General features: G+C 35.3%; 4 protein-coding genes across 7 annotated transcripts; 3 read left to right on the forward strand and 1 right to left on the reverse strand.

The window, feature by feature from the left end:
- The first annotated feature begins 14039 nt into the window (after positions 1-14039).
- On the forward strand, positions 14040-25762 carry LOC111911933 (uncharacterized). 3 transcript variants are annotated; one of them, XM_023907709.3, is made up of 27 exons: positions 14040-14219; positions 14293-14541; positions 14949-15008; positions 15102-15194; positions 15463-15691; positions 15839-15942; positions 16104-16166; positions 16425-16525; positions 17174-17268; positions 18194-18214; positions 18318-18413; positions 18510-18630; positions 19044-19184; positions 20656-20843; positions 20929-21200; positions 21308-21409; positions 21920-22096; positions 22182-22370; positions 22465-22706; positions 22803-22949; positions 23052-23274; positions 23440-23568; positions 23656-23796; positions 24601-24681; positions 24823-25017; positions 25249-25308; positions 25440-25762. In XM_023907709.3, the coding sequence occupies exons 1-27, from the start codon at positions 14214-14216 to the stop codon at positions 25512-25514; spliced, it is 3600 nt and encodes a 1199-aa protein (XP_023763477.1). In that variant the 5' UTR covers positions 14040-14213; the 3' UTR covers positions 25515-25762. The 3 variants fall into 3 exon arrangements, with proteins under 3 accessions (XP_023763477.1, XP_023763470.1, XP_023763484.1); XM_023907702.3 differs by having other exon boundaries at positions 14041-14219; positions 24595-24681; XM_023907716.3 differs by having other exon boundaries at positions 14043-14219; positions 20965-21200; positions 24595-24681.
- A 2571-nt stretch (positions 25763-28333) lies between these two features.
- On the reverse strand, positions 28334-32118 carry LOC111911920 (probable magnesium transporter NIPA6). Its single transcript, XM_023907683.3, has 9 exons — positions 31642-32118; positions 31348-31404; positions 31151-31241; positions 30902-31062; positions 30650-30777; positions 30218-30355; positions 29833-29925; positions 29598-29715; positions 28334-28879 (listed from the first exon to the last, which is right to left on the reverse strand). Exons 1-9 carry the CDS (start codon positions 31760-31762, stop codon positions 28746-28748), a joined length of 1041 nt encoding a protein of 346 aa, XP_023763451.1. The 5' UTR covers positions 31763-32118; the 3' UTR covers positions 28334-28745.
- Positions 32119-41725: 9607 nt separating this feature from the next.
- On the forward strand, positions 41726-48225 carry LOC111911911 (peroxisome biogenesis protein 1). Of its 2 annotated transcripts, XR_002857013.3 has the most exons (18): positions 41726-42034; positions 42514-42687; positions 43091-43190; positions 43343-43759; positions 43863-44600; positions 44829-44920; positions 45058-45131; positions 45220-45442; positions 45535-45628; positions 45720-45874; positions 45978-46208; positions 46320-46520; positions 46633-46758; positions 46843-46904; positions 47094-47211; positions 47468-47752; positions 47843-47931; positions 48036-48225. XR_002857013.3 is itself a non-coding variant. In XM_023907667.3 (17 exons), exons 1-17 carry the CDS (start codon positions 41828-41830, stop codon positions 47879-47881), a joined length of 3336 nt encoding a protein of 1111 aa, XP_023763435.1. In that variant the 5' UTR covers positions 41726-41827; the 3' UTR covers positions 47882-47942. The 2 variants fall into 2 exon arrangements, 1 of the variants encoding a protein (XP_023763435.1); XM_023907667.3 differs by lacking the exon at positions 48036-48225 and having other exon boundaries at positions 47843-47942.
- Positions 48226-50762: 2537 nt separating this feature from the next.
- LOC111911871 (uncharacterized) lies at positions 50763-58388 on the forward strand. Its single transcript, XM_052768492.1, has 19 exons — positions 50763-50925; positions 51082-51284; positions 51375-51417; positions 52145-52266; positions 52626-52733; positions 52922-53066; positions 53160-53251; positions 53361-53454; positions 53823-54307; positions 54392-54530; positions 54724-54832; positions 55002-55119; positions 55232-55399; positions 55732-56022; positions 56435-56878; positions 56979-57029; positions 57123-57199; positions 57891-57996; positions 58100-58388. The coding sequence occupies exons 2-19, from the start codon at positions 51105-51107 to the stop codon at positions 58196-58198; spliced, it is 2871 nt and encodes a 956-aa protein (XP_052624452.1). The 5' UTR covers positions 50763-50925; positions 51082-51104; the 3' UTR covers positions 58199-58388.
- The last annotated feature ends 13701 nt before the right edge of the window (positions 58389-72089 follow it).

Consider the following 72089-nt stretch of genomic DNA (forward strand, 5'->3'; position numbering starts at 1 on the left):
AATGAACTTGGGATTAACTATCCTAAGGGAAATAAAAAGAATGGATAGAACCATAGAATTTGATCACCGTTAGTCAACATGGTCAGAATTAATCTTGCTATTATCTCATGACCTTTTCATCCGATGAAAATGGAACCATAAACCACAGCTAGGACAACTCCTCTAGGTGAGTAAGGAGGGATGGTCAGTCGCGGCCCCAATGGAACATGCATACAATGACGAACATCTGTAGTAGGGAGAAATTAGTTGGATGGGCTTGTGTGGAGCTCTTCTTTAAGTGTACACTCTTATCACGAAAGTTGCGTAATCTCACGTCTGTCGGCCACTCTCAAATGTGATTGGGTTTCATCGCTCGAACACCATTGTAGGAATCAGTTCACTTAGTGTTGGCCTAAACCTCTCGTAGTATCCGACTCGACAGTCTCCCTAACATCACCAATTTGCGAAAAGTAACGACTCGATCTATATACAACAAAACATTCCTATCAAATAAATAAGTATCAAACGCCAGGTGACCAAAATGTAGGAAAATTTATTCAATAATTGAACCGGTCACCCATCCAAGATAATCGTGGCTTGGAATCTACTTGGGATTTTTTTTTTTGAAACATGCTACTTGGACATAATGCACTAATATATTGATTTTTTTTTTTTTTGCTTTTATCAAGAAAAATTTTTTACTCAAATTTTGGTTCCCAAAATTATGTACGTGAAACCGAGAGGGTAATAATATAATCCGAATGATCTAAGCGTGAAAATGATCATGTGTGGAGCATAGAGATGTAAGCTCCTTTTCAAACTTGTGATTTTTCCAATCATAATGAAAAGGAAAATGTCCAAATGTGGACTAAAAGACTCTCTAAAATCCTAAAAAGTCGTAAAAAATATGGCGATGCAAGGAGACCGGATATAGATTCTACTCAGGGACAAACATCAGTGCTTCATCCTAACGGTTCAAACATGATCAAGTGTGATCCTCTCAGTAGCATGGACCGCAGGGCTAAAAACATCCATTGCAATAGTATATCCTACAGTTGTTAGTATTACATGCATAATTCTTCATGAAACTACCTGACCATGATCACTTACCCCTTTAAGCTTCTAGTATCTGATCCCAAGTATGAAATCCCAAACCGTGGCTAATGGTCCCAGTTCGATGGGTGAGATTACAACAAGATTCTGGACCAATAATGATACAATAACCGTGAACCTATTCCATGACATCCAAGAGGGTGAGAGTAAAAAGACAACAAAAATGCATGAATGCTAATGCCTTATGCTAAAAGTTATGCAAAATTATAAAAGTAGAAAAGAAGAAAATAAAATCTTTTTGGAATTTTATAAAATAAAAAAATGAATGCTAATTAGCCTAAAACTAAAATGATATGCAACCTAACTAAAAATGCATGCAAAAAAATAAAAGGAAAGGAAATGCCCCACCCCAAGCTTAAGAACAAGCATTGTCCTCAATGCTTAAGGTAAGGGCAAAAATGACCTAAATTGAAGGATCGGGCGGCGGAAAGTGTCCATGGTGGTGGTTTCGTGAAATTCCGACTGGTAGAACTCCAAAAATCTTTTTTTTGGCGAGGTGGGTATTGGAAGGTTATGTTCTTGAGAGGAATGGAGTGGGAGGTCAAGATGGTTAACTGAATAAGAAGGGAAGCTGAACAATTTAATCTATGGGTCAACAATGGTCAATTTCGGTCAATGTTGGTCAAGAAAAGTCAAAAGGTCAACTCATTAAAACCTTTGGTCAACACCTGGTCAAATAATAGCCAAAAATAGCCCAAATTGCCCAGAACAGTGCGCGGGTCGCACAGGTCCCCACGCGAGTCGCGCAAACCATGCAGTTAAGTCTTGGGCCAATGTTGCATGCTTGAGTCTAGCCGCGCAGACCACCCGCGCAACCTCCTAATCCCGATCTTCATTTTTCTTCGTTTTTCACCCGTTCTTGCTTTGGAAGGCCCCAAACACCTAGAAACTCTTGTTTTCTTCAAAAACAACTATTTTGAATCCCAAAAACATCTTCAAAACTCATTTATTCAGATTAAAAACACGAAAACACAATGTTTTCCAAAAATACTATTCTTTAACGTCTTTGGCGAGACGCCTCCAAACTTCACTTTAACACATTGGGGCATCTAAATGGACGACATCTTGGATATTTGAATAAAAACCTTCATTGAACAAATTCAATCGATGTCCATTAACCTTGCAAATTTACCCCGTGTCTACATTTTTTAATTTCCACACGTCCATTGGGACTCTTTTCTTGTATTTGACTTTCTTTTTACGGGAGAACCATATTGGACTTAGAACTTTGATAATAGCAATCATCCAACCATATATATCTTATACTTGTTCATTATGATAAGTAATTCTTCCATATTTGACATGGTTTTTGAGTAGGTGATCGGTTAGGCGCCTTCTTTCTTGGGATACGTATCCTTTGAAGAGTCCGAAAAATTTATCGCTTCCAGCTCTTGTGGTTGGTCTACAGTTGGAGTTAGTTTCTCAATGGTAGTGGGTGGCTCAACCTCTCTTTCGTTAACCCTTATTACTTCCTTTACAGTTTGATTGGCAACATTCTCAATTTCTTCCTCCTTTTTAGCAGCCTATTCCACTCTTCCTTCTTCTTCCTCTTCTTCATATAACACTCTTGGGCCATCAAAAGTTTTCTCATCTTTCAAAGGAATGCAACATGCTCTATGCCATGGGCTCTCTTCAAATGGTAATTTGTGTTGAGCTTCCACTATACTCAATGATTTAGCAATTTGTGTTATTTGTTGCTCTAAGCTTTTGAGGTTAGCTTGGGTTGTTTCTTGGAAAATTTGGGTAGAAGTGGCAATACTTCACAATGTCCTCTAAAGACATGCTTGGCATTTCAGTTTGTTGAGGAGGTTAAGGATAAGGTTGTTGGAATTATGAAGTTGGTTGGTATTGGTTATTTCCCAAAGCTTAGTATGGGTTTTGGTATTGGTTATTTCCTCAAGTTTGGTTGTTGTCCCACCATTGATCATGTTGAGGTTGATCATAACTCCATTGGTTTGACCAGTAGTAGCTTCCCTTCTCTTGCACGTCTCCCCATTCTCCTTGTAAATATGGACACATGTCGGAATGATGTCCATTTTGGGCACAAAAATCGCAAAGAAGAGGTGTGGGCTGCACACTTTGGTCACTTTCAATCATCATAACTAACTGAGCTAGCTCAGAAAGTTGGTCTTCGGTGCAAGGAGTGTTCATTTCCGAACCATACTTTTTTTTTTTTTTAATTTCGGTATTTTAAATTAGTGTGCCTGCAGAATGAGATCTAGGCATAAATAAATAAACTAATTAAATCAAAACCAATCCCCGACAACGGCGCCAAAATTTGGTGGTTGTCGAGGCCAACAAAATTAATACCCTAAATATTACACACTAAGATAGTGTATAGTGGTAAAGGGATCGTATCCACAGAGATTGATCCAATTTTATAACTCAATGAAAAATCTCTTTGTAAAAATACTTATAAAATGACAATAAATTAAAAATGGGGGGTTTGGTCTTTTGAAATACTTGAAATAAACTAAGATTTAAATAGGCAATTTCAACAAAAATAAGAATTTGATGTAAAATCAATAAGAGAAGGATGGTTGACTTAAGGTTTCCTCACTTTGACTTTTGATGAACATATCATTAGAATACAATGGTGCAATACTTGTTTTAAATCCTAAATTTGGCTATAGTAGTCCAAGAAGCTTGAGATTACCTAGACTTTTCTTAGTTATTAAAATGGTTAGAGAAGTTCATAACAATTTCCTTAGTCATAGTCACAATCTCCATTAAGCATGTGATTAGTGAAAGTCAACTAGCATTAAAGACCAAAAAGTCACCAAATCCAAGAGGAGTCAAATGCTTTCACTACCATGGTGGAGAAAATGTTTTTATGATTGTGTGAAGCAAAAACAACACAAAAATCATTTGTTGCTTGCTAATTTGAGGATCATTTACTTAATCAAGAAATTAGCCAACTAATCACCACAAACACATTTAAACTCATAAATAAAAACATACAAGTGGTGATAAGATGTTAAAACACAAAACATTTTCATAAAGATTTAAGAACATGCTCATGGATTCTTCAACATTCAACAAAAGTTCAAAGGATTCAACAAAAGTCAACCAAGATTAGTTTAGCCAAACGTGGCTAAACTCAAAGAAACAAAGTTAGAGAAGATTGTACCAAACATTAAACAAGAATCAAGAGGTGAAAAGATGATGTTCTTGAGGTGTTCTTGGCCGTCAAAAATCTTCAAAACTCCAGAGAGAATGCTCAAAAGTCGAATGTCTAAGTGTAGAGAAAAGTAGCACACCAAACTTCCTCATATAGCTCAAAACAATAATTTTCGGAATTGCCCCTGCAGGGGGTTGCGCGACCCGCGTGTTGTTGCGCGGGCAGCCCGAGTGCTGAGTTGGGTTCTTGTGTAATTTGGGCTCTTTTGTGATTTGTGTGACATCCCCAATTTTCTCGGCCAGAAAAGACCGATTTTGTTTATGCTTTATAAAAATCAGAGTACCTCTTTTAATAAAAATGTTGTGGAATTTGTTCCCAGTAAAACATGATAAATACGTTATCAAAGCATTTCCGAAGAAAAGTATTTTTATTCATTTTAAAACATTTGGGATGTCATCGTCAATACAGAAACATAAGCATAAACATAACTTACATTCATTATCACTAGTGATTTACATCTCCTTAATCTCTCAGTGTAATGTGACATCATAACAACACCTGTGATATAAACAAACTGAGTGGGTCAGGTTGGGAAACCTGGTGAGTACATAGGGTTTTCAACCCACAATAATATAATTATTATTTTTAAACAATCAAACAATCAACCCAATTACCCATCCCCATTGTCTTCTTTACTCTTAATGATCTATCCTAAGAGTCATCTATCCTGCATTCGTTTATTCCGAAGTCCCTTGCTTCCAGGGTTATAGGACTGACACTAAATCCATAGCTGCCAATGCTAGTCCGTAAAACACTAATTCCATAGCTGCTATAGTTTATTCATCGGGTACTAAATCCATAACTACAAGTGTTTATATAATAGGTACTAAGTCCATAGCTACCAATTCCTAACAGGTACTAAGTCCATATCTACCAGTGTTTATCCAATAGGCACTAAGTCCATAGCTGCCGATGTTATTTATTAGGCACTAAGTCTATAGCTGACAATGTTTACTCACATCATCTTTTATCTCTCATCATTCATCTATCCATGTCATACCCAACATATTTGTATATATAAAATACGTATACAGTTTAAATCATTTAAAACATGTATAAAAACGTTCATCCAGCATAGACAACAAGTATTCAGATAATATACACACATAACACGTAGTTTATATAAAATACTTCATATCTATGTGTAAGATGAAAGTAACCATGCACTCACCTGAGAAGGTGGTGACTCGGTACTCGGACAACGCTTCGTTTACTTTGAAATAATTTCCTTCGACGAAACCTAGTATTATTACCATTAGATTTTAGTCTAATATTTACCGTGACTAATTATTAATCTTATTATTATTATTATATAAGCGTTTAAACAATACTTTCCAACCACTATGTACAGATAGGGTCAGACATAAAACACCGGAGGGCATGACCATTTTGACATATAGCACTTCTGAAATCCAACAACCCTATGCAGTCCTTTAAACCAGATTCCCCGTACCGCGAGTAGTTAAAAAGATATTATAATGACACTTATATAATAATAGCTCAAATATTTATTATAAGTTCATAATAACCATACTAATTTTAAATATAAGCTATATTAAAATAGGGTAAGCATAACTTACTTACAAGGGGGTTTTAACTAGAAGTCGGGCTCTGCAGGGGCAGAACTTTGTCGCTGAATCTTTCTAAGAAAGATTCGTGCAGTGCTTCGGCGCTCACCTTACTATACTAAAACTACAGAAAGAGAAGTCGAATCACGAGGGACCGAAATGCTCGGGGGATAAGGAGAGAAAGACTCTTGAATCAATAGAATGGTGCAAGAAATATGAGAGCCCAAGCCTCTTATTTATAGTAATTGAATTTTCAAAAACTACCCTCCATAATTACTTAATAACCTTATGGTTATATAAACAACTAAACACCCCTTTATAATACTATTTTAAATAGATTTAACGATATTTGCACTAAACTAATGTCGAAAGAACTCAACATATATATGATTTATACTTTATTTTAATACGTAAATATGTTATTATAATTTTTAACTCATTCATACGAACTCTGTTTTTGATGTTATTTATATTCACGCGTAGGTGGAGACGTACTCTACAACTTTCGTTTAGACTCCGTCGGCTAGTTTTGACTTTATTTTTAAAATTATTTTTAATAGGTCGGGACATGATTGGTCCGTTAAAATCTCATAACTTCTTCATCCTATGTCCATATTCGTCTGTCTTTTTATCGTTATGCTACTAATAACGAGATCTTTGATTCTCGTTTAGGTTATGTTGGCTAAAAACCGCTTGATCTAATACTCGAACTTTGGGCTGTACACTGCTAAGCCGAAACTTCGAAAAATCATAATTTCCTCATACGAAGTCAGATTTGAGCGTTCTTTTTATGGATGTTCTCAGGTTAATATATTCTACGACATTTATTTAGATTACTAAGGCTAAAAGTCATTTTATCATAAATTCACTATTTACGTCTTCCCGGTGTCGTGCCGGTTCCGTCGCGAAACTTCGACGGGTCATAACTTCTTCGTTATAACTCGGATTTTGGCGCTCTTTATATGTACGGAACCCTTGAGACATATCCTACAACTTGGTTAAGATTATTTATTCTAAATAATCTTTTGTCGAAAAGTCATTTTCGACCCCTATTATCTCTAAATTGACTAGGCCGGATCTACGGACGTTACAATTTGGGCCTCCAATGACTTAGCCCACTTACCCATAACAAATCCACTAAGCTTGTAACCCAATATTCTTCATGTTTTCTTCAATTTAAGCCCAAGATGACTTTTCCAAATCACCCATAGCTCGTAAAATCGTCCGGTTAATAATCTCCACACGCTCGAATATTCTTCCGGTTCTTGCAAATTCAAAATTCTTTTTTCTCCAAGCCTTCAAATAATCATCAAGCCCGCTCAATGCATCAACTTCATTATCACCAAGCCTATAATTCTCGACGTCCACCAATTTCCATCGCTTTCCATACGTCCCGAACATTCTCACTCCACTAATCTCCATGAAATCTGCAATAAAGTTCACGAAACTAGAAAGTACCCGAAATAGGTCATAAAATAACAAAAAAAAAAATATGCATGGAAATTATCTAAATTATGAATGAAATATGCTAAAATAAACTATAAAAAAAATAAACAAAATAAACTATCATAACCAAAGTTTGTTTTTCTTTTTCCTAATCGTAGTATTTATGATTTGTTTGTTTTTATAATCATCATTATTTTTTTAAAGTTTTTTTAAACCATTTTGTTATGGGCATTCTTCATTATGAAATCAATATGTTGATTAGTCAATTAGATTTTTTTTTTCATTTTTACTTTCCTAGTTTTGATTTGCCAATTAAATTTTCTAGATTTCTAGTTTCTTAGTTTTAATTTACATCAACTATTTGAGTGATTATTATTACTTTATTTTTAGAATTTATGCCTCTTAAATATCTATATTTTATTTTAATTTAGTTAATTAGATTTTGGATTTCTATTTTCATAGTTTTAATTTCATCAAATATTTGAGTGATTATTGTTATTAGATACTATTGATTATGAAGAGTTAGGTGCATAATTTTGCTTCCAAAAATTTTAGGAGTGTCTCGTGATTTATGTAGTTACGTGATATTTTATATTGTACTAGTGTTCTTTTGTTTTTATTCATGTTATAACAACTTTGGTAGAATTAATAAATTTTGGTTATAAGTAAAAAAATTATAGTTAGGGCCTTTTTACTTTTCACACAGAACCCCTAAAATCAACTATGACAGATACATTGTTTACAAAATACCTTTATTTCTTATACTAGTCGGCATAATTATATTTTGTAAACAAAGTGCACAAGTTTAATGGTATGTACAAAAAAACACAAATGATTAAATGTGTGTTCATAATAAAATTTATTAACTTTATAAGTCATTAACCTTTTTATATAAAACTAATGTCACCAAATTGTATCAAATTGTATTGACTCTTTTAATAATAATAATAATGAAAATTCGAATTTGTTATGTAACAAAATGACTCACTGCAGTCTAATTGTCTAAATACCACTAACAACAAAGTTTCATGGTTTCTATTTGTTATTTATTAGGGAGGACAGAGTCGTTTCTCTCCTCCCGCTGAACCAACTGTGGAGGGAGTCGAACCCGTCCAAACCGGATGCCTCCCAACCTGTCTTCCCTAAATTCTTGCTTTGGTTTCAACCTCCAGCGGGTTCCTCAAACTGCAACACCCCTCTCTTTCTCTCTTGCTCTCCTCCCGCTCCTCCCTCTACTCCTTGAACCCGTTACGACTCCGTCTTCCCTTACAAATCCAACAACCGACATTGATATGTTGGCAATCTTAAATTGTGTGATGATGCTATAGAACCATTAGATATTTAGATCCCAAATTTAGATTCATAACTTGCATCCACTATCAAAAACATGTTAATTATAAATATTTTAAAACAACACAAGATAAACAATAATCAATAGATGAGCATTTTTATTTACATCTTTATCTTTGTTGATCATAAATATATTTTATAGGTATTTAAATTAATCATGCTTAATTTATGTATTTTATTTTATTCATGTATAAAACAAGTTTATTTACATTTCAAAATTAATCACACAATATTATATATAATTTCATTCATTTATTTATACATCGGAAACAACTTCAAAAACAAACATATTCAAACACTGATAATTGAAATATATTACTAGACTAATAAATTCAATTAATAAAACATTGCATTAACAATATTTTAATTCTCTTCGTTCTCATGGTTGAAACGTTTCCGGTTAATATGTTGGACCAGATGTTTAACGAATGCAATGTCTACCTCAAAAAATGGATTATAAATTCCATCATTTATATTTTTAATGATGCTTTTGCTTTGACTATTTATAAAATAGACATCCTTAATAGATGGAAAAACACCCTTTTAAAAGGAGCTAGATGCTACAATTGTGGCAATCAAACTCATTTTGTAATAATGTCCTAAGCCATTAAGGAATTACAAAAATCAAAGAGAGTTTGTTTGAGGAGTTTGAGTGCAAGTGATGATGATTGAAAAACGAAGAAAGAAGAAATTTGTCTTGTGGCCTTGGATTTTCAATAGGTATGTTCTAACTATTCAAATGATGAATATTATAACAACAATGACTCATTATAGTATAACTTTGAGGGATTTAGGTAATCTTCATTAATAAGAACGGTTTTAAGAAAAGACGTTAGCTCTATGTAAGTGTATTTGTGTATAATAATAAAAAGTATAAGTGTTCATATAATAATTACAAGAAAAATCGTTTATAAACGCATTAGGTACATTAGACTACCACCTGAACAAGAACTAGCTTTAGCTTTAAATAGCAGAACCTCAACACAATCTTTGAATTAAATATATTAAATTAAAGAAAGAGTTTACGACTAAGATATATAATCAAGGGTGGATTTGGCGTTAATGATCCTAAAACCATGAGATTGTGGGTATCATAGACGTGTTTGTGGATTTAGGTTTAAAAGTGAAATTAAATGTCTCAAACGGATCCAGGATAAATAATGCACAAGGCATAACGAGGATTCCAATCCTCTTCTACACCTATAAAGAGTGTGATGATAGTCATGTAGATTTTGGAGAAAATACTAAACGTAATTTTAGTAGTTAGTAAAGGTAACATTTATTGTAATAACATTCATGGATGTTGTCATGTTGAGCATGTTGGTAATCTAGAGTTTACTTTGCCAAGTGTTAAGCCATGTTTATTTATTTATTTTTACTTTTGTTAAGTCTTGTATTTATAAAGCGGACCGACTTGCTAATGATATCCTAACTTATAAAGTGTTATTGATATAAATGTTGTTTCTTTTTGGACTGAATGCACTTAGTGAATCTGAATAATGATTATTTTAGCCTCCTGTTTAAAATAATAAATTATCATTTTTTTAATACTTGTTATAAATATAAATAAATTGATCATTTATTTAAGAATCATTATAAATTAGAGTGTATACCATCACATTAAATAACTTTTAAATTTTAAATAAATTAAAAATAACATGATACTTAACAAATACATTTTAATAAAAATAAATCTAAAAAGTCAATGTCTTTTTGCACCAGACACATCTAGTCAAGACAAAAATATAAAAAGGGGGATTTTGAATTAAACTAAAAAAAATGCAGTGATATTAAATTAAACAAAAATTAATATTAAAAACTATTTCAGTTCTGTGGCAGCTTTCCTAATCATGCAACTAACCCATATATGATTATTTGAGATGCGCTCTATCTAAGCTGGTACTGAGAAAAACTAACAAACTCTAGTATAATCTCTTTTACCTTATTTAGTTAACCAAACCAAACTCTTCAATTAACCCTAACTTTTTACTGTTTAATTAAACAAGCTCTTAATTAAATTAGAAAAATTGCATTAAGTTCTTTGTAAAATTCTCATAAGTACCCAATACTTCTCACATGCTTGGAAGTGTAAATATACGATTTTTACAATTTATACCAGAGTTAAATCCCAAAACGGAACCAATCTGATACTTGTTACTTTTTACCAGTTGACAAGAATAATCACGGATTCTATTAAATGGTTAACTAGAATGATAAAACCCTAGCTAGATGATCAGACTAACAAAAATTTAAAACCAAACATTCATTAAGTTCCAAACAGAAAAATCTAGATAGAAACACCAAAACGAAATCAGATTTGAAAGCTAATCACATGAAAAGTATTAGTATATGCAGAATTAAAAACTAAAGTTTAGCTAAACATGGCCAAAACAAAATCAAACTAGATAAAAGAAACATTTATTGATAAATTTAGAAAAACTAAATGTGTGAGATGATTCGCAGTCTTCAGATCTTCAAAAGACGCTGAAGGAATTAAAAAATCGCCTTTCAGAAGTGGTTTTCTTCGTCTGGAATCGTCAAACCCTTACAACTAATTACGAGGGTTGTATTTATACTCAAGTTGGAAGCTTCCGGAACAAGAAACGAATAACATGTGATCACATGTATTGAGGTTGCGATCGTAGGTTTTAAAATAAATACGTCATGAGCCTTTTTAATGAAGTAGGAAGCGATTTCAACACTTTTTTTTTGACAAAATTGCGATCACATATAGCAAAGTTGTGATCGCATGTTTTGAGTTTTTACTCGGATGAATTTTTGGCACTAAAAACCTCGAAGACAAGTTGCGACCAAACTTGCGATCGCATAAAGGCTCCATGCAATTGCATGGACAAGAGTTGCGATTGCATGTTTTGCCCAAGTCATCCAAAATTTCGTCTACTTTTTCAGATCATTTTGAATCGTGTCAATCGGAGTTATGGTTCATGAGATATTATCAAAATACTGATAGGGGATCAAAGCTGTCAGCAACATCCTTTAGCTTCAGATTGTAGATTCTATCTTCGTGTAATCAATTCAATCGAATGTTTATTGACCAAAATATCTTCCAAGCATTCCTCAACACCCTCCATAAGTTTCAAGCTCCATTTTAAGCTCCAAACGCGCATCCAACTGCCCCAAAAGTACTGCTCCATTCAAACTATCTGAAATTGACATAAAAACATGAGCAATACGAGAATTCTAACGAAATACATGACCTTAATATTATTTAAATAAATGACATTCAAATGTACAAAGTATGATGCTAAAAGATACCGAAAACTACCCTAAAAGATGAAAAAATGGCATCTAACAATGTTGCTTTTTGTTCTCTCTCTCTCTCTCTCTCTCTCTCTCTCTCTCTCTTTATTAAATGTATTATTTTAAGATTTTTTTTTATATTTGTTATCCTTTGTTTTGAAACAGAAAATCACGAACGTGACTTATAAAAATAGACTAATTTATGAGTAATAAAAAAAAATCTCTAATCATGAGCATGCCCTTTTTATTCAGAGGAAATCATGAGTAGTATGGAGGGTAATTTTGAAAAAACAAAAATAATATTACCACTAAATGTTAAGGATATTTATTTTCCAAGTTAATCCACCAAGATAATTTGTTAACATTAAGTAAAAAAGAAAGGGTTTTATATAGCCGAACTTATTAAGCTTTCTAAATATTAAGTTCATTAAGTCAAAAAGAAATGACCCTTAGTCAATTGTGTAGCAATGATATTAAGATGCTTATTTTTTAGAAAAGATATATTATAAAATCTATAAAACAATGAACACATTTTAACCGATTATATAAGAAACTTGTACATATGTATGACATGACACATACGACCGGTGGTAGATCCAGAAAGTTAACCGAGGTCCACTATATAGTTTCCGACCATTGGGAGCGATTTTTGGCCACTGTGAGCAGTTTTCGACTATTGGCAACAATTTCCAACCCTTAGGAACACCGAAGCAATCTTCAACCACCGTGACTACTTCATAGTGGCTATGTCGGTTGTGTCTCAAGCTGTTTTTCTTGGTGTAGTTGTGTAGGTTGGTAGCTAAAATATGTTAAAAATGGGTGATGGGGGAATCGTTTTTTCTTTTTGATGTATGAGAAAAAATTCGGTACATCAACAGAGAATTATTTAAGAGGAAGTTAATTTTTGCTTTTAATTTTTTTAAGAGGTGTCTCTTTTTTATTAAGTGGGGATCGAAGACTATAAAGTTATGAAAATTAACTTATTTTTGCGTATGTACTTTAGGTGGAGCCAACTCTAAGTGGTGTTATACACCCCACTACCCAAAGGATAGCTTCAATGCTATGGTTGTAAATGAATAGGAAACGAGGGTTGTTTATGTCATTCGTTTAAGTTTGTTGAACAATCAAACGAACACGAAATGATAAACGAACAAGTTTTTTGTTTATGTGTGCTCGTTTAATAAATTACATTGTTCGTGTTTGTTCGTTTATGTTCATGGACATACTAAACGAACATAAACAAACAGAGTTGGGGATAAATAAACATAATTGAACATAAACAAACATATAATATAGTAATGTAGTCAAACACAATTGAACATATATAAACATAAAGAAACTTAAAAGAACGAAAATAAACGAACGTTGACGAACATACAAGACCCTTTTTGTTCGTTCATTTAACTAAACAAACAAAAATTTATGTTCATGTCCGTTCATTTAGTAAATAAACAGACATAGACGAACTTTCTGCCGAACGATCATGAACAGTTCGTTGAACCGTCGGTTAGTTTATAGCCATATCCACCAAGTTTGAAATTTTTATATATTAAATGTTGATAGAACAATTTAATTCTCACAATGAATTGTATGATATATGCAAAGTGAGACTCTCATGGGTAGGCTTTATCTTTTCGTATATTTGTAAACAACATGTTACAACAAATTAAGACAGTGGTTATAACTACAATGAAGGTTCTAAAAAGCTCGTCATGGCTTCGCCATGGCACGCCATGACTCCAAGACTTGCATGTGCCGCCAAACTTTTCCAAAACGCCGTCTTGACCCATATATGTGTATAAAAATGAATAATAGTAGAAAATACATATAAAAATATGAATTATATACAAAATTGCCGCCTTAAGTCACGCCTTACAAACGACGTGACTCGCCAAGGCTCGGAAAAGCTTGAGGCTTGACATTGCTGCCAAGTCACGCCTTACGTTATTTAGAACCTTGACTACAATATATATACTAGTTAAGAAAATTAAAAACTGTTTGTAATAAAAATGTAATATATTTAGTGGTTGTTTTGAACAATATTAATTATATAGTTTAAAGTTACTGGGCTTCATATTTATGAAAGTTGGGTTTTGTTTGATGTTTCTTGGGCTCAAATTCATTCAGTATTTCAGTGCCGCTTGTCGTCAAACTGACTGTAAGATTTCATGACAGAGAAACGGAATCGGACTCAGGGAGGACTACTGAAACACCCAATTCAGACAGCAACAACGATCTGTTGCTTCCTTTTTCTCCAATTTTGCTAACTATCAATCGAATTAACCAAATTCTGCCTCTGTTCACAGTCCAATTCAATGGCGGTAAGAATTCCATTTCAGAATCATCTCATGGGCAAGGTTTTTCATTGTTTTTCACTAATTTTTGATGTAATAGGATTCTTCGGGAACCACGTTGATGGATCTCATCAGTTCCGACCCTACATCGGCACCACCACCGCCTTCCACGTCGGCGCAGGCTTCAACGGCGTCGCACCAGCGGTCTGCCAGCCCGTTTAGTAAACCTGTTACGGCGACGACAACTACTGACCGGAAGTCTAAGAGATCAACTTTGATGCAGATCCAGAGCGACGCGGTTTCTGCTGCCAGAGCCGCTGTTCGTATACCTCATAAGCACAAGAAAAAGGCAAGATTGTGTACACCATGTGAAATTTCCAATTTCAAAGCCGCTCATTTATGCAGATCAAATTATATAATTCAATGAAATGTGGAGTATGTTGTGTAATTTGTAGATATAATCCTTAACAAATAAGTAATTTTAGCTTATAACTTCGCCAATTAGGCAGAATTTAAAGTCAATTGAGCTGATTTCAGTTGGTCATTGTTCATCCTATATTAGAGTTTAATTAGGGAGACTCATAACTAGTGATGCAATTTTTTATGTTTCAAGCTAAGTGTGACCTTGATCATCTTCTATGTTCCCGAATTTAACTTTGATCTTGGATCTTGAGTGGTTCAAGATATAATTTACAGTCAGCATTTTGACAGACTTATTTCATACTGGCTGATTCCTTTTAATATTCTTTTGTATAGCCGGTTTCTTATGCACAACTTGCAAGGAGTATCCATGAGTTAGCGGCTTCATCCGACCAAGTATGAGTTCCATCACTAAACTTGATTAACGGTTGATATTATAACATTCTTCAGGTATCTGTAAATTATAGTTTTCATACTTCAATTTTGCAGAAAAAGTCCCAGAGACAGTTGGTGCATCATGTGTTCCCAAAACTTGCTGTGTACAATTCTGTTGATCCATCTCTTGCTCCTTCTCTTCTTATGGTACGAAGTTATTTTCAGATATTTCTCTCTTCTAAAACACATACATTTCAAAGATTGTTGATAAGTTACAAATTGCAAGACTGTTCATAACCTATAGATTGGTGCCACACTCCTTTTAAAATATAAAACCACTTAGCCAAAAACTCAAATATTATGAACATTTGTCATCATCTCTTGTTATAAGCCACCCCAAATCTGTAGTTAGAGCCTTACAGGTATTGAGTGGACATTTTCTTATTCTTGACTTCTTTTGTGCTCCATTTTGTAGCTTGGTCAGCAATGTGAGGATAGGACTATTCTACGATACGTCTATTATTACTTAGCAAGAATATTGCCAGATACTGGAGCACAAGGTTTAACTCCAGGTGGTGGGATTCCTACACCAAACTGGGATGCTTTAGCTGACATTGATGCTGTTGGTGGGGTCACTCGAGCAGATGTTGTACCTCGAGTACTAGATCGACTTTCTACAGAGGCTGTAAATCCTGATATTGAATGTAAGTGATTCCCTGGTTTAATTTGCAATATAGTTCTACACTTAGGTATATAGTTTTAATACTATACATCCATCTTTTGGTGTTCTTTTTTGTGGTTATGAGTTGTAAGTTTAGAAGTTAATCTACTGATGTTTTTGTTTTTTGAAGTTCATGCACGGAGGCTTCAAGCACTGAAGGCTCTTACATATGCTTCTACCACTCCTGAGATTTTGCCCAAATTGTACGAAATTGTATTCGGTATTCTTGATAAGGTTTGTTCGTGTAAAACTAATATAAGCTTTTATACACCATTCTTGATTATTTGTGTAAATGTATTGTGTTTCTCTTGTGTATGTCTTTTTTTTTTTTTTAATTGGGACTAGCAATTGACTGCAAACATGCTTTGTTGCTTTTTTTGTATGTTGTTGATCAGGTTGCTGATACACCTGATAAGCGTAAGAAAGGCATATTTGGGGCAAAAGGTGGTGATAAAGAGGTAATTGTGAATGATTGCCATTTTTACAGCTTCAGCATTTGATGACATAATGCCCATGTTTATTTCATTGAAACACAAGATGGCATTATCTGAATATTTATATGTATTCCAAACAGCATTGCTTTTTGCATTTAACAAACAAATAATCTTTATCAAGTAATGGGAATATGTGGTTTATGTAATAACATAATGTTTTACCCATTTGTATGTTTGATTTAATGTTTTTCTTATCCTTGTTAATATTAATGTGAATATCAGTCTGTAATTCGAAGTAATCTCCAATATGCTGCCATGAGTGCATTAAGAAGGCTTCCATTGGATCCAGGAAATCCAATATTTCTCCATCGTTCTGTGCAAGGGTCAGTTTGTTACTTTTCGTTCTATACCATTTGATTTTGCTGATAATTACTTGGCCTTTAACATTTATAATTATCTTCATTTTGGTGATTCTTATGCTTTATTAGGTTGATTCCATCAATAAAATATCTGCACTGTGAGAAATAGTTTTATGCATGCCTTTTTGTTTAAATGTTAAAATATGGCCAACACTTTATCCCTAACAAAATGAGCCACTACTGGTTTTGCTTGCTAAAGTGGCATATGAAGTTAACTCTTCACTGTTCAATTTTGTTAGGAGGAAACTATTCTTATTTACCATAATACCATTTCTTTACCTTTTCCTTTCTAGTTGGTTTTGTTTCCTTTTTCTGCAAGGAAAATGAATAGTTTTATGGGGATTGAACCCCATTTTTCAAAACTTGTAGTGCAAGGTGTAATTACATATGTGAATTCAGTTGACCAATAATGTGGTGATGCTGGAATATTTCCCAACAACTTCTCAACTGATTCTAGCAATATTAGCAGAACGACTCTAGTATCTTGATGAAATATACCACTTATGGTTTCCTCTTTGAGATTTGCTTATGTTCTACTTAAGCAGGTGTTGTATCTTTGTAGTAATGTTACTAAAAGAATACACTCTAAAATAAAATTCATACTGAATGCAGCGTGTCATTTGCTGATCCGGTGGCTGTTAGACATTCTTTGGAGATTATCTCTGAGCTAGCTACAAAAGATCCTTATGCTGTTGCAATGGCTTTAGGTATGTATCAGATGTCTAAAAATCATCAACTTTGATGATTTAAGTGTCTTTCTTTATCTTAGTTTGAAGCATTTAATTTTTGATTAAATAAAACAAAACTTGACATTATATTGAGAATCTTCATAATCATGCTTTTCCTGTACATGCTTTATGTTTAAATATGTGGCTGAAAAGCATTTTCAAGATATTATTTGCTTATATTCACATCATTATTATGTTGATGGTGTTTAATAACACGTATCTTTCTCGTGTTTGGAATTCTACTTGCTAAGTGGGTGTTTGTATTAACTTTTAAAAATGACTTTTACTTTTATCTTTTATAAAAAGTCAAAAAGATGTTTGTTTAAGGGAAAAGGACTTTTGGAAATGACTTTTCCAATAGAGTAAATTGAGCCTTTTTGAAAAGTCACGATTATGTGACTTTTCCCAACTTTTCAACAATGAAAATATTAAATTACCAATATACCCCCATCTATCCTAATCAATTCTTCATTCACATCATATGATTCCCTATTCTCTTCTAAAAATTAACCCAAACACTTTAACTTTTGACTTTTTCTCTTCAAAAGCTAATCCAAACACATTTTAAAAAACAACTTTTATAAAAAGTCCTTTTACAAAAAGTCCTTTTTACAAAAAGGACTTTTACCCCACAAAAGCTAAGCCAAACACCCTCTAAGTTAAATTTTATTTCCACGAAAAGTATGTAGTAAGGGTAACCAGACATTAAAGAAGTGTCTAGAAGTTATAATAATGATTGTTTTTGAGTCTTATTGATTGATGTAGATGCTACCAAATATGTTCAATGTTGCAAGTTAAACAATTGAGATGCTACCTAATCGAATTCTATCATCTTAAATAGAATAATATATGATGCAACTTTTTCCATGAGTTTCTAATCTTTATTTTTTTTTTCTTATCGCAGGGAAGCTTGCCCAGCCTGGTGGTAAGTTGGGAATTTTGCTCTTCTGTCATTTTGAATAAATATCTAATCCAGGTCATCCTGTTAGTTATCACCACTTAAAGTTTTTATATGTTGTATGAATCAGGAGCTCTACAGGATGTTTTGCATCTACATGATGTGCTTGCTAGAGTTGCTCTGGCAAGATTGTGCCATGCAATATCTAGAGCCAAGTCATTAGATGGTACTAAGACTTTAATACTATTACCTGATATTCTCAACTTCTTTTCTTGCCTTTGAAAACTAACAATTACCAATATCCAAATTGCTTTCTTTACAGAAAGGACAGACATCAAATCCCAGTTTACTTCTTTGCTGTATCAACTACTTCTTGATCCCAGTGACAGAGTTTGTTTTGAGGCTATCCTCTGTGTACTGGGGAAATCTGAGTCTGCTGATAGGTGCTTAGTCTTTACATTGTGTTAAATACAAGAAATATCAACATACTTCCATTGATTTGTTTATTAAAGCATCCAACTTTCATTTCTTCCTATTACAACGTTGTACTTTAAAAAATCTACCTAGTTATAACAATGTCATCGATTGCAAAGTAGTTTTCACTGCTATAAGTCTAGGCAAAATATTCTGAGTACATTGTTTAATAAAGAATTGAAAGTACAATGTTATAATTGGATAGATATTCAAAGTAAAAACAAAAAAATTGATAGTACAATGTTGTAATAGAAAGAAATGGAAGTAAGATCCTATGATAGATAAACAAATGAAAGTACATTGCTATTTATTGCATTTAGCCTTATAATGTAAATATTCTTGCTTGCTATCTTTTTTCTTTTTAATATTTTATCAACCATAGGACTGAAGAACGAGCTTATGGGTGGTATCGTTTAACAAGAGAGGTTCTCAAGGCCCCTGAAGCACCTTCTGTGAAGGACAAGGATACTAAAGCTTCCAAGACCAGACGTCCACAACTTCTTATCAAACTCGTTATGAGAAGGTCATTGTGCTTTTTTAATATAATATTATACATCTTTTCCAAATTATTCTACTTTCTGGATTTTTCTTGTGTTTTCTGAATGTTAGATATGTTTTTTTTTTTTTTTTTTCTTTCTTTTGTTTATATATACTGTTTATTTATCATCAGATGATGAGCGATATTCTTTTTTTTTTTTTTTTTTTTTTTTTTTTTTTTAACGATCAAATATCCTATAAATTTGTACATTAAACATGGATCTTTTTAATGCATAGCTTACAAATTATTCAATAGGATTTTTACAATACAGTTAGACATGCTCTTGTGCTTACACTTCATCTGTAATTATGAGAAACAGATTTCTGAGTTATACTGTAAAACTGCCAATGTTATAAACTAACGACACCATTATACGTGTTTAATAAGATTTTGCCCATTTCAAAAAAGAAAAGAACAGTGTATCTTGTACTTGTTTTGCACAACTTTGTAAAGCAAACACATCATTTCTGCAAAATACATACTTATACAAAACAACTTGAGTTGAACAGTTAAGAATGCACCCATGCTTATAATATGGAAGTTTGAAACTGTAACATATCAAGTGATATAGATTAACTCAATTTATGTACAATAAATTACAAGTTTTTGATACAACTTGTATTTTACAACCACCAATGTTGTATCGCGCAAGTTTCTAAAAACCACAACATCCATAGTAGCTCTGGTGTTCGTCTTCTGCATCATGGCACATGGTTTGTATTTTTAAGATGTAGAGCCTCATTGTATCCTATTCTTGATTTGTTAGATGAAAATGATTGGTTTTTTTTTTTTAATGAAATATAAACTTGTTTTATTTTGTTGTTGAAATAGATATGTTATGACCGAATGTGCGTTGTGTTTGTCTTTTGATTTTATATAATCTGGATACTCGGACATGCAATGAATAAGTTCTGTGTTAAAGTTGAAGACTTTATGCAAGCCATTGATAATCAATAAGAATCTGTAACTGGGATCATAAGATAAGGGCTTTATGGCCGAGAATCTTTACGGTATTTTGCTCTATGGACTTGTGTGTATCAATACAATTGTATTTGTGATTGAATGATAAGATTGTATTGCAAAGTATATACTTCAGATAATCTGATTAAAGGTTTCTGCAATAGAACTAGGTGCATAACTAGTTCTACCACACAAATTATGTTGTAAAAGGTGTGTTTTATGATGAAAGCTGAGTGGTTATGTGCTAGAAACTTATACTGTAGAAGTGGAAGTAGATTTCAGTTGTCTGATACAATCTATTTCAATCTGAAGGTTATGGTCTTATGCTTTAACGACTTGTACCATGTAAATATAAATACATTTGAAGTGGTCTATTCGGTTTTTGTTGGAAAATGTATGCTCTGCTATAAGTGTGGTGGTGTTATACTTTCTTGATCCATTGGTTCATAATTATGCTTGTAAAACTTCAACATTTTCCTTTTCATTTTTGTTACAGATTGGAGAGTTCTTTTCGTAGTTTTTCCCGGCCTGTTCTTCATGCAGCTGCTAGAGTTGTGCAGGAGATGGGGAAAAGTCGTGCTGCTGCATTTGCATTGGGTTTACATGACAACATTAATGAAGGAGAAGATGTTAATACATTTGCTGAAAATAACGATCAGGAAGATGGAAAGTCTCAAATTGAAGGTAATTTCAACATCTGTGTAGGAGTCGGACACAAGATACATGCCATTGCTTTTTTTCCTTTTTGTTACTTTTGAACATGTTTTAGGTCATAGACGCATTCGTTCTATGTCAAATGGGGCAGGTAACAAGGATACAGTGTCAAGTCTATTGGCTTCATTGATGGAGGTGGTGCGTACAACTGTGGCATGTGAATGTGTTTATGTTCGTGCAATGGTGATTAAAGCACTTATTTGGATGCAAAGCCCACAAGAAACTTTTGCTGAGTTGGAATCAATGATTGCATCAGAGCTCTCTGATCCTGCTTGGTCGGCTGCTTTGTTAAATGATATTTTGCTCACTCTGCATGCCCGTTTCAAGGTACTTGTCTAATTACAACCGCTCACTAATTCTGGTTTGAATCTTCTAATTTTTTTATTTTTTTTTATGTTGTTGTAATCTCTTCTTTAATTGTTTCTCGCTTATAGGCTACTCCAGATATGGCTGTTACACTTCTTGAAATTGCAAGAGTATTTGCTACTAAAGTACCAGGAAAAATTGATGCGGATGTGCTACAATTACTATGGAAGGTAGGTTTTTCTACTGTCCTTCCAATGATAGTTTATATCATAAATTTTTAGTATTTTCATTGCATCAGGGAGTATTCAGCTAACAAATGCATTCTACTAACATAAAAGACAACGATTATATAAAAAGCTTAGTTGACTATCTATTCTCCTAGATCATATAGAAGCTATATATTATCTGTATATATATTTTTTTATTTGATGAAGAATTACTGCACTGTTGTTCACATTAAACTCCACAAAGATGTAAAGGATGTCGATTTTGTAAGAGAAAAATGTTAGCTAAGTAATCGAGTACAAGTATTTTGTGGGCTAAGTGCAAGAAATAGCAACATACTTTCATTAATATGTGATTATAGAATCCCACTTTTATTTCATTCTGTTACAGCATTGTAGTTCGATTTTTTTTTCTTATTAAAGCATTGAGCTTTCAACCATCTAGCCTGTTATATAGCATTGTAATTGTACTTGATTCTTTTATTTGTGTTGTGTCCTGAATAATTTTGTTTTCAGACTTGCCTGGTAGGAGCTGGTCCTGAAGGAAAACATACAGCTCTTGAAGCTGTGACAATAGTTCTTGATCTGCCACCTCCACAACCTGGCTCTATGTCTGGGCTTACATCAATCGATAGAGTATCTGCATTTGATCCAAAATCAGCTTTGGCTCTACAGAGGCTTGTCCAAGCAGCAGTAAGGATGAGATCATATTTCTACTGAGTGAATTTGATTATGTAAATGTTGCTCAGTGTGTTTGATGAATGAGTTATACTTTCAGGTGTGGTTCCTTGGTGAAAATGCAAATTATGCTGCATCAGAATATGCTTGGGAATCAAGAACCCCTCCTGGGACTGCACTCATGATGTTAGATGCAGATAAAATGGTTGCAGCTGCCAGCTCTCGCAATCCTACTCTAGCCAATGCCCTCACCAGACTCCAACGATGTGCTTTCATTGGCAGCTGGGAGGTACACTACAAACATATATCCATATATCACTATACATATCTATATATCTGTATGTATCTGATGCATTCTTGTGATTGATATTTTTTCATGTCAGGTTCGTATCATTGCTGCTCAGGCTCTTACTACCATGGCAATCAGATCGGGTGAGCCTTACAGGATACAAATCTATGAGTTTTTACATGCTCTAGCACAAGGGGGTGTGCAGTCTCAGTTTTCAGATATGCATATTAGTAATGGGGAAGATCAAGGAGCTAGTGGTACGGGTCTTGGATCTTTGCTTAGTCCAATGCTCAAGGTTCTTGATGACATGTATAATGCACAAGATGATCTCATAAAGTGCGTATGTTTGAGTCATTATGTTTTCTTAGGATTCTGAAAGTTGCTGTATAAAAAGTTTGTAATGAATGTTTTTTTTTGTACTTGAGTTTGCAGGGAAATGCGTAACCATGATAATGCGAAAAAAGAGTGGAGTGATGAGGAACTGAAGAAGCTATATGAGACGCATGAAAGGCTTCTAGATCTTGTTTCATTATTCTGTTATGTTCCAAGAACAAAGTATCTACCCCTAGGGCCAACAAGGTAATATATTACTTACTGCATCAGTATCATCAACTGTTGTATATTTATATTTTGAATGTAGCAGAAGCTTATTCATTGTGTTTGTTTACAATGTCTAAACAGTGCAAAACTGATTGAGATATATCGGAATCGGCATAATATTACTGCATCAAGTGGCATGAGAGATGTTGCTGTGTCTACAGGGATTTCTGAACTATTATATGAGTCCATAAAACCAGCAGCTGTGGAGTCTGACAATAATCTTGATGATGATCTGGTAAATGCTTGGGCAACAGGTCTTGCTGATGATGGCTTGTGGGGAAGCAATGCTCCTGCAATGAATAGGGTGAGAACTGATCTTTTTTTTTTCTTAAGAAAAAAAAATCCCCATTAAGTGTTATCAATGTTTAAAAAATATTTGAGAAAATGAAGGGGACACTTGGGAGGAAAGAAATAAACGAGGGAAATTGTTGAGTTAAGGTGATGATGATATATAATTTGGTTTTGGAAGGTTAATGAGTTCCTTGCTGGTGCTGGGACTGATGCACCTGATGTTGATGATGAGAACATTATTTCAAGACCTTCAATGAGTTATGATGATATGTGGGCAAAAACTCTTTTGGAGACTGCAGAAGTTGATGTAAGAGTTCAATGCATTTTATTTATTTATTTATGATTGTGCAATTTGATATATATGTCATATGATTTATGATATGTTTGTTTGTAGGATGATGGGAGGTCTTCTGGATCTTCTTCTCCAGATTCAGTAGGGTCGGTTGAGACATCAATTTCATCCCATTTTGGAGGAATGAATTATCCATCCTTGTTCAGTTCCAAACCATCAACTTATGGATCTTCACAACCCAACGTATGTAAATCATATCATAAAATTTGAAAGCTATTTTATTTTGTTATCTGATAGATAGATAATATTTTTGAAGTTACTTTGTTTATTATTACATCCGGCTTTCATTTTTCTTCCTATTACAGGATCGTAGTTCAAAAAATCTACCCAAATTTTAGCAAATGCAAAGCATTTTTGACTGCTATAATTAAGTACATCTTTCAAAGTATAATGTCCTAATAAGAAAAATATATATATATATATATATATAAAAGTATTCTGCTATAACTAGGTAGATTTTTTAAAATATAACAAACGCTTACCAAGGAAAATAAAAAGTATAATGGTGTAGTAAGTAGGATGGTATTGATTTGTTTTGATAATGTGAGGGTTGGGTCCAAGAAATAGCAGTGACAATTGACATCCAAATACAAAGCAAGTTTCACTACCAAAGGGCCTTTGCTATAATTGGTCAGATTTCTGAAAGTACGATGTCTAAATAAATATAGTAATAAAAAAACTGAAAGTACATTGGTGTAATTGGGTAATTTTTAAAAGTATAATAATGGGTTAATCAGAATAGAGATGAAAGTATAATAAAAAGAAACGGAAGTAGGATGTGTGATAATACATATAGAAATTTAAAAAAAAAAAAAAAGTATTGTTGCATACTTGCATATGCGTAGAATGTTGATGATGGTATAAATATAATCTGTACGTGTTTGAGTTTGTAAGTCGTATTTATGTATTTGGGTTATGAATGGAAATGGAAATGGAAATAGAAATAGTTATGATTTTATGTTGAATGAATTGTATGTGTAGGAGAAGGCAAGCAGCACAGGAGGAGGACGACAGAGTAGGAGTAGGCCTTCTGCTGGTTCCTCTTCATATGAGGGATACGGTTCTCCGGTTAGTGTTGTGTTGTTAAGCATGCATGGTTGATGATAATGAAGCTTTATAATTGGTTATTGAATATATATGTTATTATATCAAGTAAGTAACTTGTTAATTGGTGTTGGGGGTTTATATATAATATATAAAATGTAATAGATTAGCGAAGAGCCTCCTCCATACTCATCTCCGGTTCACCAAAGATTCGAGTCATTTGAGAACCCGTTGACCGGACAGGGCTCAAGTAGCTTTGACTCTCATGAAGAGGAACGAGGGGAAAGATCACGATCCTCTACAGGGAATGCACAATCTGGATCGGCACTTTATGACTTCACAGCCGGTGGTGATGATGAGGTACACTTTTATGGCCCTGTTTTTTTTTTTTTTTTTTGTCCCATTAAGTGGAGTCTACTCTGGATAAATTATGACAAAAAAAAAATATGGCATGCTTGGGAAAATTGAAGAAAAATACTAATAAGTTTGCTGAATTTATGTATTAAGAAAGTCAAAAGGAAACAACACATGAAGTTTAACTTGTATATATATAAAATATAATATTTATTTGTTTAAACTATGGTGGTGCAGTTGAGTTTAACTGCTGGAGAAGAGGTTGAAATCGAGTACGAAGTTGATGGCTGGTTCTATGTAAGGACTAGTTACTTCACCTGTACTAAATTGTTGTCATATATTCTCTTTTTCCCCCATTAAGTTAGTGATTTTGTATGATAGTGATAGAATTAAATAATACCTGACTGAGTTACTTTGACTGACTGCAGGTGAAGAAAAAACGAGCTGGTCGGGATGGAAAAATAGCTGGGCTGGTCCCTGTTCTGTATGTTAGCCAGTCATGAATTCAAACTTTTTCTTTTTGAGTGTTGAGGAATGAGGGATTGGATTGTTCTTTTGGCATATTCATGTGATAGGCAGGGGCGATGATTTTGTGCATTATGTGTAGATGAAGAAGTCAGCAGTTGTGTGATTGATTAGTTGATTGTTCCATACATATATGTATTATATATATTTCATGTTCAAGTGTGAGATGAGAATGCTGTTTTCCTTGACAAAACAAATTATATAATAATGATAATAATTTTAGACATTTTTAACTAACTACATACAGTTACCAATTTGTTAAAACTTTCCCATTAATTGCTCTTCTAAATGTACAATTTGTTAAGTTTCAGCCTTTTCTTTAAATTAAAGGATGTTTATTTATTTTAAGAAACAGATCTGTCATTGTCCGATCAAACCATCCATATTCTTATTCATGTTAATCTGATGCTCCGCTACAAATCCAAATTCATGCAACTTCTGTGAATTTCATGTTCTTCGGCAACAAAACTATCCTAAATGTTCCAAGAAAGTATAAAAAATATATATACTTTAATGTTATTGACATAATTTTTTGTAAAATACATTAGCATACATGACGATAAGAATAGATTGCTTGTTTGTAAAAACAAAGAAGCAATAATATGTAAGGTTGTGTGGTATGGGCATGCTAGACCTTATGGCCACATCACCCATGTCCCTCCACACCAAAGAGGGGTTGGTCGTCACTTGGGGAGGTAAGCAAAGTGGGGCCCTTCCTGTCCGAAAGATGCAGATAAATGGTGTATGCTGTATTCAAATGGTAGTTGGTACAATCTTATGACATCCAAAACTTATGAGTCCATAAATGCATTATCCAGATATGCAAGGGGGAAGTTAGAGTTGATGTTAATTGACTTCTTTTGTGCAACAATGCAGTTGTCGTATTTTGAACATAATTTTACTTGTATAAGTTAGATTAATTACGATGCTTTCCGATATTTGAACTTAATGGCGTTATGTGTTAATGTTAGTAGCGGAAGTAACACTCAGCAAAGGGTCAATGACAAGGTGTGAAAAAAAAAATCCAATTAGTAACCAAACGGTGCACCCAATAACAAATAGAAGATTTGAGGTTCATGGCTTAAAATGGGATGACATCTTTGATTTTAATGAATAGAGTTGCATGTGTAGGAAGTGACAACTATTTGGCATATCTTATGGGCATTTTATAAGAATGCTAAGGACCATAAATTATGAATAATGTGTGTTGGTGGCTATAAAAGCTTACCATGCCAACACTTTGAGGAAAACGCACGAGGAATGTGTGAACCCTCTTTCTGTCCTATTTGATTGAGAGATCACCAGTCACTGATGGTTTGACGATTGTCAAACCATCACTAAATGGAAACATAGTTGTCAAACTCGTAAGAGTCATGAGTCAACTCATACGAATCAAATCATTGTATACATAAAAGAGTCGACTTGGTAGTGTAACTCGCTTTTACACGTGACTCGGTCAAAAAATATGAGTCGGGGCTTGACTCGTACCGAGTCAAGTCAACTCGTGACTTAGACGAGTCATATTTTCTATGGGTAATCATATGATCCAGCGAGTAATAACCTTTCTTTTGCGGCTACCCAAGCTCCATTTACACAATTGTTCACCAATTTATGAATTTACACGAAACTATAGATAGAATGACATTGAAAGAAGAAAGTAGAAAATGTAAAAGAAATGAAGAAATTAGAGAAAGTATGAGATAAATGAAAAAGTTAGAAAGTATGTGAGAAAAACAGAAGTCCCCGGTGGTAAGGATAAAAAAACTGTTAATTACTTTGAAAAGTAGAAATGACAAAATATATCATGTCATTCTATATATCAAAATATTTACATCTAAGCCTTCGAGCTTTCTGCTTTTGTACAATCTAGTCCCTACTCAGCTGGATTATACATTCAAGCCCTAACACTTCCAACTTTTGTACAATCTAGCCCCTACTCAGTTTGATTATACATTCAAGCCCTAACACTTCCAACTTTTGTACAATCCAGTCCCTACTCATATATATAATTTTGTAAAATAATGTCTTTATATATATATATATATATATATATATATATATATATATATATATATATATATATATATATATATATATATATATATATATATATCATGACTCTTACGAGTTGAGTCACAAGTATAAAATTTTAATTTTCGAGTCAATAGTCGACCACTATGAATGAGCATACATAAACCAATAACCTAACCATATATATATATATATATATATATATATATATATATATATATATATATATATATATATATATATATATATATATATAATACCATTCTATCTATGAACTTCTATTTAAATTATTTATTAAGAAAAAACCTCATTCCCATAATGAGTTGGACCTCGAAAGTCATCGTGGTGCAGCAAAAAGAAAGGAAGACGTGAGTAATGTGTAGTAAAGGGTAACAATAGGAATATGAGAGTTTGTCTATATTCCCACTTAGTATATAAACTGTTAAGACCAATTGCAATTTCCAAATGTAAGCGGTTAAGGCAATGCCTAACTGGGTTTAGAGGGGTAAATAGAAACATTTTGATAATATGGTTAGAACAAGAAGTAAAAAAGTAATATTTTGAAAGGATGTGCATGTTTTTGTTGGTGATGACATGATATTTCATAGAGGGATTGTTCAATAACTAAGCAGATGTTGTTTAAGGGGAATGATTTTTACGAGTATTATGTGCAAACTATATTTGTTATTGATCAGATTCACATCACACCCCAAAGTGACATGCTAAAATTCCATCAGCATGATCAAAGTTTGCATTGCATGATGAATGAAGCTAAATCTTAACTCTTTTTGAAAGCTGAAAAGAAAGGTATACACTGTCTGTCTTTGTTAAGCATTTACAAAACATAACACCACCTACATACACTACTAAATTGTAATACAGAAGAAATAATAATAAATATTATACTACTTTTGGTTTTGGGGCCTATAATGAGATGAAGATCCCAAACACAAATATAAGTTTCTTCTATTTTCACAGATGAAAAAAGAAAAAGAAAAATAAAGATCACGTGACCATGTTAGATGAATATCTTTCAGAAAGCCAAGAATGCTTCCTCCTCTCCTTGCATCGGGTGATTGGCATCAACATCATATTTGACTTTTGAGGCATTCTTCTGCATTCTTAATTCTTAATTCTTAATCAAAGTCAGTAGTGTGTGTATGCATTCTAAAAGTATGTCATTTGAAATGATCTGGTTGAATTATTGCAACAACTTCAGGGGGGCATGATTCTTCATTATCCTTGTGCTTCCATATTTCCCCATTTGCATGCACAATCCATGATATTTGAGGAGAAAGTGATGAATACATGTCTGCAAATTAAACCAACTCTCAAATCAAAATTTATATTACTTGCATCACAATTAATTTATATCCCACATTTACATTATGCGCAGCATTCCCTTTTTAAGGAAGAATGCAAGTCTTTCCCATATGAATAGTATACAATTCTCTAAAATGAATATTAATTGAATTAGGATTTAATTACATTTTTGGTCCCTGAGTATAGCTGATTTTTCAATTTCGGTCCCAAAAGGCTTTTTTTCTTGCAATTTTGGTCCTTATGTGAGGTTTTGGTAAAATTTGTGGTCCCTGTTCCAAGTAATACCACTATTTTCTGGACCAAAATTGCAAAAAAAAGCTATACTCAGGGACCAAAATAGCCATTTTACTTGGAACAGGTACATAAAAAGTTACAAGGACCAAAACCAGTTCAGGGGGTATGGGTTGAATTATCTATTTGTCCAGTGTACTTCCAATTCAATTCTTATTAAAACATTGTGCTTTTAAAAAATCTTGTACTTCTAATTTTTCTTCATTAGGAATTTAGGACACTGTACTTGAAATAATAAACTCAATTACAGCACTGAAAGAAAAACTGGTTAATATTTGGATAAGATTCACTTTTTTAAAGTACGATGTTGTAATAGATGCTATAATATAATAAAGAAATAAATAAATGAAACTTGCATTTAAATTTTAACACTAATGCAGCACATGATATAACTTTGTGTGTAATTGGGTTGTTACCTGAAACAGGTGGTTGATCAGGTTCTCTTGTAGTGTGCAAAATCATGGTACCAGAAAGTACAGTCATGAACCCACAAAGCACTGAAATAATGGTGCTAGCACTCTGACCAGACCAATCCTATTAATTATTGGAAAAAAAAAATTAAAATTAAATAATGAGGTGTAATTCAAAAGTGATATTGGAAAGCCTTTTTGATATAATGCAATTAAATGCATCATGCAACACCAAATATACCTTGAACATGATAGCACTTGCGAGAATTGTGAATGATGTGAACATGGCATAATAGATTGGTGAAACCACTGCTGTATTAAATGTGTCCAAAGCCTGATAAAAAAAAAATTCATGATTATTAAAATAATACTTCAGTAAAAAAAAAATAGTAGTTTAGTGGTCAAACAAAGTATAATGGCTTAATCACTACATGCCAGTTAATTGGCTAAACCGACAGAATGATGAAAGTACAAGGGCTAATATGTATTTTCCCTATCTGCTGTTTTGTAAAGTGAGCTCACAAGAAGTGTGGTGTTTCCTATTAAGATCTATTAGATTCAGCAACTCCCAGATTCTTTTTTTTTTTTTGGACAATTGAAATCTCAAAATGAAAATGATGACCAACCTTGTTTAAGTAATTCAACTGAGTGATTATGCATGTAACAGCAACCATTACAAAAATCCATGTTTGGTAGCTTGCCACCTGGCTTGAGCCTTCTAATGTAAGTTTTATCGCGATACCTATTGCTTTCACGCTCATAACCTGCAATTTATAAACACATTATTTCAATTGTAGGTCCTACAAAAAAAAGGAGCATCTGCATCTTGAAAAAAAAAGCCCATTCAGTTTTTTCATAATTTCCTTATAGATAGAAATAGAATTATATATGTACAGATGATACATGAGTCATGCCACTAGACAAGAAAAACATATACATATACTCCACTATTCCCCCAGTGTTTGTTTACCAAATATAAAATACCATTTGGGAAAATCAAAACTATATGTTCTTATGTCTAGAAATGAGTTTGCTCCAAATGTAAATAATAGACTGACCGTTATTGAACCATTTATGGAACATACGCCAATATACACCATCATATTAGTCTGCCCATAGCGTGGTTCACAGTACAACACCAATACCAACACCACAGCTATTGCTGATGCTGTATACAAAAGAAAAGCTGGACCAAACACAAACAAATCAACAAAAACAATCTCTTATTATTATTCACTATTCACATACACATATATAAGTAAAACAAACATCAACAAATGAGCAATGAGATTGCATTTTGCATCACTCACTTGGTTGTGTTGCTAAGTCCCAAATTTCCTCCACAGAGCTTATGGCATGTTCAGCAGGGGCATGAAGCACAATAACAGTGGAACCCATGATGCAAAGCACACACCCCAGTACTCCCACTTTCCTCAATTTCTCATTCAGTAAAAAATGTGCTAGAACAGCACTGCCAAATAAATACACTTAAGTTACAACAATACACAATACTTAATATTAATTTAATCACTCTCATATAATAAGTAATCAGTATTCACCTCACGATAATACTCAATGCTCCTAGTGGAGTCACAAGCACTGCTGGAGCATAGATGTAAGCTACAAAATTGGCAAATTCTCCAACAACCACTGCCAATTTCAAGAAATTTGCTTATGTTTCAGATAAATAATACAGAGAAACAAAAGAATCATATCAAGATATCGATCTAAGGATAAAAGAAATGAAAAAACTTACTAGTGAACATGCCAATCCACCATAGTGGCTCCAGCAGATAACCGTAGCCTCCTGACCCTTTTTTACAAGTCAGAAGCAATCAAAACAAACAAGACTTAAATTAATCAAAAGAACCCCTCAAGTTGTAATAAGAACGGACGAAAATTGAACTCAATTGTCACGATGTACAGGTAAACAGTTATACCAAAATTTCGTTTCTGTGATGTTATTAGATAACTATATATCATCAGTGATTCGTTTATGCCAATTATATTGAACTAATCAACAAATTCTACAACGTCTCCGGAAACTTACCCGCGCGAGCACCAGAAGCACCAGCCCTTTGGAGACCTTTCTTTTTTATAATGAAACTTGATCCGATGAATGCACTAGAAGAGACGGCGAGACCGAACCCTAGCAGATTACCAGTATACATGATGATGATGACGACGACAGCAAGAAATCTAGAAATTGACGAAATCGACGACCACTTAGAAATGAAAGTTTCATCTGAAAATTCGTCAGAGATCTGGTGTCGTGAGAGAAATTCAAAACTATAAACTGGCAAATTGGTATATTGTCATCCAATCGGTGTTTTTGGTTTGTGAAGAACGTATCGCGTGAATTGTAACTGGAATTGGAATCTTGCAGATGCAATCGGACGACATCGGCTTTGTTTTACGTAGTGTGATAGTACTTATTTGTTCTTTTTCAACACAAGCGACCACTTGTAAAACAATTGGTAATAAACTGACCAATAACGTGTAATGTAAATGCAACATGCTGTACTAAAAACAATATATTTTTAATATTCATTTAACAGCATTATTTGACTTTAACACAATTTATTAGAAAAAAAAAATGAAAAACTTTATAGACTATAATCAATAATCAATAAAAATCGAAACTTAAATCAATATAAACCCTCCGTTGATACTTGATAATCAAAATGGGGTGTTTGCAGCAATATTCTTGGGAAATGTTAACTATTTTTTAACATACACACAAAAAAAAAATATTATAAATATAATATTGCTAAAAAAAAGGCTGGCCCGATTCACATGCAAGGATGCAACCCCATCTAATATCAATTCAAACATGAACAAAATAGTATGAGCTTAGCATGAACCCATCATAATAAATACTAAAATATTTTAAAACAAATCGAACAAATAATATAAAAAACGTGAAATTAAATAAAAGAATTGGTGCCTTGGATAAATAAATAAGTATTATAACATATACACCTACGATGAAATAACTAGAAATCAGTTGTGATCCTCAAGCAAACCATATGAAAACGAATACTTGACTTTGGTTGCAGTATTTAGATACAAGCATGGGTCTTTTCTCATGTAATTGCAATATGTTTAGATACCACGGTAAGATGCAGTAAACATGCTACCGAGGTGCCAAAAAAAATTGCAGTATGGCTTCAATGTGGTATCAATTTGCCGCACGAGAAATGGGAATGTAGTTGTTTCTAGCCGTTGCCAACGGCTAGAGATTTGTGTTTTTTTTTTTTTTCAAAAAAACACTATAAATATTAAATACAAACTATCTATTCCTTTTTTGCACATAAATCATCTTCTACGCAACTTTTGAACCTTTTGCATTCCAAAAATGAATCCAAACGACTCTCAATTTACCGCTCGTAGCAAATCGCATGCAAACGTTTGTCCAATTAAACTGTCAGTTTACCGACCACAAATGCATCCGTCTTCAGTCTCATCCTGACCGCAACAATTTTGTAACACCCCGAACCTAGAAGACCTAGAAAGGGAAGGAAAACCTCAAAATCAGGAAGCGACTCGTCGAGTATGTGGGGTGACTCGACGAGTAGGAGCACGATTTGGGTCGCTGGATTAAGTGACCGACTCGGTGAGTCGGGGGACCAACTCGGCGAGTCTGGTCTGGGTTGGGAAACCCTAAATTCGAGTCCTTGTGCCCCATTTAAGCATCATATTCTCATTCCCTCAGCCTCATCTTCAGCCCCCAGACCCCAAACTCTCATCCACGAAACCCTAGAGCATCTTGTGAGTGTTTGAGCCATCTTTGAGTGATTTGTGTGCTCTTGAAGAAGAAGAATGAAAGGAAGGAGGTTGGAGGTTCAAGAAGGAGGAAGTAGATCCAGAAGATACACTCCATTTGTTGCATTTCTTGGTAATCAAGTCTTCATCTTGGCTTTTGGTTTCTTAGATCTAGTTATGTCCATTTTATGAAGATTTTGGACCCTGGAGCTTGATCTTTGTGACAAGGACGTCCCAAGCTTAGATCCTTTCAGATCTGGAGCCCCTAAGAGTGGTTAAGCCATAAAGGTGCAAGCTTTATGCCATTAGAAATCCCCATGCAAGCCTAAAGAGATTATTATGGCCTCTTTGAGCCCTATAGGCCATGCAAGGAAATAAAGTCCAGGACTTTACGTGGTGATTGGATGTCTAGAGTCTAAATCTTGATTTCCCTGTCTTGGTTTGGTGTAATAAAGGTTTTTGGACCATGGAGTTATGTCTCAATGAGCTAGGGTTTTGTCTAAACCCATTAAGAAGGACTTAGGATGGGTAAAGCTGGAAACTTCACCCTTAATAAGTCATTTCCAGAGTGTTTATGAAGTTTGGAGTCCAGATCTGAAGTATAGGGGCTTAATCCTTTAAGATAGTCCATCAGACCGAGGAACTCGGCGAGTCCAAGGAGGGGCTTGACGAGTTTAAGTGTGTTGTCCCGTTTTTCGGTTATGGGTGAATTCGGCGAGTCTGGGGAATGACTCGGCGGGTTGACTCGGTTTGTCACGAGTCTGGTTAGCCAAGGAACTCGGCGAGTCAGGGGCTGACTCGACGAGCTGGTTCGCGATTGCAGGATTCTGAGCTTTTGAACTCGGTGAGTTGATGGAGCAACTCGGCAAGTCAAGTAAACCTGGAAGTGTTGACTTTGACCATGGACCGTTGACTTTGACTTTGACCAGTGTTGACTTAGTTTGACTTCTGAATGGCATTTTGGGACTAAGTGTTATGTTGGTATTGGTAGCTCGGAGAGCTAGGGGGAGCAGCAGTTCGGGGAATTTTCGGATAACAGCCAGAGGTTTCAGCCAGTCTTCAGTTGTGCAAGGTGAGTCTCCTTACTATGTGAATGGGTCTAAGGCCACAATGTCGGCCCATGTAGTTATGAATAGGAAGACCCGGGGGTTAGCCCTAGGCACTGTATGCTAGTATGATATTACGGACCAAGGTCCGATGTCGGGCGGGTGCCCGTTGAATGTTTGCATGTTAGATTATACGTGTTGTTTGTGTGTGATACTTGTGTGTGTCTGGTAGGGAGGTGAGTGTGGGCGAGGTCCCGCATCTCACCATTAGTAGAGTATGGATGGGTTCCGTATCTTACTAGTAGCGGAGCAGGGGCGAGGCCCGAGTTAAGAGGGAGGTGAGTGTGGGCGGGGGCGGGGGGCGGGGGCCCATATCTCACTATCAGCAGGAGTGTGGACGGGGTTCCATGACTCATTAGTAGCAGGATAGGGGCGAGGCCCAAGTTAGGCGAGGCCTTAGATCAGTAGTATAGTAGAATATGTTTAACTTATTTGTTATGTGTTATATATGCTTAGCGGGCGGGGCCCAAAGACAGGCGGGGCCTAAGAGAAACATATATGTTTACCGAGCGGGGCTTGATGTCGGATTCGTCCGGAGTCGGGCGGGGCCCGATGTAACAGGCGAGGCCCAGTGCTTGCAGTATGTAATTATGTGTGGTATGTGGTAGGTTGGAACTCACTAAACTCCGTGCTTATTATTTTCAGTTTTGGTTTCAGGTACTTCCGGTAGCGGAGGGAGGAGCTCGGTGATCACATGGCACGCACCATTGTTTATTTAGCTTGAGATGTTTTACTATGATATAAAAAGAATATGTTTTGGGATTATACTCTGATTTGATATAACAATTTTGTTTATGAATAAAATGGTTGATAATTATGGCTTTTACTAATGATTTAAAATGAAATTTTCGGACCGTATTTTTAAGGATGTTACAAATTTTTCTATCAACAAATACCACAATAATTTTACACGATGCAACCTCTTAGCTCAACCAAATTTCAAAAAAATTCCTCGCTCCCCGATATGTTCACACACTAGAAGTCGAATTTGTCCAGAAAACTCAACTTGATCCCGAACCGGTAGCTGAGCCCAATCCCAAAATTGTTCGAGAAACCCAACCCGAATTATCTGACCCCAAAAAAACACGGAAAAGCAAAAGCACCGGTTCGAAAAGGAGAATATGACGTCTCAACAATGACAACCAAATGAAGAGATGATTTTAGCGCAATCATGGGTCGATATTTCAGAGGATTCCAAAAAATGAAACGTGCAAAAAGATGAACATTTTTGGCGACGCATAAATGAGCGTTTTCTTACAATCATGAATCGTGAAGAGTACCGCACTAAACTTATCTTGTTGATAGCAATAAGAAGTCGTTTAAGTTTCTCGATGTTTAGAGATTTTTATCCAACTCCCCGAAATGGATAAAAGAGTATGGTAATGAAGAAGGTGGTTCGAAAAGAACCAAAGTTTCTGAGACATCTTACATTACTTCGTCGGATGCACATGTTGGGGTTGATTTGAACGAAGTGGACGAGCTCGAGCTTGAAGAAATGGTTCGACCGATGGGTCGAGATAGGGCAAAAAAAAGAGGATTGTCGTCGAATACATTGGGAACGGGAAGAGGAGATGAAATACATAGAGTTGCTACTAGTTTGGAAGTTTATAATCTGAAGTTTCAGAGTCATTTGAGTTTTGAAAAGGAGAATTGGAGGAGAAAAAGAGATAAAGAAAGGAAACGCATGGAACTCGAGAGGAGAAGCAAAAAAATCGGGATATAAATTAAAAAAAAAAAAAAAAAAAAAAAAAAACTTACGATCACCTCATCGGAGACGAGCTCGATATGGTTTTGAAGGCTAGAATGGAGATCATGACAAAATATTACAAGTAGTGTTTTTTTTGTCAGATTTAGGGATGTAATCATTTTTATGTTTTTTTTTTTCGTTTTTAGGATTGTAATCATATTTATGTTTTTTTTTTGTTGTTTTTAGTAATGTAATCCTTTCAATTAAATTAATGAAGTTTTTTTAGTTAATTACATGTTATTCAACTAAAAAAATGGGAAAAAATATTTTTTACTTAAATACATTTTATTCAATTAAAAAAATATGGTAAAGTGTGATATGATACCCATAGTTTTATGGGGTGTGACAAAAAAACGTGACAGTAGAAAAGTATGATATGACACCCACCAACGTAATCATATTATTATATATAATAAAAACATTACTTTATTGATATCAAAATTTTGGATTTTAGACATTGACCACAATAGTTATGGACTTTAGACTTTAGCCATAATATCTTTATATGTTGATAGGTTTAGTCCTTGTGTAGAAAATAAATTATAAAAACTATCCCTATAAATTATAGAAAATGTCCATGTGCAACTTTTTATAGAATTTTTGTATGTTTTCATGTTTGGTCCTTGTATAGAAAATAAATTACGAAAGTTGTCCTATTATTTTTCAAAAAAGGTCATTATGATTTTTTTTACAAGAATGGTCCATGCGTTTAAATAGTATAATCTTTGGGTTTGAGACTTTGACCATAAGACTTTTGTATGTTAGCCCAATTCAAGGGCACCAAGATAATCAAGAACGCTAAATTCGTAGCTTTCCAATATATCAGAGTGAAGAAAGAGACATTTTTAGTACCTTTACATTGCTAGAAGCAATAGAAGCCATGAAAATAGCAATAAGCTGATACATGTTTCTCTGAATCACAGTGGGTTTAAGTTTAATTAGCTTAAGACATAACCCAAGGCTTACCCAACTGAATTACTACATCGATGGAAACTTTCATGGCTGACAACCAATATAGGGTGAGGGTTCCGATTTTTATAAGGACAAATTTTGTATAAGGAGTGTAATCTAGGATTTCGAGAGTCCAATGCACCTCTTAATTTGTTCTTGACCCAATTGTGAAATCAAGATTAAAATAAGGAAATAACAAAGAAAATGAAACTCATCATCACAGTCGTTCATCAGATGCAAATAATCTAGTCACCTGAGAGCCACACCAACATCACCATTATTCAGACATCCACTAGAGATGTACGACGGTGATCCATAACACGACCACCATCGGCGATTTGGTTGTATTACAGACAAATTAAAGCTTTTAAGGTAAATTTTTGATGGTTTTTTGACAAATCAATTCTTAATGTGTGTGGGTGTTTTTGATCAGGTTGTAGGTTAGGGGTAGCAGTCCCCGATGGGGTTTTTTTGTTTGGGTTTTTTGACAAAGAAATATGGATGGAGGAATGGTGGGTTGCAATGAAGCTTACACTCAATCTTGAATTGGGTTTGTGTGTTTTTGTAGGGCTAAATAAGAAGAATAAGGATATATATATATATATATATATATATATATATATATATATATATATATATATATATATATATATAGAGAGAGAGAGAGAGAGAGAGAGAGAGAGTGTGTGTGTAACGCCCGTAGATTAAGGCTAGTCAATTTAGAAACGATAAGCATCAAAAACGATTTTTGATAGAAGATTATTTAGCATGAATAATATTAACTAAGTCGTAGTATATGTCACAAGGTTTCCGTGCATATAAAGAACGCCGAAATCCAAGTTATAACGAAGGAGTTATGACATGTCGAAGTTTCGCGACAGAACCGACACGACGCTGAATGACGTAAAAAGTGAATTTACGTTATATTGATATTTAGCCTTAGCGATCTAAACAAAAGTCGTAGAGTTCGTTAAACCATGAGCGTGCATAAAAAGAACGTCTGAATCTGACTTCGTATGAGGAAGTTATGATTGTTCTTAGTTTCGACTTAGTAGTATGCAACCCGAATACTCGATTTGAGATCGAGCGGTTTTTAGCCGAAACAATCTGAACGAGAATCAAAGATCTTGTTGATAGTAGTCCAACGGTAAAAAACAGACGAAAACGGACGTCGGATGAAGAAGTTGTGAATTTATAACGGAGTTTTCCTGTCCCAGCCTACTAAAAATATTATAATAAAAATAAAGTCAAAATTAGCCAACGGAGTCTAAATGAAATTTGTAAAGCATAATCTCACCTACGTGTGGATATAAAGAACGTCGAAAACAGAGCTCGTATGCGAAAGTTATGAATTTTTGAAGATCATGGCACGCATACCAAAGCTTATCCGAAGCGTACGCCCAACTTACTTGGAAATTACGCCCAGCGTAATCCTAGACCTAGCAGCCTATAAATAGAAACCGAGATCAGCCATTTTCTTTGCTCATTTTCTTTCTTCTCTCTAAGTTTTTGCCTCAATTTCCATGACAATTATATCCCGAATCCCCGGTATCATTCCTGAACCCCGAAGCAAGTTCTGAAGTCCTGAAGATCCCGAGAAGTGAGATTCCCGAGCTAAAGCCTTGCCCGCGAGGAGCCTGGTATTTTTGTGAAGATCTTCCAGATCTACCCAAGAATACTACTTCTACAAGTCGTAGTGTTGTCCGATCATCTTCTGATCAAGTGAGTGTATAGTCCCTTTCATAACACGGTTTTAATACAAGTACTGTTTGAATGTATTAAGTATATGTTTTGTGTGAGTCTTTAAACACTTTATTCTAACACATAAATATGAAGTATTTGTTATGAAATACGTGCTATGTGTTTATATATTGATGTTTATTTGAGATGAGTGTGGAATGGATGTTTTATATAGTTTTAAATGAGTTAAACTGTATATGTATTTTATATTTACAAATATGTTGGGTAGGACGTGGATAGATGAGATAGTTGGTGTGTGATAAAAGGATGAGTTGGATAATGAGATAAGAGGTGATATAGATCTTGAGATGAGGGTGACAAGTGGAAAATGAGTGAAACCTTTACCCAAACGATGACCCCCGTCATTCAGCAGAGTAGGGATGACAACCACAGACTATTCTAGACAGTCAGTGGAACACTAGCAAGCTCGCAACTTGTAGTTGTTTGTGAACGATGTGTTCACCGGTGTACTCTAAAAACCCATTGACATGTATTGCGAGAGGAATCTCGAGAATGATATTGTCAATAAACAAGATAAACTTGTTATTAGATCCAGAAGTATGGATCAGGTGAAGAGATTAGTTTTAAATCCGTGAGTAGGGATCAGGTAAAGAGGAAAATTTTAGATACGAGAGTTAGATCGTGTCGTTGTGGGGATCAATGGGGTAGGATAAGAATTGTTTTTATATGGTGAAGTTATATAAGTCTGTGAGTTATATATATATATATATATATATATATATATATATATATATATATATATATATATATATATATATATATAAACCCTATATGCTCACCAGGCTCCCAAGCCTGACCCACTCAGTTTTCTTTATATCACAGGTATCAATACGAAGGCATATTTCACTGAGAGATTAAAGGAGATGTAAATCATTAGTGTAAATAAATGTAAATTCTGTTTATGCTTATGTGTCTCTATCGGAACATGACATCCCGAGATTTTGTTATATAATGAAAATACTTTTCTTTAAGAGATGCTTTGATAAATTCTTATCATATTTTGTTTTGGGGACAAATTTCGCAACAATTTTCTGTAAACGATTACTCTGATTTTAAAAACAAAACATAAACAAATCGGTCTTTTCTGGCCGTGAAATTGGGGATGTCATATAGAGAGAGAGATGGTACGATGGTGTGGGGGTGGGGTAGTGGTGGGGTCTATATTTTCTATATCGACATATTTTCTTTTATTTTTTAATTATAAAACCTTAAAAATGTGCAAAAAATGTAAAAAGGAAATTAAAAGGGCAAAAATGTCCATTCAGGTTTTCCAATGACCAAAATCACATGAATATCTTAATTTTGGAACTAAAACCACAGAAAAATCTTGATTTTGGACCTTCCATTCAAGTCGAAAACTTTTTGGATCTTATCCATAATTTTTTGTAAACCACAAGGACAAAATTTGTAGTTTTTTCTAAATTATATGGAATATAGATGATATGTTTATGATTGTAGTAATGATATTTATTAAAGGGAATGACAAAAAATTTAAAAAATGATACACAAATTATCATTATTGTGTTTTTTTTACTAAAAACATTATCTTTATCTTGAGTTTTTTAATAAATAAAGAAAAAACCTCATAAATGGTCCCTGTGGTTTCCCCATATATGAAGTTTTGTCCCCGTGGTTTAAAATCACCATAGATGATCCTTGTGCTTTCAAAACTTTTGACGATTGGTTATTATTGTTAACTCCGTTAAATGAATGATATTTTCGTCATTTCACTTCCACATTGACCATTTATGATGTTTTCTCTTATTTAAAAGAAAATGAAATAATATGCAAAGGGGATCCTACCCTATTTCTCTCTCTCTCTCTCTCTCTCTCTCTCTCTCTCTCTCTCTCTCTCCATTCATTCGTTTATTCCCATGTTCATGTACATAAACATATAAACCACCATGATCAAATTATTTCATAAATCATTTATTATACGGGTCGTCGTCATCATCCAATTCAATCTAAGATTTTGCCTTCTTCTTCATCACCATCCTCCCAACACCAGCATACGAATCATAAATTCCAACAAAGAACAACCATTTTCTGGGAATTACGGGAGGAATCAACAAATCTTCCAAAACCCCCGATGATACTCTCAATACATCCATTTCGTATTTTCTCATTTTTCTTGGACCTACGTGAAGGGGAAAGAAAGGGCAAATTTTGGTTGAACACCACTCTGCTCGCTGATCATCCTTCCTCCGTAGTACATGAAATCAATGCTCGTAACCAAATATGAAATCAAGATGTCAAAGCTAAAATCAAAGCTTAAAACCATACCAAAATAATACATGAAATCAAAGTTTATAACCGAACCTTATAATAAAAAAACATACACGAAATTAATACCACAAAAGATTTGGGTATGTAAAGAAGCATAAGCCCTAGCCATCTAATTGTACTTTTCAAACAATTTTCAAAAATAATCCATGTAGTTTACTAAATGTTACGAATTCAGTTCTTTTATACTTGAAAAGACAAAAATACCCTTACAGATTCAGTCCCTAACGTCTGAATACTAACAGAGTTAGTAAAAAGGGTCATCAGTGCAAGTTTTTCAAACCACAAGGACCATTTACATTAGAAAAAATTAATAGAGACTGACTTTGTGATTTTTGGGAAACCACATGGACCATTTTTGTAATTTTGTCTAATAATAATAATAATAAATAAATAAATAAATAAATAAATAAATAAATAAATCTACACATTTCCTTTATTTAAAATTTCCATCTTTTAAATAAACTTTTAAATAAACTGTGCCAAACACCCTAAATAAAAAGTAGATAGACAGGACACCTCGGGGTAATCAATACTGTCAGTGCCATTGGATCACCCTCTCGTCAAACTGTCAAACTACTCAAGCCTCTTCTCTTTGCACTCCGAAAGGACGCAGCAAGAAAATGGAGATGGAAGTAAGAGCAGTTGCAGGATTGGAAGGATGTTACGTTTCACTACCACTTCATCTGATTCAAACTCTTCAATCAACTTCTTCTTCTGGTTCTCTGTTTTCATTTCTAGCTCTCGAGCTTCGTTCAATCGCAAACAATAATGATGTCTGGTACGTTGCTTGGTCTGGTTCGGCATCCTCTAGTTCTTCTGCCATCGAGGTATTCCTCTATTCCACTCTCGTATATGTCAATTTAGTTTGGTTATAATCGCTGTGTGTGCTTTTCAGAATCAAGTTGTAGGTTTAAGTTCACAACTTTAGCACTTTATGTAAGTGATTCTGAATTAGAATGCATATAAGGATCAGCAGAACCGTATGATATTGTTTGGAAGATGAAATTCAAGGTTTTAAATTGGAATTGGATCATAATTAGTTCAAATAACCTCGAATTGTGCGCTCCCATGGAGTAAGATTTCCCAAATTCGCGTGCGCAGTCTTATACTCAAAGACCTAAGTTTCTCTAACTACATACTGTTTTTCTTTGCCTCAATGAAAACCTGATAATCTTTATGCCTCACAAAAAAACGCAGCAATATTTTCTTTAAACCATACTATGACATACTTTTGCGTTGATGTTTACGTAATCTGTTTCAAATTTATCTCTATTGTGTTGACACTTTATTTTGTGTACCTATATAGATTGCTCAGCAATTTGCAGAATGCCTTCATCTACCAGATCATACAACTGTTCGAGTGAGAGCAATTCCTAGTCTTCCCAAAGCCAGAAGTGTGACTATTGAACCTGATACAGAGGATGATTGGGAAGTTCTAGAGCTAAATGCAGAGCATGCAGAGGCAGCCATCTTGAAGCAGGTGCTTACTCAGTAGATTGTATATTTTTTCTTATTCAAACTTTAGCTCAACAATCCAACCAAGCCTAAAAATAACCTCTACTAATCCTTATTTATAGAGTTATTTACTATGGAAATAATATATCTACTAAATCTAATACTTCAATATAAAGTGCTTATATGTGATTAGTAATATATATTATATATTATATATTAATAGCATTGAGCCATCTGTTGCTACAAGGGCTATGCTTTTTTATGATTTAGCTTCTTTAGTTTTAGTGATCTTATAGTATAGCTATCAAAAAGATTCCAGACACTTCAATTGGTGTTTCATATGTGGTAATCATATTTTGTTGGTCCATATTTCACTTTTATAATAGGTGGAGTATAACACGTTTTATTTGTTTACATACTGACTTTAGGCTGGAATAGTCCATGAAGGCATGAGATTTCCTTTGTGGTTGCATGGGCACACAACCATTACATTTTCTGTAGTCTCAACTGATCCAGAGGAACCAATGGGTGAGTTGATATCTTATGTTTTCCCTCTCGATAAATATTCCCGTATCTGCTGATTTAAAGGCTTGGTTCTTATTCTATGATATGCATAATCATATGCATACAACTTTAAAATATGTTATATGTTTGTAACTTATAAAATATATGTTGTTCAGTGCAACTTGTGCCAGGGACTGAAGTATGTGTTGCTCCAAAGAGACGCAGAAAATCTGAAAACTCAGTTGTAAAGGCATTACTGCGTATCCAAGATGGTGACAGTAGATTTTTTCATAAACTTCGGGTGAAGGATACTGAGATGGGGGTGGTTCTTACTTCTGCTGTCTTTATTCATCCAGAAACAGCTAAAGTTTCTTCCCTTGATTCTCTTCAAACTATAGTGTTAGAGCAAAGGTTAGTTAAGAAGGAGAAGAAACTAAATTCAACTGCAAAGGAAGTTGACAATGTGATTCCAACTGACAAGCTGGATGCCAGACAGGCTGTTGTTCGTCTTATAATATCAGATTCAGTGGCTAAAGGACATGTCATGCTTTCTCAATCTTTACGATTTTATCTGAGAGCAGGCTTACATTCTTGTAAGTTAAGTCTTTGAAAGAAAAAGGATGACTTTTCCTTTTCTCTTATCTTTCTACATAAAGTTAGATGCAGCCATGTAATGTTGTTTTTTTATGCTTCCAGGGGTACATGTGAGAAGTTGCAATATCGTTCTACAAAAAGATCCTCTGTCATTTGTTATTTCTCCTTGTCAATTTAAGATGTTTGGAAAGAAAGTCTCTGAAAGTAATGGTTTTGGAAATCTTCATGGACACAGGAATCATCACACAGAGAAAATGTTTCTGAAGACAAATCCAGATACCCAACATGACTTGTCTGATTGGTCAACCCATGAGAAGGTTATTGCAGCCCTTTCAGATGATACATCTGGTCATCAGAATGAAGGAACTTCTGTTAGCCCCACAAGTAATAAAGGGTTATTGGTTCTTCTGCATGCATGGATTTTGTCTCAACTTGATGCCATTATGTCTTTTTCCAAAACTGAACTAAATTCAATGGTTTTGGGGAATAAGATGTTGCTTCACTTTCAGGTGAAAGGCAATGATTTACAAAAACTACATGAATCACATAATGGTTTTTTTGAAGTAAAAAAGAAAACTGGGGAATCATCAGTTGATATCATGTATGTTCTCTCGGTTTCTGAAGATTCTATCCAAGGTGGAACAGCTTATGAGCTTGAGTTTTCTGAAGGAAACAAGAAGACCATGAATAAGAAAAGCTTAGATTTCTTTCTTCAGAAATTGGAAAAGGGTGATGGTTTACCTCTTCATACAGTCAAAGAAAGAATATCTAACAAGCGATCTACCTTGGACATTTCTTCCTTGAGCTGGATGGGCACAACAGCTGCTGATGTGACTAATAGTAGGTACTTTAGCTTTATATTTTCTCACTTCTAAAACATATGCTTTCCACCTTGTTTTTTCTGATAATCATGAGTGATGCATATTATAAGGTGCAATGAGAAAACAGAAATAGAGTAGTCTTTTGCTTATGGGAATACTTGTTCATATATTTAGTTCTCCATATTTGGCTTTAAACTTTAATGAAGAACCCTGATTTGTCTGACATGCATTTGCTTCCTTTCTGCAGGGTTAATGGTGTTACTGTCACCTTCCTCTGGGATATTCTTAAGTACTTACAATCTTCCTTTCCCTGGACATGTGTTGATTTATGGACCTCCAGTGAGTTCTCCATACTTACTCCTTCCACAAAAAAAAAAAAAAAAAAAGAATCAACATTTTACTTTTAAGTGAGTTCTTCATACTTACTCCTTCCATATTAGCATTTACTCAAACTACGCAAATATCTTGTATGTCAGGGTTCTGGGAAGACATTATTAGCCACAACTGTTGCAAAAACTATTGAAGAACATGAAGATGTCTTGGCACACATGTAGGGTATCACATGACTTCTCTAGCTGAAAGATATTACTATTGATTTATTATGACAAATTGTTTTGATGGAGGGTTACTTTTCATAGAGTGTATGTAGGTTGTTCTAAACTTGCTTCGAGTAAGTCCCAAGCTATCCATCAAGCCCTATCCAGTTACATATCTGAAGCCTTGGATCATGCTCCTTCCCTTGTGGTACTTGATGATCTTGATAGCATTATAGCATCACCCAATGCCTCAGAAGACAATCACTCTTCACCTTCTTCTACTTTGCTCATGGAATTTCTCATAGGCATCTTGGATGAATATGAGGTATAGTTGCATTGCATGTTTTGTGGTAGATATATCTTGTCTGAGCTTGCTAATGCTAACTAATAAATTTATATATGCATTACAATTACCAGGTAAAGAGGAAGCATTCATGTGGAATTGGTCCCATTGCATTCATAGCTTGTGTTCAGACCCTAACCAGTATTCCACAAACCTTAAGTTCCTCTGGTTAGCCGCTTCACTTGTGAAAGTAGTATGTGCTAGGTTCTTGTATACATTTATATTATGAGTTCATGATTTTTAATACTTTTGATTCCAGGCAGGTTTGACTTTCATGTCCAACTGGCTGCTCCTGCAGCTGCTGAACGTGGGGCTTTACTTAAATATGAGATTCAAAAACGTTGTTTGTCCTGTTCTGATGATGTTTTGTTGGATATAGCTTCCTCATGTGATGGATATGATGCGTATGATCTGGTATTTGGTTCTTTTTCCATATCTCCTGCATCTGCATGTATGATTACTATTAAATAAGTTTGTAAGAGAAAGTGAAAGTTTATGATCAACTTTTCTTTTGCAGGAAATCCTGGTGGATAGGTCAGTTCATGCTGCAATTGGTCGGTTTGTGTCTCGTGGGTTGACTTTTGGGAGCGAGAAAAACCCTAATTTGACTAAGGATGATTTTTTGCAAGCGATGAAAGGATTTCTGCCTATTGCTATGCGTGATATTACTAAATCTGCTTCTGAAGAAGGACATGGAGGCTGGCAGGATGTTGGTGGTCTAATTGAAATTCGCAATTCTATCAAAGAGGTATTATAATACTGACTGTTCTTTTCTTGTAACATTATTAGCCACAACAAGTATTGAAGAACAAGTGAATAGGTTTTTTAATAGTATTTGATATTAATTTTGGTATGTCAGATGATTGAATTACCTTCAAAGTTTCCAATGATCTTTTCACAAGCTCCTTTACGGTTGAGGTCTAATGTTCTGTTATATGGGCCCCCGGGTTGTGGTAAAACACATATTGTTGGTGCTGCTGCTGCTGCATGTTCACTACGCTTCATCTCTGTCAAAGGTCCCGAGCTCTTGAATAAATACATTGGTGCTTCTGAGCAAGCCGTAAGTCGCAATCTAGTGCAGTTTTTATAAATTATAATAATGCATTTTTTTTACAGAGGCATGGATCAAATCACTCAAATCATCCACACACCTACACCTAATCTAATTGCAGGTACGTGATATATTTTCAAAAGCAGCAGCTGCAGCACCATGCCTCCTCTTTTTTGATGAATTTGACTCCATTGCTCCAAAAAGGGGTCACGATAACACTGGTGTGACCGATCGAGTTGTTAATCAAGTTAGTTTATTATTCTTTAAAGTTACACTCTTTGTACAAAAATTATGCTACCTTCTGACCACTATTGTAATCAAAACCTGCCAGTTTCTAACAGAGTTAGATGGTGTTGAGGTGCTGACTGGAGTATTTGTTTTTGCTGCCACCAGGTTGGTAATTCTTAGATATGACAATTGACAAATGCAGGAAATATCAACATACTTTACCAATATAGGCAATGTATTTTATATTGCACCCATAATAGCAATATTAGACTGAGTACATTTGTTTAAAATAAAAGATGGACTTAAGTCTTAAGTTATTAATACTAAATAACATCATATTTTTTGGATTTACAGTAGACCTGATCTACTGGATGCTGCCCTGCTGCGACCTGGAAGATTAGATCGTCTGCTTTTCTGTGATTTCCCATCACCACAAGAGAGATTGGATATTCTTAAAGTTCTTTCTAAAAAGGTAACAGATCACCTGTAATGACATAACAGGTTTGACATGCATTGGATTGGGATTCAATTTTTTTGTCCCACTTAAAAAAGGTGGGACCGGGACTGATAATGGGACAAAATTTGCATATTTTTGTCCCATCCAAAAAGGTCCTTGACATCAGTCTAATGCACACCAAACGCAGTACAGCCTGTTTTGTCTTGTGTGTAACAAATTCAAATTGGGCCAAAAGGATGCATTGTCTGAAACGTTAGTTTTTGGATATCAGTTACCGATGGCGAATGACGTGAAGTTGGAAGGCATAGCACGAAAAACACAAGGATTTAGTGGAGCAGATCTCCAAGCTCTGTTATCAGATGCACAGCTGGCAGCTGTTCATGATCTTCTCAACAGTGAAGACGCTCACAAGCCTGGAAATAAACCGGTGATCACCAATGCACTCTTGAACTCGATTGCCTCCAGTGCAAGACCTTCAGTTTCAGAAACAGAAAAACACAGATTATACGACATTTATGGCCAGTTCTTGGATGCTAAACGATCTGCTTCTGCACAGGTCTTTCTCTTACTACTACACAGTTTTTGGTTGAATTATTTCAATCTTGTTAGTTGGGTGACTTGATTTGTATACCTTTGTTTTATGCAGTCGAGAGATGCCAAAGGGAAAAGAGCAACACTTGCATAATGAATCGGTTGCTTTGCTTTACAACTTCATATATGTGTATCAGTGTACAGGTAAAAGATTACATTTCTTTCATTATATGAATACTTATTTTCAAATTGATTGTACCACACTTTGATAGATCATAATAAACTTTAGATTCTCATTTTTTATACAGAAAGGTAATCATAACTATCGTGAGAGGCGTTGGGTTTTATAATTTTAAATCTGCATTGTGTATGTTATTAGTAAAATGAGGTAAAGCTTATTCCAATGTAGACTTGAACCTGTTTAAACTGATGGTAAAATTGTATGGGGTTTGGCGTTGCAAATCAGCGGGGGACTTGATCCTAATGGAATTTATAAAATCTTTGACCCATACAACTCACAATTCAGTTTTGGCCCACACGATGGTAGCCGGTGGGCTAGTGTGTTGTTGTTGAGGTTCCAAAACTTTCTGTGGAATTAATTAAATTTTCTTTTCTCATTGTCAGATATTTTATAAAGCCCATAATCTACTATGTTATTTTTGAACATATGTAATATTTATAAACTTAAAATGTACTAAGCGTATAACATTAAATAATACCAACAATGACTCTTCTACCTATCCTAATGAATGACACATGTCTTTTTTCTAGCATTCATCGTGGACACGTGTCATTTTCATATGATTTATATCATTTTTTTTTATGACAAATCAACTTTCATTCAAATTTTCAAAATAAAAAATCATATCCTAATAAAAATTTCAAAATATATGGTATCTATTTTTTAAAAATCCTATTAATTCAGGGTTACTTACAATTGACAATAGATTTATATCATTTTTTTTTATGACAAATCAACTTTCATTCAAATTTTCAAAATAAAAAATCATATCTTAATAAAAGTTTCAAAATATATGATATCTATTTTTAAAAAATCCTATTAGGTTACTTACAATTGACAATACGCTGTTTGTCTATATATTTTAAAAATACCGACCGTGATTTCCATGAGTTATAATCTAGTTTATAAGTAAAGAAATGTCACAAACAAACAATATTTTAAGAAAATTAACTAATTTAATATCTTCTTTTATTTAGTTGCAAAAAAAAGTAGTACGATGGCATCCTCCATCATGGTTGGAGAAAATAGTTATGAGATAGTAAGATGATGTGTTTTTTCTTTGACACACAATAACACCAACAATGTTTGTTTTATATTTATAGACATAAAATGCTACAAACAAACAAAGTTAAAAAATATAAATATGCCCGTATCATTTAAAAGAACGATAAAATGAAAAAAACAATCACATTTCTAGTTCAAAAAACGATAAAAATATCATATGATCATGACGAATTTAATATTTAATATTGGAGATTAAAATGTTAATAAAAATTAATCAAAATTATTTTCTATGATAATAAATTTAAACTTATATTATTATATAAATATAACCACACATATAATTTGGTCTAAATCAAAAGGACAGGTAGTTTCTTATATTTCAAATAATCATTTCCTTGTGTTTATGATTAAGGCCTTTAAATTTTTTAATTTTGTTTTAACAGAATTTTACGAACTAAAGTATTTTAGAAGTTAAAAATTACATAATTAAATATTCTATTGTTGTATTTTAATAAAATAAAGCAATAATAATAAAATTATTGCTTTATTATTAAATTAATAGATATGTGGTTCTTGATATAATACTTTTAATAAAAATAACATTTGATGTTATAGAATGTGTGCAAGTAACCGATTTACATGGATCTTGAAAAAGAAGACCCAAATCGAACCAGCCTAAGACCGAGAAATGGTTTTGATATGGATCAATGGTTTTGGGTAGGTCATCGTATTCAGTTATCCATCGGTCTTTAATCAATTTAAATCTATTCAAGATAGTCCCAATTGAAAACCATTTTCAACAAAGCTGATTCAAAATCGATATCAGAGTACCGGTCTATGTTAATCTAAAATTCTAGCAAAAAACATGAGTAAACTAAATTTTATATAAAAAAATGACTAATAAAGAAACACTTGAGAATCAAGGTTACCAAAAGGACCTTGGAAATATTTTAGAGCTTTTTCTTATTTTCAATCATTTTGCATTCCTTTAAATAACTTTAAGTTCTATTTTCTATCGATGTAAATGTGATATGTTTCACACCTGGTTTACATTTCCATCTTTCACTTGTAAGCTCCTATAAAGGCATTGTTTTTTGGGTTTGCAACTTCTACTTGTAAATTTGCTATGAATATGTTGTGTTGAATAGCCGATAAAATAATATATAGATTAGAGGAGATCGTCAATCACCTCATCCAAATATCAAGTCACAAACCATTGAAAATAATATTTTCTAGTAAGTTATTGATGACTTGGAAGAAGAAAAAAAATAGAGATAGAGAGGAAGGGGAGGAAGAGAGAGAATTTTTTTTTAGCCCTTCCGTAAAGTTGTTCACACTACTACCAACTCATTTCTATGAGGATGTCCACCGGTGACTTGGTTGCCACATCATCTCACGGGTTAAGTCACGGATCCATTTTATATGTTTTAATGATATTTTTTGTTTAAAAGAAAAAAATATTGATTGAAATTGTGAAATACTTAACATGGAAAACATGGCCGGGAGTAAAAAGAAAAGAAATATGAACATTTTTGTTGTTAGATATGTAATGAAAGTTTTGAACATTTGAGTGTCTAACATTATTAATTTTACATTATAAATTTTGTTATTCCATTTTAAAGGCATACAAGTTCGAGCTTTAAATTTTCGTTATAAAAGTAATGTTTTCATACTGAAAATGTAAAAAGAAACAAATGATAATTATAGTGGAATGAAAGATTAGCAATGAGCCTGCAAAAACTGAAATATGGATTTTGTTCGCTTAATATCGCGGTTAAAGTTTGTTTTTATAGGGTTTAAAAATTTTGGCCCCTAAAACCGAAAACCTCATTATTTCGTTTCCGAGCAAAGAAAACCCTCTTCCCGCCTACGACTCAAAGGAAAAGCACATCATCCAATCCACCCACTATCTTCTGGCGATTTTTTCCCAGATTTCGAATTGGATCCAAGAGGTTCGTTATAATTGTCTCCTTGATTTACGTAACTAATTACATGTAGCAATTTGTGTATTGCAAATTAAGCTTCGATGCTATATGAAGCTAGCTACTTTGCTGGATTACGGTAACTTCAATTTTGTTGACTAATAATATATTTTCTCTGCTGTTTAGTAGGCGGAGAAAAGTTTGAGTAGATGATGAGGAAGACGAGGTTCAAGGGAGCGAATGTGTTCATGTCGAGGAATTTAGTGCCGCCTGAGATATTCGCTTCGCTTCACGACGTTTTGAAAGATAATGGAGCTGAGATCTTCCTGTGTTGTGATCCTTCCCGGAATGGACCTGATGATTACCACATTATCTCCTCTCGAGATCATGTATATGCATGTTGTATTAGTACTGGTAGATATTGGCTGTTTATTTGTAAGAATTTGAAGTTTACCAATTGATTCCAATGATTTTTGCAGGAAAAGTTCAATGATCTGCGCCAGAAAGGTTGTAATTTGATTGGTATGGCTGTGAGCTTACCCTTCCAGGTTCCTTGATCTATATTTGTTTTTTCAGACCTTTCACTGTCACTTTGTTTAGGTTTTAAATTTATATTAAGAATCAACAGTAAATTTCATTATGCATGTTATCTTATTCTGAACTACTTGAATTTTTGTATTCTTAGTTGATATATGCTGCAAGTACTTAGAAGGCACATAGTTTGAGTTGGCAACGGTTGATTAGATTTTTGTAAGTTTTGATAACTAAGAATTATTATGGCAAAGGCAAACTATATCATAAGAGTATATTCATCTCTTCAGATATATAAAGTATTCACTTAAAATCATTCTGATGAACTAACAGTTTCTAGACTTTTTTTTCTTGAAATGGATAGCTGGGGTAAAAATACATACATCATTTCACCTGTGTTTTAAATTACCTGACTATTAATATGAACTGATCAGTACAATACCTTTTAAAGAGTCCACAGGTGATACCCATACATCCTAATAGTACTTAATCTTTAAGAAACTGATGCATTTGAAAATTAAAAGTAATTTTTTTCCTGGGATTTTTGTTTTACAGCTACAAAACCTTGGCATTATAAGTAATACCTTAATATAGATTCTTGTCAGTCAGTTTACAATGAGTTAAAAGTTTTAAGCGTGATACCCGCATATGACATGTCAAAGAAGTTGTTTAGTAAGATGATTGGTGTGTTACAAGAAGCTACTTGTACTTTTTCCAGGTCCTCAATGTGTTTTTTCGTGTGCAAAAGAGAATAGAGTGCTGCCAAAACAAGGATTCACGTGTTGCCTTGCGATGGATGGAGTCAATATACTGACATCTGGCTTTGAAAAGGAGGGAAAGGTTCTTTTCCTGTGGTTATTACTTATCTTTACTAGTATTGTTGTGAATAGAATGCATTTCTTTTCTTTTCAGTAATATCTGACCTTCTTCCTTAATCGGATGAGTTTTTTATGATGGGCCCAATACAAAGGATAAATTTACAAATGTGAAGATAAAAATTTTCTGTCTTTATCTAAGATATATGTACTTTTTATTCATAAAGTTTCAGGTTGTAGTATTTGAGGGGATGTTTGATGTTTTATCTCTAGTTTCTTGACTCATCTTCTTTTTAAAAATTTATATGTACATATATCTTTAGACAACTTTGTTTCTTACCCAGCTAACTGCATAATTTTTTTCTTTCTAAAAATGTCTTGTAGGATGAGCTTGACAAGTTAGTGACTGCTATGGGAGGTTTGTTGCAAACTAAAGCATCAATGGACATTAACTTTGTCATTGTGAAGAACGTACTAGCTGCAAAATATAAGGTTTGCTTCTGTTCTATTTTCACATGGGTAATAAGTTATGTATTTTCTTTCTTGTTTTATCATATTTTCAAGTTTGAATATTATTGTTAATTTCATCATGCTTTGATCACTAGTTTTAGACTCTCAACCAACCATTATTTTGAAGCTTGTTGAGTCATCTAATTTGCTTTTCTTTACATGTTTTGCAGTGGGCTTTGAACGCTTTGAAGAAACCAATTGTCTCCGAGAGTTGGCTGCACCAGTGCTGGAAAGAGCACCGTGTTGTTCCTCATGACTCATACAGAGTTCTTCCATTTTCTGGGTTGACAATTAGTGTCACCCAAGTGCCTTTAGGTTGACTATCATGAAAATCAAAATATGCTAACTGTGAATTTCTTAACATTTTATGGTCCTCTCATGTGTGGCTAACATGTTTGTTTCTCACAGATGCACGTAAGGAGATAGAAAAGCTTGTCATACAGAATGGGGGCAAATATTCTGCTGAACTCACAAGAAAGAGTACTCATCTAGTGTGTGATATATCCTTAATCATTTTGTGAATCATGTTTAATCATACTTAAGTGGATTGTTCCCAATACATCTTGTAAATTGTCTTGAAAACTAGTGTCTCCTTAACCACTAACCCACGCTCCTGAAGGTGACAAATACAAGGTTGCAAAAAGATGGGGTCACATTCGTATTGTTACCAGAACATGGTTCGATCAGTCTGTTGCTAGAAGAGGTAATACTTAAACTTGGATTGAGTTAATGGGCTTCATGGGTTAAGCACTTAATCTGGAAAGCTATACATGGTTGTTTCTTTTTGACTTAATTTGGACAGAATAACTTAGTGGGTAAAGCCAAAAAAAACCCTGGCTTAATGTATTAAGACACCAACCTCTTTATCTATTTGCGCTTCTTCTTTTTTTTTCCAAACTGCTCACATAAAAATTTATTAGTAGTGTGATTTTTTTCGAAATGTAAGGATCAAATGGCCATTTAATCCCTTACAGACATTTTATTCAGTTTAAAAAAGAAGCAGATCTTATGTATACCCTTTTCTTCAGTTTGTTAGGCTTCTGACTATGAATTATCTTTTGTGATGAATAGCATGTTTGAATGAGGATTCATATCCTGTCCAGAGAAGTCCTGGCACATCTATGAATAGTCAGAGGACTTCCTTAAAGATGCAACACAGCCAAGAGAAAGTTATCAGAAACTCACAGGGTGCTCCAATTTCCATAACCCATCAAGAGATTTCATGTGATGGGATGGCAGATGCTGACCTGGAAGCAACTCTCTCACAGAATATGGCATCTACTTGCTCAGATATTCCTGGTATAATTAGTGAGGAGAAGACAACTCCTACCATACAGCCTAAAACTTGTATGGACATTGATGGTTGTGTTGCTGAAGATTCTCAATCTGAAGGCAACGATTTGTACTTTTTGAATTGCAAAATTCATCTTGTTGGTTTTGATGCTCCTGAAATGCGTCGATTGGTGAACATGGTTCGAAGAGGAAGTGGTTCTCGTTATATGTCTCTTAATGATCAGTTAACACACATTGTTGTTGGAACTCCCTCCGAAACGCAAGTATCTTTTTTCATGCCAATCACTTATCTTATATTTTATTAATTTGTTTATGTGCCACTCATTTGCTATGAATAATGCAGTGAGAAGAAAGAGGTTAGGAGCCTTTCTGCTATGGGTGTCATCAATGTGGTAAAAACAGTATGGCTTGAAGATTGTGAACGTGAAAAGAAAGAACTTCCTGTACTTCGGAGACATGTTGCTTATGATTTGCTCCTTCCAAAAGGTGTGGTATTCATTTCATAATATCTAAGGGGTTCTCATGTTCCTTAAATTTGCCTATATACTAAATAACCATGTGCATTTGTATCATATTCTCACCATTACAATCATGGCAGTGTCACAAGTTTTGACTAAACCTTGAAAACTACACCTCAATTGGTTTATCTTGTTTACTAACTGCATTTCCTGATTTGTAGATTCCATGCCCTTTAATAAGGGATTTGTGAGTGCCATTCCTGGTCTGAAACAAGGAAACACCTCCACCGTTCAACCACCTTTGCAAAATGATCAGTCTCAAAGTCAAAGGTATACAAAGTTACCATGAATATATATATATATATATATATATATATATATATATATATATATATATATATATATATACACACACACACACACACAAACACACATGAAAGCTCTCTCAAGAAGCTTTGGGTTATGAGTTTAAACAACATATGTTTTCTAATATTGGCAGTTTGGATAAGGGTCAACAGAAAGTGCAGCATGGCATCAACAATGAAAAGCAGAACAATAAGTCGAGTGTATTTAGAGGGCGATCATTTCGCTTTTCCAGTACCTTCCCTGATGTTCAAGTAAGCTTGCCTTTCTTAAATTATAAATTTGATTCACTTGCTTTATGTTATTTGAATGTTTTACCTGTATGAATGTTTTTTTGGATGTATTAATGATTATTGGTTTGTTTAGAGAGGTGAAATAGTTGACTGGATTCATGAAGGGGGTGGGAAGGTGGTGGATACTTTGACAGAGAAGAATGTTAATTACACTGTTGAAGCCCATGGTGTTTTATGCAGTCGAACCCAGTTTAATGGTGTTACTAATGTATCCTCTCACTGGATTCGCTCATGTCTACAGGTATTTGAATTCATCCATTAAATGTAGCCACTAGTCAAATAAAATCCATTTTGTTAACCTGAACATATGACAGACAATTGCATGATACAAGTATTTTTTATGATGCTATTAGAATATGTCTATTTGCTACATTTGCTATCTAGCTTAGTTGTTAGGGTTTCTCTAATATCATTAATGCATTCTTTCCTCTTTTTGTGCGGGTTTAGCTTCTATATATGAGCTTTCAGTTGACATATCTTGTTTTTATGCTGCATACAGATACTTGCATTCATCTCTCTTTTTATGCATTTCAATTGATAAAAGCTAATAAAAGTTGAACATTTGTGGTGAAGGATGGATGCTTACTTGATGTTAGCAGTTACATTCTCTTCTCTCCACTACAATGCAAAATTCCTTTACCTGGATTTACTGGGCTTCAATTCTGTGTATCCCAATACGAGGATAAGGAGAAAGAGCTATTGAGAAACGTGTGCCATGTTCTTGGAGGAAAATTGGTCAAACGGCTTACTAAAAAGGTCAACTATTTAATATGTAAATTCACTGAAGGTCCAAAGTTTGAGGCTGCCCGTGAATGGGGAGTACATACAGTTACAACCGAGTGGCTTTGGGAGTCCATTAACCAGGTTGGTCCATTTTTCTATTGTGTTAGATGCAAGAAATAGAAACATACTTCCATTTTTTTTGGTGTACTATAGCATCATACTTTGTTTTCTTTTTATTACAAAATCGTACTTTCATTTTTTTTATTCAAAAAAAAATAATAATAATAACTACCAAATTACATCATTGCACTTTTCATTTTATTTTTTCTTGTTAAGACAGTGAACCAATCATAGCAGTGAAAAATGGTTTGTATTAGGATAAGGTTGGTGTAATTCAGTTGATTTTTCCACATATCAACCATGTTGTTTTGTAATAAGAAGACATGAAGTGGGATGCTATAAATAAAAAAACAAATGAATGAAAGTGTGTTATTGTTGGTATTTAACTTTTATATATGGATATGTGAAAAAATGTTTTTGGTACTTGTGTCAGAACAAAGTTGTTGATTGGAGTGGATTTTTGCCAAAAGAAGCTACAGCGGGTGAGCATGAGGCTGGAATGTGCACCATGAGCCAGTATCCAACTCAGGCAGCTCGAATGGTTTCTACAGCTGGTGCATCTCAATCTCAGGATCTGAAAACCACTGATGGTCAAGGTCAAGGTCAAAGTCAAAGTCAAAAAGATGATAACAGAAGAGGAAGCATAAGGAAGGAGGTGAAATCTAAATCTAAGGTTATGGGGAGTAAAAGATCAAAGCTCTCTACTGAAAGTTCTACAGAATCTTTTGGATTATGTGTCCTAGATTCTGTCTGCAGGATTATCTCTACTACTGAAAATAAGGCCACTGAAATTGACTTGGGAGGGGGAGGCGGAGTTTCTAAATCAGTCCCTGATGTTGCTGCTGCTATTGAGGATTTGTTGGAGCAGACAAGTAAGGTAAAAAAAAAAAAAAAAAAAAAACAGATTCCAATTCTCTCTTAGCGTTTTGTCTGTTGTGAGAATTGGATTGTTAATATTTAACCTCCCTGTGTTTTAGATTCACGATCACATGTCACCTGAGAGAACACCTGATAAAAATGCATCCGAGGTATCTCTTTCTTTGATGCTCTGATCATTTATTTTTTATTTTTTTGATATGGGATCAAGATTAATCCTCTTCTTATTGTTGGAATGAATTCAGCAGGTGTTCACATCTGATCTTCATTCTCAGGAGGATCCCCATTCTGCATTTGGGATATCTAAGCACTGGACACGGAGGTGACTCACATCTTATCTTGCTTTCTCTATTCATTGCCTCTGCCTGTCATTTCTCTTCTTTAGGGTTTCAAAAAAACAAAAAACTCATGCTTTGGTTTTCTTTTCTGTTTTTTATAAAAAAAAAAAATGAAATTTTAGGGTTGGTATTCTGGTGTAAGAAAGACCAGGAAACAAAAACTACCTAACTGAAAAACCCATAATAACATCTTTTGAAACAGCAATGTATTTTACTCTTGGCCTCTTGCTACGCAATGCAATTAATTTTTTTTTTCGTATAATAGCAACATACTAGTATTATGCTAATAACATCAATACACCTGTAATACTTTACAAGCAATATGTTATATGTAAGTACATTGTTATTATGGGTAAAAATGTAAGTACATTGCCTATTTTGGTAAAGAGAGTAATGAATGCTGAAATATCTTAAAATCTACATTTTATTGATCTGTTCCATTTTAAACAAATAAAATTGCAACACCTACTACAGAATAGTTGTAGATGAAATAGTTTAGATAGAGGCAAAGAAATATGTTATATATATATATATATATATATATATATATATATATATATATATATATATATATATATATATATATATATATATATATATATATTTGTACATGACACAATACAATACATGACTGTTGTTTATACATGTTTCTTGACTGCTATGAGTATTGAATAGTTCCAGGTCTTCTAATGAAAAGGAGGACATTACCAACCCCCGTGGTGTAGGAGAACATACAGGGGGCATTTATGGAAATTTCAGCGAAACACAAACAGAATCCCAGGTTTCTATTCTCTATCTTTTCTTGCATTTACATAAAGCTTCAATTATTTATGCATCCAACAAACAGTAAATTTACATTCACTCATATACAATGATAATGGCAGGTTGTGGGTTATGAAGAAGATTTATCTGGGAGGCAGATGATCATAGACAGAGTTCGCACACGAAGTGGCCTCACCCCCAACCCCATCACTTTCCGTTGACCAAGATAAGGCTAAATTGGTAAAATCACCCAACCAAATGACTGGTGCCGTTGGAAATTTTATAAAAGAAAAATAAAAATAAATAACCAAGTCTATTATTGGACAAGTAGTTAACTTACAGGTTCAGGATTAGCGCTAAAAGTAACATGTCTTTTTACCCTGTTCGTATCAGTTTTTCTCTTTCTCATTATGGATTCCCTCACGGAATATTTTGCGTGTGTATAGTGGTAAATCACTAAATTGCCAATTTTATAATTTTCATCTTGTTTTAGTTGAATTAACCGTTGTACATGGCCAATTGGGGCAAAGAACACCATCTCAAATGTTATTATGATTTAGACAACCGGAGATGAACACCATCTCAAATGTTATTATGATTTAGACAACCGGAGATGGAGACTTGAGACCGCTTCCAATGTATATGCGTGCCAAGCACTAACGAAACTAATGGACCTTCCTTCAACTTCACTTTTTACCAACACATTCTTTAAACATAAAAGTATAAAGTATATGGGACCCCTACACAACTCTCTTTCATCCATGATTAAACATGTATATTACCATATTATTGCTCTTTCAAAATCACCTTTCGTAATACAAACATATAAAAAGTTTTCTTCACCATGTTCATGACCAGTATTTGCTTTTGAGAGAAAATACTGCAACATTTGTTTTTCAGGATAAAGATTAAGAAAGGGATGAAAAGAAATTTTTTGATAGTACCATGACAAGTAGGGCTAAGCAAAACTAAAATCAAAACCAAACCCAAATGTAATGTCCCAAAAATGTCAATAAAAATTTTCATTTTAAACCATCGAGTCATAAAACCAATTGTTCTCAAAACCAAACAAAGTAAAATGTATTTTCAAACATTAGAGTATATCAAAAGTAATCATTGTGGAAAAAGCCATCAGGAGATGCAGTGTAATCAAGTCGGGTTATTTCCTTTGGAACTGGAAGTACCTAAAAATGTTTAAACCATAAAACCGTAATCACAAAGCTTAGTAAGTTTCTAAAATACCACATACCATACATCAGATAAGGAATGTTATGGGTGAACCATAGTCTTATTGTTACTATTAGCCATGAGCTAATTGTGGTCTTTCCTTGCCACATCAGGAGCCAAATCTTGGTCTTATGTACAAGTGCCAAAAGCCACATCCAGGTCTTTCATGCAAGTATCACAAAGATAACTAGTAACATACATATAATTGTCGGAGCCTGGTCTTGCAAACAATTGCCAGGAGCCACCACATGGTCTTTCATACATATGTCAGGGGCCACTACTTGGTCTTCCATGTAAATATCACTAAGACAACTAGCATCCTATATAGTATAGTGAGAAGACTCACCTAACTCACGAAATTAACTAAACCACAACTCAATGCTCCGCAACAAATGTTACCACACTCTTATCAAAACATATAAGGTCCAACCTTAGCCTACACACTAAATCCAACAAATCCTGACAAAAAGTCAACCCAGGTAACAAGTCAATGGTCAAAGTCAAAGTCAACAGCCAACAATGTGCCTCACGTCATGACCAACCTTTGGTCATGTCGTGTGAACACACTCAACCCGATTCCAACTCGTCACGCTCCAACTCAGCCAACTCGATTATGGACAGCCCACTCAGCAAGCCTCACGAAGTAAACCTTCCTTGGTCATGTCGTGAGAACAACCGGACAAAAAAATCGCGGAAACTTCAATCGTCACGTTGTGACATCCTCAATGTCACGTCTTAACTACAGTCTGAGGCAAGAACTTAATGGTTTGAGTCCTTAATCCATTAAGTATTTAACTCCCATTTTCCAAAAAGTTTTAAAGGACTCCAAATGTTCATAAAAATGACAAATTTATGGACATGTATGCTCCATGCATGTCCTCTATCCAATTTAGGTCAAAAGCTAAGAAAATAACCCAAAACTCATGCAAGGGTCCAATACATAACTAAATTCCCAATCTGAACCATATAAAAGTCAAATGGCTTCAAGGATCTATAAAGTTGCCAACTTTATGGAATTTTATCACTTCAACTTGCGCATACATGAAAATAAAGGGACAAGGACTTAGATCTAGCAACCTAAAAGCATAAAGTTTGAATCTTGGACACTTACAAAGGTCCATAATGTGTACAAGAGAATGGTGATGAGGTTTCCTTGCTAGATCAATACACTAGAACACCTTCTTCTTCTTCTTCTTCTTCTTCTTCTTCTTCTTCTTCTTCTTCTAGTAGTGTAACATCCAGATTCTTGGGTATGTTATATTATCTATATATTTTGATTTAATCGAAGGGACTCGGCGAGTTGGTGGATTAACTCGTCGAGTAGGGGCGCGATCAGGTGACGTGTTTAAATGAATGGACTCGACGAGTCGGCGCTGTGGAGGAAAACCCTAATTGTCCGGGTTTGGGACCTATTTAAAGAGCCTTAGGGTCTTCAATTGCGGCTATCCTTACCCTGGAGAAACCCTAAATCATCCTTGAGAGCTTGGAGAGCAAAGAAGAGCCATTTTGAGCATTTTGGTGTGTCATTTCTAAAGAGAATATGAGATTCTAGCAAGAGGGACCAGAGGGGGTTGATGTGTTGAGGTTATGAAGCCTGGAGCTTCACTTTGAGGTAACAAATCGGACCATTTCTCCTGTTTGATGTTGATTTCATGAATCTTGGGTTTCTTAACCATTCTCTTTAAAGGTTTATGGAATGTTTGAGGCCCCAATGTGGAATAAGCCTTAGATCTGGACCATGGGAGGTCCAGAGAGTCCCTTATGTTCAGCTTTATGCAGTCACATAGAGAGTTTGAGCCTAAGTTTCCATTTAGATGGCTATTTCTTCATTTATCGCTCTAATCATGATGCATGGACGTAAAGTTTGGACCTTTACGTGATTTGTGGGTGCTAGAAGGATAGATCTACAAGTTGATGAAGCAGATCTGACCTCAGAAGGTCAGATGAGTTTGGTCATGGAGGAGACTCGCCGAGTCCTGAGTTTACCCGAGTTTCGTGATCAGTGGAGACCCGACGAGTTGGGTGGGTGACTCAGTGAGTCGAATGAGACCTTGTGAGGAATCTGATTACGCGTGTGGACTCGCCGAGTCGTTGCCTGACTCGACGAGTCTGGTCGAAGTTGGACCGTTGACTTTTAGTGTTTAGTCAACCAGTGGACTATAGGCCAATGAGGGGTAGAATGGTCTTTTACCCTTCTGGGAAGCATAGTACGAGACTTGTCTAGCCTTTGAGAGCCATTGCTGATTTAGAGTTATTTATTTATGTGATTAGGCGGCGGCTAGATCGGTATTTCGAGTTCGAGACTTTTTGAGAATTACTCGAGGTGAGTCTTCTCACTATACGTTACCTTGAGTGGTAGTTATGTGTGACCGGAGGGTCTTATGTGCTTACATTGAGTATTATGTTATATGTGATATGCTATGCATTATGTCTTTGTGATTTATGTTATGCGGAGTTTATAGACCGGACCAGAGGGTCCAACGATATAGACCGGACCGGAGGGTCCAACGATACGGAACTGGAGGGTTCCGCTGAGACACACCGACCGGAGGGTCATATTGTAGCCTTGAGTGGCGTATGTGTTGTATGTGGTATTTTGGGAAACTCATTAAGCTTTGTGCTTACCGTGTTACGTGTTATGTGTTTCAGGTTCTTCAGAATCGCGGGAAGGCGGTGGCTCGATTGTACACACATAAGAGAAAAGAGTGATGAATACAGATCCTGGAATTTCATAATGTTCTGAAAACCTTGTTGATGATTTTTAAATAAAAAGTGTTTATATAGAAAAATGTGCATTTTTATGAAATAAATATGAATAAAATAAATTTAAAATTTTTCGGTGTTACAAGTAGCTACCAAAAGCACAAAAATGAGCTAAGAACCACCAAATGGGATTAGGGTTAGGGTTTCTGAGGTTTGAGAGAGATGGAGGCGGGTAATGAACCCTAACATAGAGTTAGTAGGGTTTAAGTATGAAGGAAACCCTAAAAGATCATGGGCTTGGGCTGCAGCCTTCCTCACAATGTAACCATACACATGTCATGTCGTGACAAGATTCTTGAAAACACGCTTCGCCTTTGACTTGTCACGTCGTGACCACCCTTTGGGCACGTCGTGACACCAAGTTTTCCCTAAAAACCATGCTTTTGACTCCTTAATGCCCTAACTGATCCATTCCGGAAAATAAGTGTTACACCAAACTATCAGTTTTGACTTTAGATTTTTCAAAACTGAAAAATTCTTTGGGTTTGGTTTACACATTAAAAACGCTAAAACTCAATCAACCCAATGGTTTTAAACTATACAAAAACCGACCCAAACACACATGTTTAATCCCAATACCTATCAATAAGTTTAACTTTTAATCTTTTTTAGTTTCTTTAACTAGGTGGTTTTTAATGCTTTTTGGTTTCTTTAAACTGGTTTCTTGATTTTCGTGTTTTTGTTTGGTATTAAATTTGACTAAATTTGTTTTATTTTGTTTAGAATTTTTGCAAATATGTTAAAAGCCAAAATCCATCAACCCATGGGTTGAACCCGAAAAACTGAAAAGCCGATCCACGAAACCGAAAAATGGACTCATCTAAAAACCAAACCCAAAAGGTTTCAAAACCCAAAAATCGAACTAATCGGTTTGGGTGCGGTTTTACACCAAAATGACTCGTGACCAATCCTAATGACAAGAGTAAAGTTACATGATAACTATTTTTGGATTTTTTTAAGGATTAAAATATTTTTATATAAGATGTATTTTGGTTGCAAGGGATAATATATACAATGTATAGTGTATGAATAATGTTAATGCAATTAAAGACGTTATTTATACGACCTTGTTTGCAATTAGCGATAAAAATAATTGTTCCATAATTGTTATTGTTTTTGTTAAGATTTTCCAAAAATGGCCACCCATTTGGTTTCCCCGATTTCTTAAGTAACAGGTCAAAGAGTTTGGGAGAGTTGGATAATATCGAACTTCATATTAAAAATGCCTACAACAACAACTCTCTCTCTCTCTATTTCTTTCTCTATCTCTATGTCTCTCTTTCTCTCTCTCTCTCTCTATATATATATATATATATATATATATATATATATATATATATTTCTCTCTCTCTCTCTCTGGAATTCTCTCCTATGTACTCATCTTCTTCCTCAATGGATGGTTCGTCAACATCTTCCAGCATAAAGACATGTGTTCAAAAGAACAAAATCACACAATGGTTGAAGTGTGGCTATAGTGTTGAAGCCAACTTATCGACTTTATGGGTTGTCCATGACTCTCGAAGAAAGTTAAAAAGGATGTCTGATTATAAGGTATTTTACAGCATAAAGATGGTATTTTGGTTGGAATTTAACTTGAGCTTGTCACGGCCTTTTATAGGATCCAACAAAATGTTGTGATTACTTCTTATGGCTTGATAAACCATTGTCAAATCAAGACTACAAGGATATGATGTTTGAGATGCATAAGTCCCTGAAGAGTGATGCATTTGTTCATGCCTAAATTCAAATTGAGAAACGAGATAAGATGATGTTTTGGTTGATGAAGCTGGTATTGTTGATAATCCTGCTAATTGGAGTCATTATAGTGGTTGGGTAGTAATGTTGACCAAAGTACCTCTCTTATTTTCATTAACATAGGTCTAGTTTGGTTAGGTATGTGAGTTTGATCTTTTCGTTAATGTTAGTTTGATGTACGGTGTTTTAGTTTGTTTGTGTTTTTTGGGTGGTAATGTTGGTTACCAAGGGACATGTACGATAATGGTATTGTAACGGTTATGTGAAATTATAATGACGATATTCTACTAAAAGCAATTATGTTGTATAATCCGGGAAAATGTTACATGTGATTGCATATTACGCTTCCAATAGTTGTTTAGATACGAGCGATTACCTTGATGTTAGTGTTGGAGATAGTGTTCAATGTCTTTAACTATTTGTAATATTCCTAAATAATAATAGAGTCCTTTTGGATTACCTTCATGACACAATTAGTAATAAACAGATGGAGAATAATAAGATTTTAATTTATTATGAATTAATAAATCAATTAGAAATTATTTTGGTAATTAATTAAATAGTTTTAATTAATTAAATAGGTGGAATATAAATTAATTCATTGAGATTAATTAGAATATTGTAAAAGCCTCTTTGAAGAGGAGGTTGACAAAAATTAAGATGTATATCCTAGTGTATGAGAAGTTTTGATAATGATAAGGATTGTCCTTGGCATGTGAACTTAAGGATTCAAGTTGTTGCCTATAAATAGGGTGTTAGGGATAAACCCCACACCATTTTTCTCTCATAATTTCATTCTCCCTTGTAACATCCATAAATTTTATGAAAATTTAAAACTTTTTCCAAGCATGCAAAACCATATTTATTACAAAATGTTTTCAAAATAGTTTCATATAAAAGTATCACATAAATCAAAATCATAAAATGCGAGGAAATGCACGATCAAGCGTTCGCCTTCCCGAGATCATCCGAAGTACCTGAAACAAAATCCAAAACTATAAGCCCGAAGTTTAGTGAATTTCCCCCCAAAATACCAATGCCATACAAACCATAACCATATAATAACAAACAACATGCATATAGAGTCTACATTATGACTGGACCGCCCTCACCGGGCCTTCAGTCTATCTGGCCCACTCTTAGAACCTTCAACATGTCTGGTCCACCCTACCAGGTCTTCAGCATGTCTGGACTGTTCTCCGGGCCTTCAGCCTGGCTGATATGCCCCATTGGGCCTGCAGTCTATCCAGGCCGCCCTGGGTATGTTGGCCTTCAGCACAAAGCAGGCCCGCCTCAACCGAACCCCACATACAATCAATGCATATATATTAAACACTAGCTAGCATGTACAAACAGTCAAACCGATCTAACAGACCACTAATCGTAGCATCATCCTATATAGCAGGATACCGACCTAACAGGTCACTAAGATAACATCATCTTATATACCAGGATACCGACCTAACAAGTCACTAAGCATATCATCATGCAATAACCAGGATAACAATCCAAAAAGAAGGGTCGACATTGGTGCCTTCGACCCTGTCCGTATAGTGAGGAAAACTCACCTCACAATGTCGAACGGAACTGAAAAGATCAAACTCCCGAAACACGACTCCAAACACCAACACCTACAACCACCATTGATCCAATTCCATAAATTCCCAAATTACCAAGATACCATCAGAAGTCAAACTTGATCAACCCTTGGTCAAAGTCAAAGTCAACGGTCAAGGTCAATAGTCCATGTTGACCTAAATCGTCGAGTGCATATTGCATACTCGTTGAGTTCCTTCAGAACTCAGGAAATCGCGAAAACCCCAGTCAACTCGCTGAGTCACCAAGTAACTCATCGAGTCCATACAATATCCAGAATACCGGGAAAACCCTAACCAACAAGTCGAGTTATCTCATTAACTCGCCGACTTCATGCTGAATCTGGAAAACAGGAAACCCTCATCCAGCTCGTCGAGTTGACTATGCAACTCGCCGAGTTCCTTCATCCCTTTTCTCATTCAGACGCTTTTAAGCGAAACCAAGGCTCCAAACTGTAGATCTAGCCTCCTAGGGTGTAGTTACCACGTAAAGTTTCTAACTTTACGTGCATGCAAGGCCTCAAGAGTCAAGAGGTTAAAACACTCAAAACTAGCCTTAGGAAGAGGTTTAGGGCGTGGAGAAGGGACAAAGCTTCATAAAGCTAGAGGATTTAGGTCCATGAGGGCCTAGAGGAATCCATATATGAAGTTACAACTTCAAATCGTGCTCAAAACCAGAATTGCTTCAAGAATAAGCTATAAATGACCCTAAACTCTTGAATGAAGAGATCTAACAAGAAAATGATCAAGGTAATGACTTTTTACCTTCAAATGAATGCCAACATGATGTAGATGATGGATCTACAAGCCCTTTCTTGTTCCAAGCTTCTAAATCTTCAAGTCTCTTCAAGAAATGCACCAAACACACACTTTTAGCCTCGCACACTCAAAATATGGGTTAGCTCGATCAAGGTTTGCTTCTGGACGTGAAAAGGTGGTAAGGAGGCTGTAAGGAGGACTTAAGGTCCTTTAAATAGGGTGCAAACCCTAAAACTCATGGTTTTCATATCCATCTTCAACTCGTCAAGTTGGGTCCTCCAACTTGTCGAATAGGTTCTAAAATTTACACAGGCTGACTAGTTTCTACACGACGAGTTGGGGCCTTCAACTCGTCGAGTAGGCTTCTTTAACTGCATGAAAATCCCTAAAATCTCATTCTTGGAAATCGGGATGTTACATCCCCTCTCTCCATATTCTCCTAGTTCAAAATTTATCCTCTCTGTTCTAGATATCAGCCGGACAAATACATAGAACAATATTTTACTATTGTCTAGCAGTTTGTTTCTCGATTTCCGATTTGTTTGACAAAGAACTTAATTGAACACATCAATTTAGTTCTGACCGGGCCCGGTACATAGGTCAAAACAAAATCATCGAGGGTCCCAGATATCGCTTCTAATCCAAGAAGGAACATATAAACTTCGACTCATACGCTTGTTCTACTACTTGTTGAATCACACACAAAAGCACGTTTTATAACATCAAGTTACCAATGCGTTTTCGTACAATCAATGTATAACCAACTCACAGGCAACAAGTCATATCTCTAGGTCTGAAGACTTATATGATATTACCATCTCACGATCACTCAAAATAAATTGCATGAAGTGATACCAGTGAGCGTTGGTTGAATCCAATACTCAGAACTTATGAGCACTCATGAGTGTTGTAGCTATGTCCAACATCTTAGACCTCTACAAGCCAACCCATGACAGTCTTAATTCATACATACTTCCAACATATGACCGACTGTGGATAATTTGAATAATATGTAATACATAACATAAATATTCTGGAAGTCAAAACATGCAAAAGAAATAATAGTAAACGATCGACAAAAGATAGCAACAATTTACTCATAAATAAACACAACTTTTATTCATCATCAAATGTCAATTACACTTTACAAATTTCAGAGCTATCTAACTACTAAAACTAATATCATCCTTCAGCCCTATGTGCCTCGCATGCTGGAGATGCTTTTCATGAGGGGATCTGTTGGGTTCTCATCTGATGATACCCTCTTTGCCACTAGGAGTCCTTCTATTCGATGTATGATGAAATGGTATTTACTGTCGATGTGTCTGGATCTCCCATGATCCCTTGGTTCTTTCTCTAAGGCAACTGCACTTTCACTATCACAGAAAATTTTCATAGGCTCCTTTATAGCTAGTACAGCTCCAAGGTCTCCAATGAAGTTCTTCAGTCATATTGCCTCCTTTGCTGCCTCGCTTGCCGCTATATACTCTGATTCGCAAGTTGAATCAGCCACTGTCTCCTGCTTGGAACTTTTCCAAGTAATTTCTCATCCGTTTAAGGTAAAGACCCAGCCTGACTGAGAGCGGAAATTATCCCTATCAGTCTGGAAGCTAGCATCACTATACCCTACAACTCTCGGTACTTGGGCTTTGAGTCTTACTCAATCTGGTGTTACTATAGATAGGTAACTCTCCTTTCTTGGAATCTTGCATGTTGAACCTCTTCAGCACCTTATCCAAGTAGGTACTCTGACTAAGTCCAATTAGTCTTTTACTCCGGTCTCTCATAATCCTTATCCCTAGAATATAGGCAGCTTCTCCTAGGTCTTTCATAGCGAAACATTTCCCAAGCCAGGACTTCACTTCCTAAAAGGTTGGGATGTCATTTCCTATGAGTAGTATGTCATCCACATACAGTACCAAGAAGCTAACTATACTCCCACTAGCCTACACATATACACAAGATTCATCTTCACTCCTTGAAAAGCCAAATTCTTTGACTTTCTCATCGAAACAAAGATTCCATCTGTAAGGTGCTTGTTTCAATCCATAGATGGATTTCTCAAGCTTACACACTCTATTAGGGTATTCTTGTAACATCCCAAATTTCAGAAGTCTGAGTTAGGGGCTTAAAGTGTAAATTGAAGAAGGGACTCGACAAGTAGGTATAATTACTCACCGATTCGGAGCGGGTTTGGATCGCGAATTAAGTGACCAACTCACCGAGTCGGAAGCTGGACTCGACGAGTTGGTGTTGGGATGAGAAAAACCTAATCTTAGGGTTTGCACCCTATCTAAAGGACTTTATGTCCCTCTCACAGCCTCCTAATCCCCCAGAGAGTTCCAGAAAAACCCTAAATTCGGGTGAGGATTCATTATTGAGGAGTTTGGGGCTTGGAAGAGGAAATTGGTGGAAGGAGCTTGAGAAATTGGAAGCTAGCATCAAGTGGCTTGTTTAGATCTAGGATCTACATCAGTTTTGGGCACATCTCTGAGGCAAGGAGCCTTTATCTTGAGCCATTTCCTTTTTGGTTCGTCCTTGGTGGTTGTTTTGGGGATTCTTTAACTTCTTTGAGATCTATTTCGGTCTTGGAGTTCAGATCTAGGCTTGTGATGGTCCATAATGTCATAAAGTTTCTATTTAAGAGTTGTTAGTGAAGCCCCTTAGTCCTTAACCCTAGCCATAGTGTGTTTTGGGCCTATATCTCTTTGGTTTCACGTAAAGTTTGCAAGTTTATGCGAGGGTTAGATTGTAGAGGGGTGGATCTATGGTTTGGAGCCCCTGCGTGGTTCGAAAAGCCTCTGAATGGATTGAGAACTGGAGAGACTCGGCGAGTCACATGGGTGTACTCGACGAGTTGTATGATCATGTGCATGGACTCGACGAGTTGGAAGAACAACTCGGCGAGTCTGTTGAAGATTGCATTGGACTCGGCGAGTCTGTTCTTGGACTCGGCGAGTCAGGTCGCAGAACCCCAACCTCTTTTTGTTAAGCTTCTGATCTGTGAGTCGGTTGGCGACTCAGTGAGTTGGTCAAGACGGAATTCAGAGATCGTTCAACTCGACGATTCCTGGGGCAACTCGGCGGGTTGAGTCGTGTTATGGGAGTTTTCTGAGTATAAGAACTCGACGAGTCGGGGGGTTGACTCGGTGAGTAGAGTCAATCAGGAAGGTTGACTTTGACCAGGACTTTGACCAAAGTTGACTTAGTTGACCTCAGGAGGAAAATTTAGTCTAAGTGTTGTTATTGGTACTGGTTGCTCAGGGAGCTAGAGGGGCAGCATTTCAGAAAGTTGTCGATTAGCTGCCGGAGGTTTATCGGCTAAGTTCAGCAGTTTAGGTGAGTTTTCCTTCCAGTAGGAACAGGTCTACGGCCACAATGCCGACCTGTCTAGTTAGCAGTAGTTTCCGGACTTCAGTCCGATGCAGTAGTTCAGTGTGCTTGATGTCTTTGTGATTCAATCATGTTTTTGTGTTATGTGTTCCGAACTTCGGTCCGATGCAGTAAGCAGTATATGTGTTTATGTTAGTAGTTATGATTATGATATGCCATGTTTAGCCAGTTAGTCCGGACTTCGGTCCAATGCAGTTAGCCAGACTTCAGTCCGATGCAGGGGGCAAGGCCCCAGTTAGTCTGGACTTTGGTCCGATGCAGTTAGCCGAACTCGGTCTGATGCAGGGGACAAGGCCCTAGTTAGTCCAGACTTCGGTCCGATGCAGGGGGCAAGGCCCCATTTAGTCCGGATTTTGGTCCGATGCAGTGGGCAAGACCTAATATGTGCTTTATATGTTGTTGTATGGTATGTGGTAGTTTGGGGGAGTTCACTAAGCTTTGTGCTTACAGTTTCAGTTTTGGTTTCAGATACTTCTGCAAGCAAGGGGAAGAGCTCGGATTGATGGCATGGCACACACCACAGTTGCAATTTATTCCTGGGAGTTTTATTTAGATATTTCGATATGATATTAACTTCAGTTTTGAATTGATACATTTACTATGGCATTTTGAGACATACGATTAATGGTTTTATTATCTAATGGTTGATGTTGCGATTTTAGTAATATTAAAACAAAAAATTTTTGGGTCGTATTTTGGGGTCGTTACAAGTTGGTATTAGATCCTTGGTTTGAGGGATTTGGGCACGCTTTCGAGTGTGTCTGAACTCAAACTGAGGGAATGGTAAAAGATTTTCAAGAGAGAAACGTTTTCGAAAAGAATTTTTAAAAAAGAACTTAGTAAGAAAAAGAGTTTTCTTGAAAAGAGAAAAGGATGTTGTGCATGCAATCAGCCGAGCTCAAGTAAGTACTCCCAAATTACTGATACAAGTTTATGTTATGATTATCATTTTCAGTTTCAGTAGAACAGCATGCTGGAATATGACTAAGGATCTAAGGAGGATGCCTAATGTGCCTGCTATATATGTGTTTTAGTTTTTTGAGAATTGCATGCTAGTATTGAGTAGACAGTAGTAGGATAGTCTGTTTAGGTTATGCCTAATAGTATGAGCTTAGCATTGTATGCTAGTACAGTTTCTTGATATGAGGATAGAATTGCTCGAGTAGTTTCCTGTGTCTGAATGTTGCTTGCTTTGTGCTTTGTAGGACTCCGAGTGATGGGAGTTAGCCATTAGGTGAATACGACAAGTCACATGTAATCAGGGTTGAATAATCTTAGAGTATTGAATTTAACCCTATTGCACAACCCTCGTTTGAGTCTAACCGTTGTTGTTGGGATGAGTCCCTTACTCGAAGGATTATCCGGGCCTCGCTACATGTGATGGTATTCAGGTGATGGCTAATTGGCATTACAAGGAGGCCTTCAGCAGCTGAGGACTGGTTTGGATAGAGTCAGAGATTTCCCTAGGGCAAGCCTAGGATGAGAGTAGCAGAGATTAGTAGCAGTAGAAGGGACTTGGTTGAGTTAAGGTAGCTCTTGAGGAAAGTACGGATAGATGTGGAAGGTAGTATGGGCCTGTACTACCCAAAGCAAAGGATCCGTAATCGATTCAAGAGGGGCCAAGACGAAACCAGGGAATGGTGGAGTATGTGTGAGATCCCTCAGTAGCAATGAGTATTCTGACAGTTGGTGTGATATGTTTTCAGCATGGTGACGTTGCACGAGATATCAGTTGGCAGTTCAGGTGCCGGGGAGGGATCTGGCTCAGGCTCTAGAGTCGGACAGTTTGATGATCAGATGAGAGACGTCATTTCCGCAAAGATTATGTGCAACATCATTGATCAGACGCCGGTGATATTCGGTTCAGTTAAGGAGGCCATCGTAGAGCTATTGGACAGTCGTCTTGAGGCCTTTAGGGCCGGGATAGTTTCAGGGCAGTTTGGGTCTCGTCTAGAGCCTGATTCTTATGGATCCCAGGGATCCATCGGGGAGGGGAATCCCATCTGTAGCTTTTTCCATCAGGGGACGGGAGTGAGTGGGACCCCCTGTCCCCAGGAGAGTCCTCTGTATGTTCGGGTCATTGCGGAGGTTTCATGAGTCGTTCGCAAGGAGCTACCCGACATCGTCAAGAGGGTCACTGATAGGTTGACCGAGAAGCTCCAGGATCAGTCAGCGGTTGTTCAGACGATTGATGGGGGCGACGGGGTAACGCAGGAGCGAGAGATTGACTGGGAGTCAGAAAGGAAGAGGAAACCTGATGAGGTTCAGTGGCCCACAGGTTCAGGTAAAAGAACCAAAGGGCCGAGTTCGAGATCGAGAGACGTCCAGGGCCGCAGCCGATGCGATAAGTGTGGCAGGACGCACGGGGGTGCATGTAGGAGTAGTAAAGGTGGTGATACTGGTTGTTTCAAGTGCGACCAGACTGGTCATTTTAGCAGAGATTGTACTACTACCATCGCTCAGGGGCTTTGATCCGATATGTTTCCGTTGTAGTCAGAGGGGCCATAAGAAGGCCCATTGTCCGAGTTTGTATACAGCAGGGCAGGTACCAGCTCCTGCCCTTGGGACTTCGAGAACTGCCAGTAGACATCAGGGTCGGGCAAGGGAGCCCACGGCTCGG

Source organism: Lactuca sativa, chromosome 1 (assembly GCF_002870075.4).
Source record: "Lactuca sativa cultivar Salinas chromosome 1, Lsat_Salinas_v11, whole genome shotgun sequence".
Classification (NCBI taxonomy): Eukaryota; Viridiplantae; Streptophyta; class Magnoliopsida; order Asterales; family Asteraceae; genus Lactuca; species Lactuca sativa.

Excerpts from the sequence above, each read along its gene's own strand:
- LOC111911920 (XM_023907683.3), bottom strand. The coding sequence starts at position 31,762 with ATGTATACTGGTAATCTGCTAGGGTTCGGTCTCGCCGTCTCTTCTAGT. Across the intron at positions 30,778-30,901 it reads GGACTTAGCAACACAACCAA|CTTTTCTTTTGTATACAGCA; the intron begins GTGAGTGATGCA and ends TGTTTGGTCCAG. Across the intron at positions 29,716-29,832 it reads CAAGTGCTATCATGTTCAAG|GATTGGTCTGGTCAGAGTGC; the intron begins GTATATTTGGTG and ends AATAATTAATAG.
- LOC111911933 (XM_023907702.3), top strand. Across the intron at positions 14,542-14,948 it reads CTCATAAGCACAAGAAAAAG|CCGGTTTCTTATGCACAACT; the intron begins GCAAGATTGTGT and ends TCTTTTGTATAG. Across the intron at positions 20,844-20,928 it reads TGGAAAGTCTCAAATTGAAG|GTCATAGACGCATTCGTTCT; the intron begins GTAATTTCAACA and ends AACATGTTTTAG.
- LOC111911911 (XM_023907667.3), top strand. The coding sequence starts at position 41,828 with ATGGAGATGGAAGTAAGAGCAGTTGCAGGATTGGAAGGATGTTACGTT. Across the intron at positions 42,688-43,090 it reads AGGCAGCCATCTTGAAGCAG|GCTGGAATAGTCCATGAAGG; the intron begins GTGCTTACTCAG and ends TACTGACTTTAG. Across the intron at positions 44,921-45,057 it reads TGTTGATTTATGGACCTCCA|GGTTCTGGGAAGACATTATT; the intron begins GTGAGTTCTCCA and ends CTTGTATGTCAG.
- LOC111911871 (XM_052768492.1), top strand. The coding sequence starts at position 51,105 with ATGATGAGGAAGACGAGGTTCAAGGGAGCGAATGTGTTCATGTCGAGG. Across the intron at positions 51,418-52,144 it reads GAAAGGTTGTAATTTGATTG|GTCCTCAATGTGTTTTTTCG; the intron begins GTATGGCTGTGA and ends TACTTTTTCCAG. Across the intron at positions 54,833-55,001 it reads GATCAGTCTCAAAGTCAAAG|TTTGGATAAGGGTCAACAGA; the intron begins GTATACAAAGTT and ends TAATATTGGCAG.